Source organism: Coffea arabica, chromosome 4c (assembly GCF_036785885.1).
Source record: "Coffea arabica cultivar ET-39 chromosome 4c, Coffea Arabica ET-39 HiFi, whole genome shotgun sequence".
Classification (NCBI taxonomy): Eukaryota; Viridiplantae; Streptophyta; class Magnoliopsida; order Gentianales; family Rubiaceae; genus Coffea; species Coffea arabica.
In genome coordinates, this window is record NC_092316.1 from 11,798,662 (window position 1) to 11,870,750 (window position 72,089).

The following is a 72,089-nucleotide window of genomic DNA, read 5'->3' on the forward strand; positions in this document are numbered from 1 at the left end:
CAAGGTGGTGGACTGCCAGGTCCGTTGGGATCCCAGGCATGTCATCCACCGACCAAGCGAAGACCTGGGAGTACTCTCTTAGCAGAGCTTTCAGGTCCTCCTTCTCCTTGGTGGGCAACAAGGCTCCGATGCGGAGAACCTGGTTGGGCCAATCCTCCCTTAGGGGGAACTCCTCAATCTCATCCTGGGTGCCCAGCTGTTGGGCCTCATCCCCCGGGATTTAGGGCTCCAAACAGGTCGTCTGGGCGACCACCCTTTCCTGCCCTCGGAGTGTGGCCAGGTAGCAAGCCCTGACTACCTCTGGATCGCCGTGCACCTCGGCTATCCCTCCCGAGGTAGGGAACTTGACGCTGAGGTGGTAGGTGGAGGGAATAGCCCGGAGGGCGTTCAAAGCAGGCCTCCCCAGGAACACATTGTACGGGGACGACTGCTTGACCACCACGAAATTAACGGGAACGGTCCGACACTTGGGAGTCTGTCCTACTGTGACCATCAGGGTGATCATCCCTTCCGAACTGATGGGTGGTCCTGTGAAACCTACCAGAGGTGTCCTGACCGGGGTCAGCTGGTCATCCCTTAATCCGAGCTCCTTGAACACCCGATAGAACATAATGTCAACCGCGCTACCCTGGTCGACATACACCTTCTTTACCCGGTAGTTGTTGGTGACAATGTCTATCACGATGGCTTCGTGGTTCCCGGAGGCCAGGGGGACCGCATCCCTTGGTCCGAAGGTAATCTCCTCGTCCATGCGCAAGCGCTTCAAGGAGTCGTCCCCTTCGGGGGGTGGTCGCTTGTTCTTCCGAGCCGCATGACTGTCCCCCCCCGTGAGGCCTCCGGCGATGGTGTTTATTACCCACGTCAGGTTCTGGGTGTCCTGGTCGGGAGAGTGGCCCCGAGGAGCGTCGCGCCGCTCAGGGCGGTCGCGTCGCCGTCCCTCGTGCCTATCCCCGTAGTGGTTGCGCCCCAACTCCTGACCTGGTCGGCGTACGAACCGCCCTAAAAAGCCGCGCTGGATCAGGTCTTCTATCTCGTTACGCAGGGCCCAGCATCCCTCCGTGTCGTGTCCGACGTCGCGGTGGAAGGCGCAGTACCGATCCTGGTTCCTTTTATTCCGGGGCGTCCCCATCTTGGGAGGCCGATCTCCCAGCCCTTCCGCCTCCATCACAGCCAAGATCTGAGCCCTCGGCCGTATTAGGGGGGTGTAGGTCTTCTCTGGGAGTGGCGGCGGAGCAGGGGCCTTCTCCTTCGAGAGCCGGTCGAAGACGTTTTTCTTGGATGGGACGTCCTTGCCCTCTGAGGGGTTAGTCCGATCTTTCCGATCCCCGAGCTCCCGATCGGATTCTTTCTTTAGGCGACCTGCCTCCTCCGCATTAGCAGCCTCGTGCGCCCTGCGAAGGAGCTCCTCCAGGTCTACGGGGGGCTTCTTGGCCAGGTCGTAGAAAAACTCCTCCACCCTGAGCCCGTTCGTGAAGGCGGCTATCACCACTTTTTCGTCCCTGTCCCTGACCTGCAAGCTCTCCGCATTTAAGCGGGTCATGAAATTCTTCAGTGACTCATCGGGCCTTTGCCTGATGGACATCAGGTGGGTTGCGTTCCTCGCGTAGACCTTCGAGGAGGCGAACTGGGCGGCAAACTGTCGGGCCAGCTCGGGAAAGCTCCGTATAGACCCCGGTTTCAACCCCTGGAACCAGAGCCGTGCCTTCCCCTTTAGGAACATGGGGAAGGTCTTGCAGCGGACCTCATCCGCAGCGGTTTGCAGGCGCATGTGCGTCAAGAAGACCGAGAGGTGGTCCTCCGGGTCTGTAGAGGCATCGTACATCTCGATACTCGAAATCTTAAACCTCCGGGGTAGCGGGTAGTCCTCTATTTCCCGGGTAAAGGGCGAAATAGCGTAGTTGTCCTCGTATGGCCGGGGCCTAAAGATCTGTTCAAGCTCATCCCGGGCAGGGTCCGAATGAAGGTGGTTGCGAGGTCGGCTCCTGGCAGATCTGTCTGGGGAGCGCACGAGACCGTTCCTCGCAGGCCTCCCCAGCGAGGGTCCCCTCGACTTGCTCCCCGTGGACCTGTGCCGGGAGTACCTTTCGCTGTCTCCGACTTCCGAGGCTCGCGGGCGGGGAGGAGTCCGTGGCCGTTTCCTCCTAGGGGGCTGGTCTCGTGACTCATCCTCCGAAGGATCAGGGGTGACTCCTTCTCCTTCCCCTTGGGCCCGGAGGTCTGGGCACCCTCTGCCCCCTCTCCCTCCTTCGCCTGCCGGATTATATCCTTCAGTATGGGGAGATTTTCCGTCACGAACTGGAAAATCTGCTGCCTGCGCTCCCCTGAAAGGGCGGAGCCTCCGGCGCCCCGAGACGCCTCAGCCTCCTTCCGCTGGGATCCCTCACCGCCTCCAGGGCCGGCGCTGTCTACCGCTCGCTTGGATCGCGTCTTTTCCATCAACACAACTGCACTTACCTCTCGTTCCCACAGACGGCGCCAACTGAAGAAGCACGGAACTTCCCCGGGTAGAGCTGACCTGATCAGCTCGGGGTGCTGATGGAAGAGCTGACTCCGAGCCTGCAAAACAGAAAGGAAGAGCTAACAAAAAAGGGGGGCCCGAGGGTTGTCCCCGAGGGCACTCCGACGGTCAAGTTAGTTCTCCGGTGTGTAGAGTTTACTGGAAGTGGTAACAGCCGGGAGTAATTTGCCTATAGTGAGCGTACCTTGTACAGTTGACGTGTGCTACCATTTATACCTGCGAGGGAGTCCGACCTCCGTACGTTTCGGGGCCTGCCCGAAATAGCCGGTATCCCACACTTAGGGGGATTCCCTCCGATCTCTTCGGGATGAACCCTTCCCCCCTCGGGAGCCCTAGTGGTGCGGCCCAGGTCGGCTGCCAGGGGCCAGGGGCCGAAGCCCAGCTCGGCCTTGCCTGGGCTGCCACGTGTTCGGGCCCAAGATGGGGCCTCTGCAGTTAGCAAACGGACAGAGTATCATAATGATAATAAAAGTGAGTATGAGTATTTAATTGATGGACTAAATGTAGCTTAGATGTAATAATGCCCCATTAGAAAAATTCAAAGTGCAAAATGTGGATTCAATTATGCAGATCGGAGTGACAAAGAATCAGATAATAACAATCTTTTTGTGATAAGAAACATTAACTCTTTTGGCTTAAAGGAAAGGAAACTGTCATCATGACAATATCAAATATTAAATATAATTATCTGAACTCCAAGAATCCAAACTAGGTCACAAACAATCTGAAGATGTAAATTTTCTGTCGTAAGAAATTTAAAAGAAATTTCTCATATCAAATTTAAAGTTGTATTTTTATCCTCTTTGGAATATGTACTGTACGTCATACATGGTACTTGCTCGATAATTTTTTTTCATTAAATAAGAAACATTTATTAATGAATTACTAGAAATCGTCCATCACGATTTGCTTAACAAAATCAGAATGGATGTTCTATAAATAGTCTCTACAATTAACAGATTTTGTATAATAAGCTAAACTAAGTGCCAACTGGTACCTACAAGATATTTGTACTGTTATGAAAGCCAATAATTTTATGTAAAATGAGACCATATAGAGCTTGTATCTATAGTTTCAATTGAAAAACACAAAATTCCAACTATGCCTATTCACTATTATCCATATTCTCTTGTCCCCAACTAATTACAATGTTATTTGTAGAGACGAAACATATTAACACATCTTTTTATTCCATTATTCTGCAACTATCTGCTTTTACAATATCATGCATTTGTGCAAACGTACATGCAAAATTTTAGAGTAAGTAAGAAAAACTATTAATCTTCATTGCCAATTTAAGGATGATGATCTTGGCTACCACGTTGTGGAAAATGCAACTCAATATACTTGATATTTGGTCCTAATATTGGGGGCACAACATTATGCAACTATGATGTCTAGATGGACCTCGATCCTGTATGTTACCATTTTTATGCCTATGATGAAAGCAAGGACTATAATAAATGCAAGTTGCAGAGCTCAAGGATGATACTCGAACGCCACTACTTATTCGGATAAAATCAGCAGAGTAGCTATTGGGAGCACTTCTATATTAGTTCACATAGATTGCTTTAAAGACCATTTGGTTTGTATGATGAATACCTATTCAAGACAAATTTAAATTGCATATGAGAAACAAATTAATAATGTTTCTAATTAATTCCTCTATTATACTTTGGATAATGGTAAGAATATAAAAATAAACATGAGGACGGTGTCTTTAAATATTTGAGATTTTGAGGAGGAAAAAGAGTAAAGAAAAAAACTACACCCTTTTACTTTTTTTCACTAGTCCTGCAAGGACACCATGAAATTTATCATTTCTTATATTCTTTGTGGTTAAAAGCAAATTCATTGGTAAAATTGAGGAGTTTATAACTGTCATTGTCAAAATCAAAAAGTGAATTTTAAGGATCTAAACTAAAGAGCAAACGACAAAAGTGTAAATATTTCTTTCTCGTAAAAGCATGAAACTTTTTGGCATCTGTAGAAGTCACAGAAAAGATTGATAGCAAGGATTTATGTATATGAAAGACATTAAAAGAAACCCACACAAGTAGGAATACTACTAACAAATCATCCCACAAAACTAACCCATAAATAGTAGGAGAAGAAGCTCACACATTGTAAGATTTAAATCTATAATGTCAAAAGTTTCAACCTTAACTATTAGGATAAGACCCCATTAGTAAACAATAATGAATTCATAATTTTTACTGTGACTAGGGTTGCAAACGAGTTGAGTTAAATCAACTTTTCTCGAGTCGAGTCTCGATTTTATTTTACCAAATTCAAACTCAAACTCGAACTTGAAAAAATAAAAATAATTATTTTATTTTTTTAGTAATCTTTCTTAACAATTAATAAAATATTATGGATATATATAATTTCTCTATTAAAATAAAAATAATATATATATATAATCGAGCCAATTCGTGAACTAATGAATTTAGTATTTTTTAAATTTAAGTTTGAGCTCAAACTCGAATTCGATTTGGTCAGTTCAAGTTCAACTCAAATTTGGTATTAACCGATTTCAAGCCGAGTTTTGATTTGAACTGCTCACGATTGGCTTGCGAGCGACTCGAATCCTCTGCAGCTCTAATTGTGACAATATTAAAAATCAGGTGAAAAATGTAAATTTTAGGAGTCCAAACTAATAACTAACAAAAATCACAGAATGTTGATTTCTTTGACATAAGAACATTACGCTTTTGGCATAATGGAAAAAGAAAAGAGTGAAAGTACAAAAGTTCATGGTCACATTAAATACAAATGTGAATTCTAAGAGCCGAATTAAGTAGCAAACAATCTAAAAATATAAATTTCACGCCACAAGAATATTAACTCAGACGTTTAATGAGTGCCAACTAGCCACAAAATATCAATTTCTCTGACAAAAGAGCAACATTACACTTTTGGTGTAATGGAAAAAGGAAAGAGTGAAAGTACAAAGGTTCGTAATTGCCGCATCCACGACATCCACAATAAATACAAATGTAAATTCCAAGAGTTTAAACTAGGTAACCAACAATCTAAAACTATAAATTTTCACGTCGCAGGAATATAAACTCAAACATTTAGTGAGTGGCATCTAGCCACAATAATTTTCTTCATCACAAACCAAATTAGTATATATAGTCCCTTGTTCTCAAGTTAAACTCAAATCTTATCTCCAGAGATGAAGTGCATTAGTGCATCCTTTTGCTCCATCATTCTGCTGCTATTAGTTTTTGGAACATCGTGCACTCGTATAGAAACATACATGCATATCAAGAATAGGCTAGGAAAAGCAATCACTCTGCATTGCCAATCAAAGAATGATGATCTTGGCCACCACACTCTTGAATTCCAGCAATCCTACAATTGGAAATTTGTATACAATCTTTTTGGAACAACATTGTTTTTTTGCGACGTGTTGTTTGATTCTGATCCCAAATGGTACCATTTTGATGCATATATCTACCATAGAGACGTTATCAGATGTAACTTGAACCATTGTTGGTGGCAGATAATTGAAGATCACCAGGCAAGTCAATATGATGGGTCAACTGGTGAATGGATTTACTACAATTTAACTCCAAAATGATTGCTTTAGAGAACATTTTGCAATAAATGTATTTTCCGGGCATCTCCCATTGGTGCTCCAGCAATGAAATTTACTATGTTTCTAATAGTTCCTTTTTGCAGTTTGAGTTGTATAAGAACATCAAAAATAAAAAGAAACATGGAGGATCGGGTGTGTTTGGATAGAAGATTATTTGGAAAAAAATTATTTAGAATAATATTATAATACTTTTTATATGTGATGTATGTGAAATAAAAAGATGGTTGAAAATTATGTTTCTAATGCAAGTTAAATAATATTTACAATTTTGTTTTTTGCAAATCATGCTAAACAAAAAGTGTTAGGATCCAAACGCGAAACAAACAACTATTGAGATATCAAGTGCACAACAATTTAATGAGGAACAAGCTGCAAGTATGAAAGATAGACGACACACAATATTTAACGTGGTTCGGCTCCACCATTGAGCCTACATCTACGGAGAGAAACTCGTTCTTTATTATGAAAGGAAAATCCTATACAAGAATACAACTTAAACCCAATTCCAACCCTTGTATACCATCTCTCATCTCCCAAGAACCCTCTCTCACACCCCATGTATAAGGCTACATGATGCCCCTTATGTCTCCTTGTGTGTCTCTTGTGCAGTTTGCCAACCCACCTATTTATAGATAACATTATTTGGTCAAACCCAAATAATAATAGGAAACCAATTCTAATTCCTAGACTTACATAGAATAGGAAATAACTTCTAATCCTAAACTAAATAGAATATTTCTTGGCTACTACTTCAAATAACTAAAATCAATTAGGAAACTAGCTACTTCCACACAAAACAAGAATTCTACCTAAAAGGAATTAAGCCAATTTCCTAACAAAAAGACCCACTAGTATCTAAGGAAATCAAGCTAGGAAAGAAAAGGAAAAATTGGCACCTTCTAAGTTTTTCAACGAACCCAACAAGGAGTAACATAGTACGCATCCCCCTACGCTACCACTACGCTATAACAAAAGGGAGTCAAGGTAGCAGCTATGAGAATTTAGAAAAACAAAGTACTTATAGACAGTGGCCAAATGTTAATTCCTTTGTAATAAGAGCATTAACCCTTTTGGCATATATGGAAGACACAAAAGGTAGAGAGTAAGGAGTTCCTAACCATCATTTTGCCAATATAAGATATAAATAATTGAATGCAAAAGGTGAATTTCAAGAATCCGAATTAACAAGTAATGGGAAAATGTAAATTTTCTTGTCACAATAATATTAGGCAAATGATATTAGCACTCTAAACAAAGCCTAAAATAATAATTTTAAAAGTCTCAACCTTAACCACTAAGCAAAGACCTCATCATCAGTAATAATAAGGAGTGTGTGACTGTCATTCTGACAATATTAAAAATCAAGTAAAAAATGTAGATTTCAAGAGTCAAACTAATTACTAACAAACAATCACAAAATATCGTTCAAACTAATTGCTAACAAACAATCAACAAAGTAATTATTAATTTCTTTGAAATAAGAGGATATCACTTTTGTCATAATGGAAAAAGAAAAGAGCGAAAGTACGAAATATCATGGTTACCATATCAACAACATCGGACATCAAATACAGATGTAAATTCCAAGAGTCCAAACCAAGTAACAAACAATCTAAAAATATAAATTTTCACGTTACAAGAATATTAAGTCAATCATTTAATGAGTGGTAGCTAGCCACAAAATGTTAATTTTTTTTTTTACATAAGAGCATCACACATTTGGCATTATAGAAAAAGAAAAGAGTGAAAGTACAAAAGTTCATAGTTACCATATCAATAATATCGCACATTAAATACAATTGTAAATTCCAAGACTCCAAACCAAGTAACAAACAATCTAAAAATATAGTAAATTTTCACGTCACAAGAGCTAGCCACAAAATGTTAATTTTTATCAGTAGTAGCTAGCCACAAAATGTTAATTTTTTTCACATAAGAGCATTGCACTACAAAAGTTCATAGTTATCATATCGACAACATCGCACATTAAATACAATTGTAAATTCTTAGAGTTCAAACTAAGTAACAAACAATCTAAAAATATAAATTTTCACGTCACAAGAATATTAACTCAAACATTTAATGAGTCGCAGCTAGCCACGAAATGTTAAATTTTTTGACATAAGAGCATTACACTTTTGGCATAATAGAAAAAGAAAAGAGTGAAAGTACGAAAGTTCATAGTTATGATATCGACAACATTGTACATTAAACACAATTGTAAATTCTTAGAGTCCAAATTAAGTAACAAACAATCTGAATGTATAAATTTTCACGTCAAAAGATTATTAACTCAAACATTTAATGAGTGGCAGCTAGCCACAATCTTTTTCTTCATCCCACACTAAATTAGTATATAGTCCCATGTTCTCAAAACTTAAACACACTCTTATCTCCGCCAGAGATGAAGTACATTAGTGCATCTTTTTGCTTCATCGTTCTGCTACTATCAGTTCTTGGATCATTATGCATTTGTACACCAGTACAGGTGCAGATCATGAATGAGCAAAGAAAAACAATCACTCTGCATTGCAGATCAAAGAATGATGATCTTGGCTACCACGTTGTTGAATTCAAGAAATTTTACAACTGGGAATTTCAACCCAATATTTGGGGGACAACATTGTTTTGGTGCGGCGTGTTGTTTGATTCTGATCCCCAATGGTACTATTTTGATGCCTATGTCCACGACAGAGACCATCTTCTGTGTGACTTGAACCATTGTTGGTGGCAGATAATTGAAGGTCACCAGGCACGTCAATTTAATCCGAGAACTACTGAATGGATTTACTACAATTTATCTCCAGATTGATTGCTTAAGATCAGAACATTTTGTAATAAATGTAGTATTTTCCAGGCATCTTCTATTGGTCCTCCAGCAATGAAGTTTATATGTTTCTAATAGTTCCTTTTTTCAGTTTGAGTTGCTTAAGAAACATCAAAAATAGAAGGACAAATTACATTTTACCCCCTCGTTGTTTTCGCAAAAATCACATAACCCCCCTATAATTGTAAAAGCTATACATAAACCCCTGTGATTTGGGTCAAAGTGTCAAATAGACGGAAAACATCCATCGTGACGATTCGTGTCTTACACGCGCTTGTACTACTGGCAACAATAAGAAACGTTCCCATATTACCCTTGACCACTTTAACGGATCCAATAAAGCCTAGATCTGTGCTCCTTATCTCTTTCAATGACGGCAATGGATATGGCTCTGTTGATGGTAATGGTGGTGGTTATGGGGCTGGAAGCGGAGGCAGCAATGACGGCAGTGAATTTGGCTCCGTAGGTGGTAATGGTGGTGGGTCGGATCGGGTGGAGGTGGTGGTCCAGGCGGTAAATATGGTCAAGATGGCGGCGGTAATGGTGATGGATGGAATGGTGGTAGCTATGGTCCTGGTGCAAGCAGCAGGCAAGGGAGTTGGGACAGCAGCTATGGCTACGGCAGGGGCTGGTGCAGGGGCCCAGGCTTAAGATATGGCAGCAGTAGTACTGGTCATGGCAGCGGAGGTAACAATGGAGAAGGGCAGTATGGAATCACTGGTGGGGGCCTAGATAGGGACAATCAGCAGCTCCCATACAGCATGAAACCATGACTAGAGCTCTTGTTTCAGAAATGGCTTTTTTTGGTAGTTGACCAACGGAAAAGCATGGGAGAAAGAAAGATGCAGAAACCGGAATCCTATCTCTTGAAGAGAGGTGCAAAAAGCTCTCCCTTTGACTCTGGTGGGCCTTCCACCGCTTTGACTGTTGCGGACGTGGTTCCTCTCGTTGTGAAGAAAGAAGTAATGAAAGGAAAGGGAAGCCTCGACCGTGTTCGTTGTTGCCTTTTTTGTATTTATATTAGGGTAATTTGGACATTTCGTCCACAAATCGTTACGATAGGTAGTTTCCGTCTATTTGACACTTAAACCCAAATCACAGAGGATTTATGTATAGCTTTTAAAATCATGAGGGGGTTATGTGATTTTTGCGAAAATCACAGGAGGGTAAAATGTAATTTACCCAAAATAGAAAGAAACACAGAGGTGGTGTCATTATCTGAGGAAATTAGCCAACTCTTTTAAATATATATATATATATATATATATTTTTTTTTTTTTTTTTTTTTTTTTGCAATTGGCCCCCTTTGGGTTAGATTTACTCAAAATTTAAAAGAACTAATTATGACAATATCAGATACTAAACTCAAAATGTGAATTTGAAGGATCCAAACAAAGTACTAATAGGCAGTGGGCAAATGTTAATTTCTTTGTTATAAGAGCATTAACCCTTTCGGCATATGTGGAATGCACAAAAGATAGAAAGTGAGGAGTTCATAACCATCATTTTTGCCAATATCAGATAGAAACTAATAAATGCAAAATATAATTTTTCTTACCACATTAATATTAAGTAAATGATATTAGCACTCCGAAAAAAGCCTGAGATACTCCCAGTTTCCTTCATATTAACTAAACTGATAGATATGCCCCTAACACTTACAAGGTTACCTTCCCAAAGTTCTTTCTTTCTCTGTTCCAAATTTCGAATTGCCTGCTCTTTAAACTTTTATAGTTTCTGCCTCTATCGTAGAACCCCTTCCAAATTTTACCATCAATGAGTCATAGCTAGCCCAACCTCACACCAAAACAAAAACTGCTATTGCCAAATTTCACTGATTTAGCTTATTTCAATCAATTAGGAAATGAATGAAGCAATGGTGGATTGAATTTTTGGGTTATCAGGATATTCAAAGTTATAGAATCAATTTGCAATGGCTTGTGGCTGGTGGCTATGAAAAAAAAAAAAAAAAAGGACGAGAAGCAACAAGAAATGATAGTAAGGATAGTGTTGTAATTTAAGCAAAAGTTTAAGGACGTATTTGTTAGTTTAGCCAATATAAAAGAGAGGTGAAGTGTTGAAACTTTTTTTTTTTTTTTTTGGAATACCACTATCATTTCCTTGTTATTAACTAAATTGACATATATAGAAGACAAAAACATTGAACTAGAAGTAGCTACCCACCACATATTTCTTTGTTATATACACTACTATACATAATGCCTTCTTCGAAATAGATCAAAGGATGGTGATCTTGGCTACCAACTGGCTAAAGGTGGGCGTGCGCAAACTGGATGAGCTTGTCTTTTTTTTTTTTTCCTTTATCTTTATCTACTACATCCATTACGGGATTGCTGAATATCCTTCCTACAGTCTAGTCCCTGCCATCATCATTCAAATAAAAATTACATAAAGAATGATGAACCATTTGCATCTTATATTTCATATGTTGATCCAACAATCAACATAGACTTTATATACACAATATCCCATGCATGCAAACAAGCACTGAAAAAAATATTTGAAAAAAAAAATAAAAGCATCAAAAATTACATCAAAATTCAAAATTAAAAGTTCAAAATGTTCCTTAATTTCAATTGTTATTAATCATATGCTTTTGAACCAAGCATGAATTTTATAAATTAGGCGTAATGAATTCAATAACATAAAAATGTCACACGAAAAATATAAAGTATGATAACTATTACCTTTTTTTAATACATTTCAGATCAACTAAACTCTATTCTCATAAAAATAAGGTCGTGACCTTTACTAATGAATCTCGTAGACAAATTATAACTTCTCACAATTGATATGCAATTTGCTAGAAGAAATTACTTACTTGTCTCTAAAAAATTGTATCTTGTGTTATGTAAATAAAAAATAAAATTATATAGGCGGAGCAAGGTAGATATCCGCAGCTTCTCAAACTACGTATTACTAGGTACTCGATACTCTATTATTCCGGTCAAAAAAAATAGATTACGCCCATGTTATATATATTTCCATCTATATATATATATATATATATATATATATATTATATTTCTAATCACTTGCAAAGATCTTTGCACCAACGAGTACTTCCCACGGTTGGAGGAAGAAAAGTAGATTCAGTTTCTGAGAATTTTTTTTTTTATTCTGGAGATTCAGTCCTATAGAAAACAACAATCATCTAAAGGAAGTTTTTAAGTGGAGAAAAAAATAAAAGAAACAGACAGAAATGGAGAGGCATATTGGTAAAAGAATTTTGTGTCGAAATATGGAGATAAATAGAAGGACAAGTGGAAGCAAAGCTTCGAAACTTTTTCAAAATATCGAAGTTGACCATAGAACACCAATAAACATAATTACAAACACCAAATATGTCCAAAATCATTTTATTGCTTTCTTAAATTCTCAAACAATTTGAATATCTTTGTCTTTTTCTCTACTTTCCTTCCTTTCTTTTCTCTTCAAAACTCCCAAACTAGGCCTAACAGACACTAGGATTATTTGTTAAAGTAGAGGGATTATTGGAGCCATTTATTCCTTAATTTTTTTAAAAAAATAAAGTTAAAACAAAAAGAAGGGTTATTACAATTAGGATTAAAATACAGATGTGTAAAATCATGCATAAGCATTGGGATATATATTTTGAAAACATGAAAATACCTGTAATTTAATTAAAAGGCATTAAAAGGTCTTTTAGATGTAATTGAAAAAAATTTTGGATGATATCAAAGACATCAGATTGAAAAAAATATATATGATATTGAAGATCTCAAAATTTAATAAAAAAAACTAATAACTATAAAAATTTTACAACATATCAACATCTTTTAATAAAACTTTACCTAAATTGGCATCCTTTCAATTACATCACCGATTTTGTAAACGTTGAGTAGTTGCCTCCGCCATAACTACATGTCCTTTTTTCGTCATTCTTAGCTTTTTCATGCGATGCGTTTGATAAAATTAAAGTTTGAAATCTGAAGTTTGAATCCATTAAGTTATTAAATTATTAAGTATTAAATCTAATACATTTGAGCACATATCACATTCAATAATAAGTGAATAACTTATCATTTAATTTTGGAAGCAAGTTTTGCCTAAGAAATTCAGTATTACTTAATTAGTTCAAATGTTTAATTTTTGGGTATCAAACGGTCTAAATATGTTAAAATCTGAATCTAATAAATTTAAGTGTTGAATTAAATTATCAAACAGGGCCTTAATCATGGTTTGGACTTATTAATCTTTTCATTCTAAAGTCATGCCCTCTGTTTAAAAAAGAAAAAGTTGTTTTAGCTTTTGCAAAACAAAGACTTTAAATTTTCTCAATCGGTCAACTTCCATTACCACCTTCTTTGTTGGAATAAAATTAAACAGCTGTTGTTGTATGCACACTAACTTTTGTCTACTCAAAATTATTTCTTTCAATTAAAATTACTCCGACTTTTAAAAATAAATACCTTAGCATGTGAGATTTACTGGTCACGGATTATTGTATAGAGAAGGCATGAAACTATTGTTCAATGCACTATTCAAATTTCAATCTTGATTCCCACAAACTCTTGATGCCGAACCCATTTGTGGGTGAAATGACAAATCCATGTTTGATCTATCGATTGATATCATGCTTATATTGATAACACAACGTGAATATATCCAAATTCTATGTTCAATTCTCTTAAAATTAATAAATTTGTTCATGAGGATCATGCCACCTATAGAAAAAGCACTCAAAATTAAGGACACAGATGAAAGGAAGAAAATAGATGAAGGGCAGATATAAAATTACCCCATGAAAGTGAATGACCAAAACAGAACAAAAGAAAAAAAAAACATTAAGGAACAATACATAGTCCTCGAGGTAATTTTTTTTCACTTTTTAAAAAGGATCAACAGTAGTTTTCACTTACTCTCAATTGTCAAAATAATTTGTCATGCCTAATATTAATCAATGTTAATCCACTTTATTTACAACGACGTCTGTTTCTCAACCACAATATCAAAAGGAAAAAGGAAAATATGATGTAAAAAACAAAAAATGAAGACAAAGAAAAGAGCCAAATTGCAGTAATAATAATTTAAAAGGAAAAAAATTCAAAGGGTCCATAAAAGGTAGCACTAAGTTTTGTTTTATTTCTAGTTTTATGATTGATATATCCCATGTAAGACCTCCCCCGACCTCCCACATTCACCCACCGGTTCCCCGTCTCCTTCCAATTTTGGCATTTCGGCAAATACAATCAAATAAAAGCACTTAACGTGAAAAAAAAAAAAAGAGAAAACAAAAGGGCAAAAAAGAAAAGAAAAAAAAAAGAGTATGAGGCAAGTGCTTGCCACGTGTTCTGCCTGCTAGAGAGTAAATTCTTATACAGTACTAGTAGATTTCAGAGGCGGCGGCAATAAGCAACTGTAAATGGCGGGAATCAACGAATTCCAACAAGAAGAAGAAGAGGAGAACAATACTAGTTCGAAGTTCGAATGGGATGAAAACTCTCAGCTTTATTATCACTCCAGGTTTTACTCAGCTCTTTCTCAATTCTGAATTATTATATTTCTCTTCTTTTTTTTTTTGTATTTTTGCGTTTATTTTTTTTTTGTACAAAATGTTATTTAGGGTTTGTGATAATTGACGTGATTCTTCCATTGTAATGTCTGTGAATATTTTTACAAGTTTAGAAGCTCCCCCGATGTCATTTTTCGTGTGAAATTGAGACTAATCGAAACAATTCTGTTTAATTTTTTGATATAAGGGTATATGCAGTGCTAATTTAAGGCAGAATCAACAAGTACCCTGCTGAATTCTCCACCTAATTCTTGCATTAATGATGTTTTTAATTATTTTTAGCAATTAAATAGTGAAGGCTAGCCTTTTTTTATGCTATTGGAGTAAGAGTTTCTAATGGGATTAGGATCTATTTTTTGCTCTGATAAGTTCTTGTTGTTCTGATGCAGCACCGGTTTTTATTTTAATCCACAAGAAGGCTGGTACTATAGCAGTAGAGATGGTCTGTATTACAAATTTGAAGATGGAAATTATGTGCTTCTCAATTCAGATTTGAATCCGGTAAATTTTGATTTTGATTTGGTTTTGGCCATTTTCTTTGTTAGTTTGACATTTTTTTTTCCATCAGTTGTGTAGCCAGATTTGGATTGTGATCCTAATGGTTTTTTTTCTTTTCCAGGTTGAGCAGTGTAAAGCTTCCAATAATTATGAAAGGACGGATTCTGATAAATTTGATGTAGATAACCAATGCATGCCTGTAGATGGTCATAAAGATGGAGAAGGCCTAGCTGAAAGGCTTGGAACAGTTTCTGATGAATGCACCACGGGTGAATCACTAAGCTTGTAAATCCAGAATCTTCTTATGAATGATGATACATGATGGCCGGTGAAACTATTACTTGATTGATGGTTACATGTGAATGATTCAATAATGAGTAGTTTTTTTTCCCCATACAGTTTAGATACTTACGAAGAAATTAAAGCTTATTTGTGATGGAATCTCATAAATGAGTGGTAAGAATGGATCTAGAAAATTTCATATGATGGGTTCCATCTTCGTAACTAAACTAATTTCAGGTAATAAGCTAAGCTTACACCTAGAAAAACCTGGCTTGTTTGTGCTATCCAGAGATTGAACACCATTAACCGTTGTTTGTCTAATGGTGATTGTGGAATAGGATTGTAGAATAAATAAATAAATAAATAATTGATCTGGAGTTTAATCTATGAAGTGATGCAAAAGTGACCTATTTCCTCATAATATAATTCAAAAGTCTCTTACTTTCATTTCTTTCAAGATGTAAGATTAAGCAGATTTGCCAGGAGAACAGTCAGCCTAGACTGGCTAAAATTAGATTGATAAGATAGATTTTCTGCTGTCATGTAACCAGTATAGAAGTGGTCTAAGAAAAAACTCTTCTTAAGAATTAATAATAGTACTCATAATCTTGCTAACTTTCTTTGTTCTGTTCTCTATTTTGTTATATGTGGTTCTATTTTGCATTACTGGCTATATTCTTTTTCCATTTTGCTGTAAAAACAAGAAATTCCTGTGCGACATGTAATGCTCCAGATTGATGGGGTGCTTTGCAGTTTGACTTCAAATTTGTTCCTCTTTGATTTGATTACCGCTGAAACGAATTTGAGAAAATCGCAAGTAGCCAATGCGTGCAGATTATGATACTGGCCACAATCATTTGTGATCATGCAAAATATCCCCGGCCCTAGGCTCAATGTGCTGATATTCATTGTTAAACTCCTAGTGTAGTAAGTTTACATGTTGATGCTTTGTGGATGTTATTGTTGACTAGTTTTTTCATTTGACGTGTTTATGAACAGATGACTTTCAGTGTGTCAACAATCATCTGGAAGGTCCACCTCCACCATCAGAATGGTGTGCAAGTTCAGCCGTTGTTTGTTGTTTCAGATGTTGAAATCGTCTTGTTAGGCTAACAGCTGTAATATTTTTCAACAGGCTTGAAGATACACTAATTGATCTTTATTTATCTGGGTATCCGAACCAAGCTGCCAGCACTGCATCTGACATCACCATCGATTCAATGACTAATGATATAGATGCCTTAGATATGACAGCAAGTGGTTCATAAAAATTATTGAACTTATTTAAAGCTTGAGTTGTACTCTTAAAGCAGAACTTAAACAAGTCTGCTTTGTCTGGTGCAGGACAGAATGATGCTTATGAACTAGAAGAAGGTGAATGGATTCCAGATGACCTTGGTTCAATCGATTTGAGCAGAAACATCACTGATGAAGGTTCATATAACATCTAAACTTTAGAAGAAACGCCTCTTTAAACAAACCAATCTTGTTGTTTCCCCACTCCTATTGCTGCTGTCCCCCCCCCCCTTCTCTCTCTCTCTCTCTCAAGAAAATGATAATAAGGAAAAAAGAAAGTAATTTTGAAAGCATATCTTGAGACGTAAAAAAAGATCATGTACTTTCTTCTCAACAAAATTTTCTTCATAAAGTTTAGTGACTGAGCATCAATCAGAGGAGGAAACTCTGAGATCTTTGAAGTTTATACCAACATCCTTTGTTCTATGGTCTAGAATCCTGTTTTTTGGCGGATATAGTGTAATTTCCTCTTGAATTGCATTTGTGCCTTCTTTTTTTCCCCTCCTCTTGTGGGATTTTTAGCTGGTGTGATGGTTGGCAGTAAAAAGGCGGTCTCTTGAAACTTTGAGTGTACAGTGGCAACTGAAAAATTTGTTGGTAAATCAATTAAATGTCTTTCGATTTGGAAAAGATGCATTTATTTTCAAAGTGATAATATTTTGCACAGGTGCCTCTTGGGAAGAAGATAACTGGCGAGCACAGTATGGTCAAGTCACTGAGCCTTATGAAGAATTGGCTCTAGATATCCAAATGGTCGATTTGTGGGATTGGAAAATGATCAGAGAGACCAGAACCAGCAAAGGTGGAAAACATTCAATTGCCAAGTTGGTTGGAAGACTGGTAAAAAGCTCCTCCAAGCTTCATCCATCAGTACCATCAGGTGGCATCCGACTAAAGACTGCTCCAATTCGTGAAGCTCATCGTGATCTCATTCGAGTTACATCAGGTTTGCCGATGAAATTATTTTCTTGAATGTCCACAGGGAGAAAAGAAAATCCTTTGGAACGGATTTGACTTGTTATAATGCCTTGATGTTGTTGATATGGAAAATACAAAATTGATTGCAAGCAATGATTCAGTTTAAAGGTGTAAAGATCTAATGCCTTGATGTTGTTGATATGGAAAATACAAAATTGATTGCAAGCAATGATTCTGTTTGAAGGCGTAAAGATCTAAGCAGAATTTTTCTTTCTTCTCCTTCTGTTTCACCGTATTGCTCAATCAGTTCCTAGAATGATAAGTTAATGGATTATCCCCCTTTTAGGCTGTTGTAGGTTTTTCAATGTTAGCCATTGTTCTACAGGTATCCTACCATACCATGTAACAAGAAGCAACTTAGCTCATAGAGTGGTGATTGAGCTCTGACATATTTACTTGATGACTCCTTATGGTTTCTAGAAATGAATAAGCAAACAAGTGACTGGACCTTTTATTCTTGGACCTTGTCTTATAAATGTTTACCTAAAAAAACTATTACTTGAAAAAGCACATTTGCAAATTTAACATGCATTTGTAGCTTCAAATATTTGTAGTGTAAAGAATTTGTTCTGAAAAAGCACGTCAATGTGTACTTTTCAGAATTAGCTTTGTTCAACTGGAAATAAGTTACATAAAGGCCATTTACTTTGAGATCACGTTAAAAATGCTTTTAGCTTGACAGATAGCTGAACTCATCTTATTTGAAGCAAATGAGAGCATGTCCTTTTCATGTGTCCAACAAAAAAAAATCCTTTTTGGGAGGATTTGTAGTAAATGAAAACTCTGGAGCATGTGTGAGTCCTGAAAGTTAGGACTTAATATTAATTCTTTTATCTGTATTGTCTGATTTTCATTTTGAGGGGTGTACGAAATATGTTTCAACTTTTCGATTTCCAATTCTTGATTAAAAAACATGGTCTTTGCTTATGTTCTTTCCTCTTCTTAGGCCAGATATATAGACTGAAGAGACCTAGCTCACAATACTTGGCATCTGTATTGACTTACGATTCATCAAACCCGACAAGAGATTGGGGATTTCCACCGCTTTCACTTAATAGTGAAATCCAACAACTTCCAAGGATTGTTGGACCTGGTGCCTTTGAGGAAGCTTCTTTACCATCAGAGCATCCTCATGTGCTAAAGAAGGTGATTTTAGCACACAAGCCTTTTCATGCAACTTACAATTTTGTATTTACAACTTGATTTCATGCAACTTACAATTTGGTATTTACAAGTTGGCGTTAGGAACAGTGGTATATTCCTCTTAATTTGTTCATCTATTATGCGTCATCATTATGACTCTATCTGCTTAATTGGTATTTTAACTTTTGTATTACTGTTGTAGGCGAAGCAACAATATGCATATAGGGACAGGGCTGCTGAGAGAAGAACTTTACATGGTGGTTTTGGTGTTGGTCCTGGGCAAAAGAAGGCACCAAATGATGCTGACTCAGCTGCATCATCTCCCACTTCGGCTTGTCCAGAAGAAGCTGCAGCTGAATCCCTGAATATTTCGTTTGGGGCAGGCAGCTATGCAAGGCGACTTCTGGAGAACATGGGCTGGAAGGAGGTAAACTAACTTGTGACATGCCTGGTTTTCGAATTTCTAATCCTACAAATGCAACCAACCTGATCAGCTAAAAATCATGGCAACAAGGCAAAAGAAAAATTTTGACGGAGGCAGCATTTATTTTCTTCAAATAATTGGAAAGATGCCCAAATTGCAGCTACAACAGAGATCTCTTTCTGCAATGAGAAAAGTCAGTGATTAATCATATGTTGGGGGGGGTGCCAGAGATAGCGGTCTACATAACAGCTAGCATCAAAAATTTTGTTGATGAAACAGCTGTACAACTTGAGTTCCATCATAATTTATGCAGTTTTATCTCACACTTTTACATTGTATTGTTGGCTTATCAATTTTTTTCCCAGGGGGAGACACTTGGCAAAAGCACTAAGGGTCTTGTGGAGCCGTTGCAGGCAATTGGCAACAAAGGAAATGCAGGATTGGGTTGGGTTGATAGCAGAAAAAAGTTCTTGTACAGCGGAAGTGGATGATGAAAGAAAGGTAATCAAGAACAGTTCCAGACCTTTATTCTTCGGTCTTTTAACTGTTCAAGTTAATAAATTTTTATCTCACGTCAAGTCCTGGAAGTGGAAGATGAAAGAAAGTAGATCATCAATACCCTAGCTCCTGACCCTTTTCCGTGTTGCCAACACCGTTCAGTCAATAAATTATCATCTCATCTCAAGTTCTTGGGAAGATACTTGAACAACTTGAAATATTTCAATGTAACGAAGATAAATAGAACCAGTATTCTTGTAATATCTATATCTAGAATTTCGATATTGTCTAGCTTCTATGATGAATGAATGAAAGATAGGCCTTAAAAATTTATATTCTGCGTGGCCAAGATACTTATGTAAAGCTACTCAAAACAGAATGATTCTTGACTGCGTATTTTTCTCTCTAGGTGTTGAGTTTTTCATGATTCTGCAAAAGGTATTCGAAAAACTAGTAACATTCCAAAACAGTCAAGAATCAAGGAGGGGATTCCAAACTTCTATGAGATTAGAATTAACTCAAAGCAAAAACATATTTCCAACAGTCAAGATGAGGATGTTGCATGATCCAAAACCAGGAAAAGTAGAAAGTTAAAAAATGTGCGGAGCCAGTGAACTGCTAGAAATTCTACGTACAAGATGTTATCATTCTGGCCAAGTTGGCACGCATTTTGTTTCAGAAACCAAAAAAAAACCCGATTCCTTCACACCACACATTATCGAACAAAAGCCGCGACTACAACATCAATCTAATTTCATCCCCTCTGATACCAAGCGATTCTTGGCATCCAAAATCTCTCTCTTGATCTGATCCTGCTTGGGTAAATATTCTCTTGTTTTTTTCAAACGCTAAGGGGAGGACTAAGTTCGGAAATCTTTTGACCAGATAAAGATTAAAAATCAAATTAACGTACAAACTACATACAAGGAAAAAGCAATATCTAAAGAATAAAGCCAGACTAATATTTCTAAGTCTCTGCATCGCCTGACAGCATTCACTCATCACCGGGATTCTCATCAACAGGTAATTCAGTCTTCTCAATGTCCATGATGCTTCTCTGCTGCAGTTCCTGCTTCAGCCTAGTAATCTCATCATCCCTCTCTTCCAGCTTCTCTTGCAACAAAAGCACCTGCAATAAAAAAAAAAAAAAAAATATATATATATATATATATATATATATATATAGGATATGGCATTGAGATCCAGCAACTAATTTTGATTTTATTATAGCAATTGTTGACAAGCGCACAGAAGACCCTCGAAATAACTTTATCACAACTTATGTCTGGTGGCAGATGAGTTCAACTATCAAGTTCACAACTTACAGTTCATACTCATAGCAAGTCAATGTAACATTGAATAAGTAAACAAGTTTCTAATTTCCCAAGATATCTAGAGCACGACAGTCTAAAATCTGTGAAATTTTGTACCAATACAATTTCCTTTTTTCTCACACACTTGTACCATTGTTTCCTCGTAGGTTTGGGGCTAGTATCTCACATATGAGGACAGGCCTATCAAGTCTTAAGTTGCTTTCTGCAACCAAGACGGAATTAAAAAAAATAAAAAAGATGTACTGCTACAATTTAAGAGCAAAGGAGACGATCACTAGTGGCAGAGTAAAGCTTTCTAAAGCTCATAAAAGATCAAAGCTTCACATCAAACAGCAACTGCAAACAAAACATCTAATCCATGAATTCCTGCAACTACAATGAACAAAATATCGGAAATCTTACATATGTTTGAGCCACTTTTATTGTTTATTCAATTTGGTGAGATTCTATACTACCGTTAACTCCACATGTAAAATTTAAGGTGAACATCCAAGAACGGAAGGACCAGTTTGAATTTCCCATCAATAAGAGAAGATTTTAAAAGTTAAGCATATCTAAAGCAGTTCCCAAGTTTTCTCATGAAGATACTTCTCTTAATTGCAACAAGTTCCTCATCTCAAAGTCGCAAAGTCCTCAAAACAGCCAACAGGCACTAGTCATTAACAGCATATGAAAACTCCACCATACTAATTTGGAAATCCAGATATGTTCACAACCCACACAAAACTACTATGAATGACCTAGACTCTGAATTTATACAAACCAAAGAGATAGGATCCTACTAATCATATTTCAGGATGAAATCACAACCTTTTTATAAACTACAACTGAAAGCCTATAGAAGCAAGACCCGTATTGTCATAAATCAGAAGTTTGAATCCTATGAATAATCAAAGGAATCAAAGTTCCAAAGCATACAGCTTTTATCATGTTGAGGTGGGATGTGATGTATAATTTTGGCAAGAAAAAAGTGGGTACTTCAAGATTTCAAGTGCAATGAACAGAAACACCCAACACTGCTTGATTTTTTCTGGTCGCTTATGTCCTTGGGCTGGGGGTAGAGACCAAACATGATCAAGCATATACGGTCTCTTTGGCAGATGAGTTTTTTGCCTGTTTTAGAAAGAAAGTTTATATTTACAATAGTTGCTAAAAACACCCAAAAATACTCAAGTTCTTCTTAATAAATAAAAAAACCCACCACCACCTCCACCCTTCCACTGCCACCCCCTCCTCTCCTTCCTTCTTCTCCACCTTCTCCTACCTTCCCCTCTCCCCTATCCTCCTCCATCCCCTCCCCCCCCCCACCCAAACAACCAAAAAAAAAAAAAAACCTCCGCAAACAGATCAAAAGAGCACACCCAGAAACCAATAGTAGCAACCTGAGCATCAAGGTCAAATGGGCTCTAGTGCAACAGATGCAATATAAAGGCATCTATGATAGGAAAATACCATTTCATTTGATCTATCCACATCATTGGTGAATCCATCCATTTGCTTGCATAACCCTGCATGTGAGAACCAAGCCCAATATAAATTAAAAAACATGACACCCAAAACTAATTCCGTGGCAGTAGACAACACAAAATTTGAGCTTCTATTTTCTAAGAAATGCAATCAACACCGAGTGGCTTCCATGGAAACAAGATGCAAAGAAGAAATGACAACTAAAAACCTTAGCAAATCTCATATCATGAACAGTATCATTAACTTTACAGTTCATTTCATATTGAGGAAAACAAATTGTATCACTAACTCCAGCTCAAATTATCTGAATTTTAGGCAAAAGAAGGTATTTTGAACATAATAGAGTGGCATTTAAACTCATCTAATAGCTCATGGTCATGAAACTATCTGGTTACACTCTACACGTAAGAAAAAGATAGTTGGACTGGCTATATGAAGCTACATTAATGGAACAAGCAAGCAACTATCTGGCTACGTGTCACACATAAAAAGAAATCTAGTCACGCTTAGGTCCTTCAAAGTACTGACAACGACAAGAAGGTGAATGGAATGTCAGCTAGAAATGAATCTTCTGGACCAATTTATACTACAGTTCTTGTATGCTAAGAAGTCTTCAAACCTGTTTAAGGACAATCTGAATCATAAGCAATTGATTCTGTTTCAGTTATAAAATCAAATAATCTTGCTAGACTGCTCTCCATGCATTGCCAGATTTACTTGTCAGGGGAAAGTAATTAGAGCCTAACCTACCATTCTCTTACATAAAACACAATGTTTCCTGGTCTTAGGAATTGCTTGATGACCAACATACTAATCACCGATAGCCTCAACAGGTTCAACTCAAGTCACAGACTATACCAGAAACACCAGCCTCTGAACTCTAGAGTAGAAAGTAAATCTCACAACCATTTTACTTGTAGGCTTTGCCCTAGAGGCCAAACAAGAGTATCAAAAGCAAATATGTTCAATAGCAACATAAAACAAAAAACACTTAAAATGCAAGAGAAAATAAAATGGCACCTTCAAATTGACTTTTGAGTTCTGCATTTTGAGATTTCTGCAGAGCAAGTTTCATTGATAATTCATGTATCTGCCATGTGAAGAAATGCAGAATTATCATTAAAGACAATACAAAATCTTACGTGACATCTGACACAGGTGAGCCTACATGGATATACAAATTAGGGAATAAGTCTGCAGGGGCATCCATAATACTTGCCAATCTAGTTGACAACAAAAATGATAGCTCAACTATAACATATAATCCACTTCGTATTCTAATCTGTTCAGAATCTACCATGCTGGTTAGCAATCTGATAAATAAAACCCGAGTACCTTTCCTTCATTAGCTTGGTTCCCAATCTCCTCATTTTCCTCCTGCAAAGTCCGGCACTTGGCCATCAACATCTTTCCCATCTTGCTCTGTGGGGTAAAATTGACTGCTGCAACATTGTCTTGCAATTCTTTCACCTTTTTATCCTTCTCCTCTACCAAATTCTAGCATCAAAGTAGTTAAAAGTTAGAAGGCCAAACAATACTAGGTAACTACAAGAAGTAGAAAGTAAATCAAGACTTATTATAAACATTTAAGAAAGTGTTAAGAACACACCTTCAATCGTGTGAATTCTTCATGTATTGCCGGGTCTAAGAGTAACTTCCTTGCCTGTCATCAAATATCAAACACCGAACTAAGCACAGGCAAAAGTACCCAAAACAGAGAGACAACAGGGACTCATAATGTAGCCTGCAGATGCATCATCCCAGAAACCACCCCCCTCTCCCTCTTTTATCTTCAAAATATATATTTCTCTTCCTTGCTACCAGCATGCATGTCAGACACGGATCTACCTACTTATAACACTTGTAGTCTTCTTCTTAAGCCCCCAACGAAGCAGAAAGGCTGGAAGATTTCCAACAAGGCAAAGTGTAGAAAGTACTCAATTACATATTGAAAGAGGCTGGACCTAAATAGAAGATAAAACAAACAACAACATAGATTTTAACTGCACATATAGCAACAAAAAGATGTAAAAGACCATGGCTTTTTGCCGCATGCTCTAAATCTCTGAGGTCCAGGCCCCAATTCGTCTCTACCAAAGTTCTGATTCCTCACAAGAAAGGTTTTTCCCCACTTTTCCACATAAAAAGGTTTTCTCGCACATATAAATGAAGAATATTAGATTTACAAATTACTACTACAAAAAGAAAATTCCTAAGTGAACTTTGCAAGTTAGTTATGTGTAATGCAACTGATAAGAAATTGACAAATGCTAGAAGGCAGACACTGGAAAGTCCAACTACACCAAATATAAAAAACTTTCCTTTCATGTAAGTTGGAAATAAAACCATTTCTACTAGTCAATGCTGATAAGGTAAAGCTCCAGTGCCTTGGCACATACCTGCATTGATGGTGGCTTTTGTTGAGCTCTCAAATCCCTAACAGCTGACTGAAAATTCATTTCAAAGAAGCACACATAATAATGTTACAGAGAATCACCAGAAATTATAACTTTGCAAAGGAAAATAGGCACAAGAACAGTTTTACCATGATATAAAAAAATGGAAGGACTCTTTGGTGAATCCAATCAACAATATCAATATTCTTGTTATACTAGTTCAAAGAAAACTCCTTGAGCTGACCTTGATATAACCTCTTGGAAATTTTTCAGGGACATTTAAATTCTGTATGGCCATCTTTTTCCTTTTTTTTTTTTTTTTTTTTGAGGGAGTGGCTCAATTGTGAGAAACATAAAGAGATGAGAACTCATGAAAAGGAAAAAATATAAATAAAATTAAAGAAGCAATGCAGTGGCCACTTTTTCAAAACTTCAGAAAAGTTCACAGAAATGAATTTAACAGAAGAAAAGGATGCTCTCTTCCATAATCCTTTCTTCTATATTCTTCATAATATGTACAACTGTAATGGATGAGGCTATGCAAATTCTAAAAGGCAGCAAATGAGTTATTCTTCAAATCAAATGAAGGTTATAGCCAAAATCTACAAACATAAGCTAGCATGATTCTTGAGTAGAAATCTCATGATCTCCCCAAAACAACTGTTAATCACAATATCCTATATCTCCAGAAAACTCACATGAGCTCAAGTCAGCTTTTAACCGAAAGGACAATCAATTCAGAAGACAATTTCACACTTCCTGTCCTTTTCCATTTCATGAAGTTATTTGTGGTCTTCTCAACCTCACAGAGAAACATTTCTCTACGTATTCCGCTGTAAATAACAAATTTTGCAGGCCGGATGTGCAATGCAGCTAAACAAAGATAAATAATATTTCTACCTTCAGCTCAGCTATCTCCTGCTCACGTTTTGCAAATGTTACAATAAATGCAGCTTCTTTCTTCTTTGCTTTTTCCAGCTGATGAAAGTGAAACACGTAATAGGTCAATAAAATAAATAATATAACTGACAATATAAGATATGAAGCATGAACGATAAAGTTTTGCAAAAAAACCTGCTCCCTCAGAGACTCCTCAGAGGATCTCAGGTTCTGGAGATAACTTATTACTATCTTTGGCTCTGCAGAGAAGATAAGTTCACTTTTTAGAGAGAAGAACACAAGAATAACAGAGTAATGCATGTATTTATGACAAATTAATCAGTTTTAATTCTCCAAGAAAACAAAATTCTAGGCCAAATACCACAATAAAAGGTAAAAGATTGGTACTGTCTGTCCGTAGATAATTTACGTAAACATGTGCTTGTCGTCTGTGCATGTAAATATGTGTGCACAAACACGTGCACGCACATGAAACGCATACATATATATAGGGACTAAAACCCATCAAAGAAACAAAAAACAATATGGTTGTCAAACAAATTAGGCCCTTGGAGTCTTGTACCCATTTCATGTGTTACTTTTCTCGTGTCATGTCCTCAAAGCACCTTTCCTGTATGCATCAATTTACTACTGCAAAAAGTAGCTGATCCACCATAAAAGGTATATATCTTCATACTTGACATACTGTCACATCATTGACCACATGATTATCATTTCTTATTCTAGTATAGCAAGTTTTCAACTTTTGCATCAAACTACCGAGTAAATGCTGACACAAAAGAGTGCAAAAATAATAAAATAGCCAAGAGAAAGTACCTGGGGTTGTGCCTGGTTGTACAAATGACTCATTCCGGAATGCAGAATGCCACTTTTGGATCTCAGACTTGGCAGTTTCAAGATCTGCCTGAAGCACAATACATAAGGAAATAAATGCCCAGCAAATACTATGACAGAAAACTAGAGAGACATAAAAAGTTGTGACTTCCAAGGCAAGGTATAATGATGTAGTTGCCATGTCAATTCAAGAGGATATGTATAGCTAGATGAAATTCCTTTGTAGTATGCAAGGCTCACAATCAAAGCACATATATAGCTTCCAGACTGCATCAAATTTTGTTTTTCTTGACCAAGGACCCAGTAAAAGGGTGCTTGTGTTGTTGTCTCGAGTTCACTGGCTTGGACAGGGCATTTAGTACATGTTAGGGGGCGCTTGGTTCAAGCTTAGGAATCAGAATTGTAATTGGAATCATACAAAAAAACTTAGAATGGGTTTTGGCCAAAGATATGATTACAAAAGGGGGTGCTTGGTAAATATTGGTAAGGAATGGGTATCAAATTTAATAATCAATTTTTTACCTTTAATATCTTTTTTCTTTTCATATCTTTCTTCTTCCTCATTCGAATGCTTATCCCATTGAACCAGCACCCAACCATGACAACACCCATTAAACCAGCACCTAACCACCACCAATTAGTATCAATATTCAATTTTTGGTAAAGACAATGGAGCTTCAGAAGCAACAGTCCCAGTGATGCAACGATAGCCGAAGCAGATTTGGATTTGATTTTGTCAAAGTTTATGACCAGAAATTGGAGTATACCTGCATAATTTCAATCCCCCAAACATCAACACAAAGGAAGACTCCCACAGCAGCTATATTTCAGCAAAAATAAAAAAGACAAGTGGGTCGGTAGTCAAGAGGAAGAGCCGTGGGAACCTCGGTGCTGCCATAGAGGATTGGAAAAGTGAGTGACAAGAAGAGGGAGGTGACAGCCATGGAGGATGGGAGGATGAGTGACAAGGAGGTAAAGAGGTAGAGAGAGATTGGGTTGACATGGAGAGCAAGAAGAGAGGGCTACATGAGGAAGCGAAGGGACCAAAAGCTTTTTTTTTTTTTAAAGATTTTGGAATCAAACGTGGGATTCATCAAAACCCTCCAATTTAGTTGGATATTGAGAGTGGCTGATTTTTCATGATTCATTCCAAGATTTCAAAACCCATACCCATTAGCCAAGCAACAATTTTGGGACTCAATCCAATTCTTGATTCCTATACTCTCCAACCAAGCACCCCCTTAGTATTCCAGGATCCAGAAAGGAATATGTAAGATGGACTAATTCCCAAGATGTATTACTGAGGATTAGGTCTACTTTTTGTTTACAGGTAGATGGAATCTTTATTTACAGGTCGGGGATTTCATCCACAAACCCAAATTCCAACCAATCAGTTATCTCATCTGTTTATCATGATACATTCGATCATGAACGATAAAGTTGCTAAAGAAAATCCTCTGAGCTTGATTTTGTCTTCATGTATTGGGAACAAATATAAGACTTCAAAGAGGGCTGAGGGAATTAGTGTTTATATGGGTCTATATATTAAAGGTAAATTTCTCTGTTCCTTTTTCCTCTTTCTTTTACATTTTCTTTTCCCTATCCTCCCCTGATGAACCCAAGAATCACTCGCCGTGGCCAGGTAAGCTAATGCCATCTGAAAAGGTCAAACTATACGTGATTCAGGTCTCCCTTTGTTTGGGGCAAAATGTGTTCTGTACTCAAAATTATCAAAAATCACCACAGAAATCAACTTCCAAAACTTCTTTCCACCCATGCATTACCTAAAACATCCAAAAGCTCCCTCGAATCAACCCCCTGTCAAGCTCCAGCAACTCAAATAGTATCTTGAGTCAAGCAGAGAAGCTTAAAGATCCTTTACCCTGGTACTGGTGAGTTACACTGAGCTTAATCAAACACCCAATACTATCATTACATTGAAGTTACTGAAGAACCAAATTAGATCTGCTTAATAAAACTGCAGAAAATATGCTATTTCAACTCAAAACACAAATTGCTTGTTTTATTTTTCTTTTTGGGAAAATATTACTAGCAGGTAAACAGAGTAAAGTGAAGCCTAATACCATATTTTCAAATGAACCAATTTGAACTGAAAAAAAAAAATGCTAGCCTCATGCCCAAAATCAAGCTTCAGCTTGATAACTGGGTTTTACAACTCAAATTAGCTCCACCGATCATAAATTGAGAATAAAGTCATTTCCTAGTGTGCAGTCCGTACATGCTTCATTGAATTTATGGCATGGAATGGAAAACCATTAAGAATTTGCAAGAGCTAAGAAGCAGCATTTGAAATTCAAGCTTTAGTTTAAGGAGTATCCAACAAAACATTTGTGTACCATTAACTCAACACCCCCCCCCCCCTGGTAAAAAAAAAAAAAAAGAGAAAAGGGGAAATTTTCAAAAAAGAACAAAAGGTCTATCAAAGCAAAGTACCAAACATCGTTGAAATTCCAAAACAATGCCACTTTAAAGGTAAGCAACGACAACCTACAACAGGGCGTATATTAGAAAATTTCAATAAAAAGATCCTCAAAATGTCAATCAAACCCAGATCTCTGTCCTCTTTACCAATAAGATACATTTTCATATTCAAGCTGAGTCAAACATAGACATATACATACCTGATGATATGCATGTGCAAATACAAGAATGTTTCTGAATGCACAGATTAGGATCATGCATATAAACCTGATGAACGCATATCTTGTACAATTGTATGTATTATCACGAGAAGAAAGTAAAATTTGGATGCCAAACACATTTGCACTGCTAACAGCAGTCACAGTTGATAGAGGACCAAAAAATGCAATATTATTACAATCCTAAAAATAAAAAAGGCCAAGAGTGACCAGGTTGTGCACCAAAAATCAACTCGACCATCCTTTATAGCTGACAAACCATAAGCTTTTTGTACCTTGTATTATCATATGCCCAAACAATAAGCAATGAAAGTGAAAGTAAAATGTAACATTGCAAGTGTAACTAAGGATACTATTACCTAGGAAATGCTAATATATAATTCATAAACAAAACTATTAAGATGTTTCAAAAGGTTTGACTTGTTATATTCAAGTTGATGGCCTGTTGAAAAAAATAAACAAATGCATAATCCTAAGACAAATTCGATAATTACCTGGCACATTGCAAGAGCATCCTTACAATTCTGCAAGCTGCAAAAGTAAAAGAACAAAGAGGATAAGAAGAATTTCAAAAGTCCAAGTCAAAGTTGATAACGAAAACTTTAGAGTAGATATATTAACTACATAGGCTAATTTCAGAAAGTAAAATTTAAAATGACATCAAATCCACACCTTTCGCGAAGAGACAAGATCATTCCCGTTGCAACACCTGGTGCAGTTTCTTCTGCTTTCAATTTACCCTATGTCTCAAAAAAATACTAATCAATCACTATCTAAAAACTTTAAAGATCTGTGAAAAGTAAGATTACAAAGCTCAAGCTTCATGAAGAACTACATACACTATGCTAAAACATTGCCTGGCAGAAAGAATTCCAAAAGGGGTTGGATACTAAAGGAAGGTACATTTCTAGCGAGTTACATCTAGCAAGCTTACTTCAAAATATACACTCAACTAGATTTATATATGCAGGGGAAAAAGAATTGAACAACAAAAAGGAGGAATACCAAGAAATACTTTACCAAAATGTGATAAAGTAACCACAGAAAGTACTATAAATGCCTTCACTGCAGGTAACTCTTTAAACCAAACAAAAGAAGATAACTGAACAAGGAAAAACAATTACATGAAATGCCACACCTGTGGCTATAATTTTGTCACTCAAATTCTTGAGTTGATGACATTTACATTCCTAATTCAAATTACGTTGACAACATCAATAGATACCATATACAATTAACTGGAACCATATCCAAAACATAATCCATATTGGCTTAATAAATAAAAGGTTACATTCAATCAAGTCTAACAAAAGCCATAAGCCAAAACAACATAGAAAAACGCCAATACAACACAATAAGCAATCTTTGACATGCTTAGCTTCACCTTCCCAACAAACTTTAGCTTGTTACTTGCTAAAGAATATCCAATTGCACTAGTTCTTTAGCTACCACGAATTTAATATCACTTTATCATGATGGCATGAAGTTAAAAAAACGCCAATATTCTCCCCACAAAAAATTGAAAAGATTGGGCACCAGATAATGTTGTGGCAACGAATAAGTATGTCTTACACCAATATTATAAATAAGTCTTCCTTAAATTTACTTATAAAGACAAAACTACCGTCATTGTAGTCCTCAGAAAGATTGAAGACAAATCCAATTAACCAAATTACCAAATCTTAGGTACAAATAAACATTTTCCTCGAGATTTCAAAAAATTGCAATGCATCAGGAGAGCAATGTCGTTACACTCACATTGTTAATTCAAAAGTACAACTAGATAAAAATTCAAAGCATACATGATTTTCCAAGTAGCATTTTTTACTTGAAAATATTACACAATCCAAATTTTCTTCTTTAAAATAACAAAATGGAAACTTTTTTTTTTTTTTTTTGGAACTTTGTAAGGATACATAAATTGACTTAACAAATCGAAAACTCAGGCTAGTAAATAAGGAAAATCTACCTTCTTGGAGCCAAAAAAATCATCTTCATCATCGTCGAGATCCGTGAAGCTTCTCTTAGCCCCTGAATCACATTCACAACATCTTAAATAACAATAAAAATATCCATTTGCTCATAAAAATGACCAGAAATTAATACCTGAACGCTTCGAGGAAAAATCACCACCAAAATCATCGTCCTGCATTTTGTTCTTAAATTAATTTAAGACAAGAAAAAAGAAATTGATGCGGAAAGGCCAAAAAAAACTAAATAAACAGAGGAATTCTTACGTCATCGAGGTGGTTGGGAGACGTCATTTTCGATTGAGTTGCAGAAATTTTGAACGTTAAACCCTAGGGAAGAGGTTGAAGACGAAGGTACAGTAGGGAGCGTTGCACTGTAACACAGCTTTATTTATCGGGTGGTGGTAGAATCTGCTGCGATGATGGTTATTGAGTTCTCTTGCAACTTACCAATTAGAAGTTTCGGGCTGTGTCACTGTTTATGGGAGTCTGGTTGGGCTGCCCTCGATTGAGTTGCTAATTTGGGTTACACCTTGAAACGCTGCGAAGCTGCCCAATGAAAATGAGTGGGCCCTAATTGAATAACAGTTCATACCCAAAATCCCGCGGTTGTTTTATTAATTAATTCAGTGGTACATAAAACTTGTTTAAACTATCCCAGATAGGGGTGTAATCGAATCGAATCGAAATTGAGTAGTGAGCACGACTCTACTCGAGTTTGACTCGAGTTAAAAAATTTAGACTCAAACTCAAGCTCAAGCTCATTGAATTCTTGAAAGTTAAATTCGAACTCGAGTTCAATTTTATTTTACATTACTTGAGCTCATGATTATCTAGCCCAATCAAGGCAAATCGAGTTTAAGAAATAGAAATTTATACTTTATATAATTTTAAATAAGGGACAAAATAGACATTTCATATTGATAAATAAAAAAAATAAAAAAAAACATATATATGTGAAGCTCAATTGAGCTCGATTAAGCTCGACGAACTTTCGAATTTCACATAATAAACTCAAACCCAACTCGTCAAGTAGCTCGAGCTACTCAAACTCGAGTTCGAACTTGGTCAATGTGAGTTCAAACTCAAGTTTTGACCGAACAAGTTTACGAGTTACTCGATTAAATTCAACTCATTTGCACCTCTTGTCACCCACACATAAATAACTTTTGGTTTTGTGATATTCTATAAATATCCCTGTGGGGAAATTCTTGGGGAATTTGACATACAGTCCCTTACTTTTGGTTAACGATGGAAGTGGGTCTAGGTTTGTTTTTCTTCTTTTGTTTTTCCAGGGTTCTTGTACCATTTTTTGTTTTTTTTTTTTGGAGATTCCAAACATATTTGTGTCATGGAGCCAAAAAAAATGTTTGTCTGTATCAATTGTAACAAGTATCAATGAATCAAATTTTAATTTTGCAAAATTTGGAAATATAGGATAGGCATCACTTGAAAATCCAATAGCTTCATAAGTTTTATGAGAGATATTATTATATTAATTTGAAACACAAGACATGCATATGATTATATTCTCAAATTTAAAGTTTTTTTAATATTAAATAAACAATTACTCTCATGAAAAAGGGAATAAGCTCATTTCCTTATATTTATTCAATATTTAATAAATAACAAAAATTATTAGACCAAAGTTAGTTAAATAAATAGTTTTAAGAGAAATTCTTCACATAAAAATTAATACAAAGTTTAAAGAATACCTCAATTTAAAATAATAACAATAATAATAATAATGACGTTTGCCTATTCATTACTCTTGATAAAATATAGGGAAAAAATTCCTTTTTATTTCTTAATTTTTCAACCTAATCGAGTTAACATGAAAACTGGCACTTATAATAAATCAATTAAGAATATATAATTGATCTATAAATTGTATTTACAAAATTTTCAAACATACATGTGTTTATATACAAATAAGATTTACACACTTATATATCTGTAAAAATGCATACAAACGTTATTACATAAGTAAGTGTGCATGCGTGCGTGCGTGCACGTGTTGTGTATACCTGTGATCTATTCAAAGATTGAAAATTACATAGCAAATCATATAGTTAAATAATTTATTTGATGGAATTCTTTTGATCACAAATTTAAAAAACAAAATTTTAATAATTTTTACCAAATAAATGTTTTCAAATTTCTTATTAGATTCATAAATATCTAACATATTACACCTAACTAATAGTTGTCTAACATTTAAAAAAAATCTCTCTAACTAAAAATAGACAGGATGATAGATCTAATAAATCAAAATATAATAAACTAAATCAAAGTTAGATATTTGTCTATCTTACTTGTAGATTGCTTTTATATGCATTTTCCTATAGGCAAATAGGCAAATCTTGCAAATTAAATAGAAATCAAACTAAAAAATCATTTTAAAACTACAAATCAAGAGTAAGATTGGATTACTAAACTTCTTCGTTGTTCAAAGACAACGCTTGGCTGATCAAACCCGAATAGGCAAATCTTGCAAATTAAACTACAAATCAAGAGCAAGATTGTATTACCTAAACTTCTTCGTTATTGAAAGACAACGCCTGGCTGATTGAAGAAAAACGTAATCACAACCTGTGATCTCGAAATAAATAGTATATAAAAATGAAAATCCTGCAAAATAGAGTATAGAATTAAAGAAGATTTCAACCAAATCTTCTATCATTAATTTTGTAATGAAAAATTAAACTTTTTTAAAGTTTAAACTAACCTAAACAAGTAGGAAATGCTGAGATAAAGAGAGAGCGGTACAAGAGGCAACAATTGACTAAGTGGAAAAGAAATAAGATTTTAACCTAATTAAGTATATATACAGACTTAGAATTTGATTGAACCACTACGTGAATGAACCATCTGGTCTAGTTATATGAATTGAAAAGCCACCGCGACTTGTTTCTTCTCAAATACATTGGTTTTAACGATTCAATCTATAAGACAAAAAACTTTTGACGCTTCAAATCGCTTTATATGTATAATGGAAAGATAACCAATCAAGTTTTTTTATTTTATTTTCAAAGTTTAATTTTCTTGTCAAAAATTTTTTAGCCTTAGTAATTTTTAGGTGCATATGATGATTTATACAAGAGTAAAATTTTGCATAATACCAATTTTAATTAGTAAAAGTTTAAAAGTATGATTAAGTTAAGTAGTAAAACTCAAATAATTATGATTAAGCATGTCAATAGGTCGAGTCTTATCCAAATCCAACCTCTGCTCAATATACATAGGTAGGATTTAAGTTTAATTTATCAAACCCAAACCCAAACCCTATAATAGAGCTATGGGTTAGGATAAGGTCTGATTTTTTTATGATCCATGCCTAAACCCATATCCAAATTAGAATCTATCTAGAATGACCTTTAGATTGAATATAGTAAAACATCATGACTGTTAGGTTAAAGGATACACTCTTAATTTAAGAAAACACTACCTAATCCAAACTAAAATGAAAAATAGAGTATAGAGTATAGAAAAAAATGAAAATCCTGAAAAATAGAGTATAGAATTAAAGAAGGTTTCAACCAAATTTTCTATCCTTAATTTTGAAATGAAAACTTAAACTTTTTTTAAGTTTAAGCTGACCTAAACAAGTAGGAAATGTTGAGATAAAGAGAGAGTGGCGCAAGAGGCAACAATTGATCGAGTGGAAAAGAAATAAGATTTTAACTTAGTTAAGTATATATGCAGACTTTTAGAACCTATATCCATATCCAAATTAGAACCTATCTAGAATGACCTTTAGATTGAATATAGTAAAACTTCATGACTGTTAGGTTAAAGGATACACTCTTAATTTAAGAAAACACAACCTAATCCAGCCTAATATTGCATGCAATTTCTTGAATGTTAATTTATTATTTGAAAACAAAAATTGAATGGTACTTATATTATTTTTGAGCTCTATATATTTTAAAAATATTTTTACTTTAATTCTTCACTATATGTATAGAAAAATACTCACAGATATCTAATGGATATCCAAACCTATGAGGTTCGGATTTGGATTTACTTTTTCAGACTCATAAGGTTTTGGGTTTGGGTCTAACTAAATTTAATTGGTTTGGATCTAGATTAAAGAGATCCAATCCAAACCTTACCCAATGATATACCTAATTATGATAGCCAAGTCATTGTTTTGTTAACTATTTTAAGAGTCTCATGTAGATCTACACCAATTATGATATATATGTCTTCCAATATTGGCTTTTTAGATTGTTTCCTAGTAAAATATCTTGCCCATATTGGTATATTAAAAGTATCTTTTAAGATTTATTATGAGAAATGATAGAAAACAAAGATTAATTGTGTCTGGAATCAAATGTATGCTATGTATAATAATTCATCTAATGAATTGTCTTGGTATTTCACTTAACAACATAATCATTATATCTATGAATTTAAGTAGGGAATCATAATTTGCTAATATATGAAAGGAAAAGTTGTAACAATACCCTTGAAATATCAAATGTGTCACCTTGCCTTATAGTTAAGTTCTTGCCTAATATATGTCTAAATTTATAGTAGCTTTCTAAATTTATTTCAAGTATTTGATTATATGAAAATGTGTCTAAATCACATAAATTCTACTAGGTGGAGGTGCTATACAAACCTCTTTTCTTTTGTTTAAATTCATTTTTTGTTTTGATTGATATTATGATCTCTTGTTCTAATTCTTTTATTGGTTTTCTAGTTCTTATAATCATTCTTTGTTCTTGTCATTTCAATTGGGACCCTAATTATTTTGTACCGCCTTCCTTCTATCATTACCTACTTGCTGTCACTGACCAGAACTGTATTATTTTGACTAGTATAATCTAAATTTGCAACTCTAATCCCTTGAAATCTAGTTAGAGAAGTATCAAGTGGGAACAGCAGCGAGTAAATTAATATGCTTTACAAAGTAGGAATTTTATGGCATTTTAAGGATGATTCAGGTTTATCGGTCATACTCCAGAGGTGGATACTCCAGAAACTCAGGAAAGTTAAAAGAAATTTCCCATATGGTCTTAGGAGACTTCTAGCATTTGCTAGCCTATAAAATAATTCCCCTCATACTTTATGTAACTTCAATTGCACATGTTGGTTGGTAGCCTATTGATAAGGGTTTATTTTAAGTATTTTTAAGTGCATTTTATTAGTTAATTTTGGTTTGATTATTTAGTTTTATAACTAAAATAACTAAGGTTTTGGTAAAAATCTACATTTTAAGTTAAAGTGGCTAACATTGCATTTCTATTGATTTTAATGGTAAAAACTTCATTTTTATGCAGGATTAATGATTCAATCACCACAGCATGTCAACTAAGGTGAAAAGTGGATAATTGGTGATGAATTTAAGTGATAAAGAAGAAATGAAGTGAATTGAAGAAATGCAAGTGAAAACAACTCTGACACATTTTCATATTTCGACTATATCTGGAGCTACACATATCAGATTGAGGTAATCTTTATATCATTTTGAAGCTAAGAGATAGATCTATATTTGGTATGAAGACATTGAAATCCAATTTTACTGTTTTTATGGACAAAAAGTCGAAATACAGAAGCTGCATTCTATGGACGAGACTGAAATAGGGGTTTGACTAGGTGATAGTATTTCAATCATATCTCAGTCTACAAAGCTCCAGTTTAGATGATTCTTGAAGCATTATAAAGATAATTCAAAGGGCTACAACTTTTGTGTTTTGTACAAAAGCTAGTTCGGCCTTCATCATAGAGAAAATCACAGTTGAAGTGAGGCCAATTTCAGAGTTGAAAACGTGAGTTGAGAAAACGCGGCTTGATAGTGTGTTTTGTCAAGTTGCATTTTGTAGCCAAAATTCTGTAATTTACTCAGCCATTTCTCTTATGTTCATACTACCTTCCAGCTTTTCTTGATAAGGGAATTCGGCTGCACATGCTTCAGAAGACATAAGGAAAAGGTATAGCCAAAGTTCCAAGTCAAAAAGCCATTGTTTTTGACTTTCGTAACAAATTGAAGATTTGAGAATCAAGGTGAAGGAAAAAAACGGTAAAGAGGAGGAACTTTTCAAGAGTCTTTATAGAGAGCAACCAGAGAAGAGAGACATACGGAAGAAAACTTGGAGTCTGCAGAAATGTAGCTCTTCCATTTTCTGAGTGTTAGATTAGTTTAATATAGAGTAGTATAGCTCATTCACTCTTGTATATTGGCTAGATTAGGATGAAGATGGAGATGAAGAAGGAGGAGTTAAAGCTCAAGTGACAAGGGTTATCTCTTCTCCAATTCTTTATCTTTTGTATTGGATTCTTAAGTATGGTTAATATGCAAGTTTTGGATTTTATGTGTCGTTAAAGTATATGCCGTGGGTTTGGTTGAACTTTTTATAATTGTTAGTGTTCATTATTTGGTTATTTGAAGCTATTATTTGAGTAAGTTATTTAGCACTTTAGCTCTTTAAATCATGATTAATTTGGTACCATTAATTGTGATTATCTAAGGTGTTGTTTTTGCAATGAAAATTGAAATTTAACACTGGTTCAAGAAGTGCTAAACATAGGGAGTACACTCACGAGAGTAGAGGTGCACCTATGTGGTTTTGGTGATTAATTTCATATAATTTCATTGAAGAAATGAACTTGTAACTAATTTCATAACCGTGAGAATAGGTATGTATTAGTTATGAGTACAATTGATTCACTACGAAAGTAGGATTCATATGCATAAGGAAATTACACCATAACTAGCCTAGATAGTAGTATTCAATGATCCAAATATAGCATTTGCATAAGTAATTAGGGATACCATAACCTAAGGAGTTTTCATTTGTTATTTTGCATAAGTTCAGTTGGGACGACCCCACTTCTCCCAAGGGCGAACCCAAGGGTATCGGCGGGCCGCCTGCCTAACTCGCGCCAGAACTCAAAACTTAAAGCAATAAAACTAGATAAATCGAAAAGCACTATATACGATATATACAATCCCAAAAGTTATATTTACATCTTCAAAAGTCTCGAGTCAAACCACTCTAATACACTATAACCACAACCAGCAGAAGATAGACCCTAAGAAGGGTCCTTATACAAACCACCAAAACAAAAACAAACATCCTAACTGTTCAACTATTACAAGCCAATCTAACTATACTAGTACGAGCCAAAAGTCCCCGCGTCGGCCCCTGCTAAGGAAAACAAAAGGAAAGGGGTAAGCTATATGCTTAGTAAGTAAACAGGGGCGAAAGCATAAATTCACATAGCAACCATCACACAATAAGAGTAAAGCAAAAGCAGAAAAGTAACATCACATAATAAGGATACAGGTGGCTCCAAAGCCAATTCATATGCCATGCGTGATCTCCTGCCGACACTCCGTCGACCACACTCAATGGTCCGTAGAACTTCACTTGTACACCCACCGACACCTTATCACCCTCACTGACCAGTCACCTCACAAACTTGCCCGGGCGAACGAAATCACAAACTTGAGCTTGAGTCACAAGCTCGGGTCACAAATTTGGTCACCTTCTCGGTGAACCGGATTCACAAAATTGGTTCATAACATGAACCTACAAACTTGGTGACCTCAGACTAAGTTGGACTGACTTCGACCAAACCCTAACCGGCTCGAATAGTCCAAACAGGTCTTAGATCGGGCCCACGAACCACAAACTTTGCAAACTTCACAAACTTTACTCGAAAGTCGCCCCGAGCCACAAGCTCAAGGGTTTTGGTTCCAAAAGGTTCATATACATATGCCAAGTACAATTATACATTCAAATTAGGGTTTAGGTCGAGTGCGATAAAGTACACCCTCGCCTAAGTACCCTTTTCACATATCTCAAACACATAGCAAAGAAAACACACCAAACTGGCCTGAATACTTACCCAAAAACTGAAATAGCAAAAATACAAAGTCGGATCGAAATGAACAGCTAGTAATGGGACCCACCAGTTCCGCCCAACTCACCACCGTCTGAAATAGAAGATTGTGTCATATAATATCGCAAATGGCTACTATCGTGTCTAAAACAAGCAAAACGGCAAAAACGACACGCGCGCACGTAAATATGACGGACGGAAACGGAAACGGCCATTAGCGGAAACGGCAGATTTGACACTCGTTTCTAGTTTACTCATAAGTTGAGCTACGAATATCGGATTAAGGCGTATGAGACGCCATATCGAAGCTTAAAGGATGAACAACAACTGTTATGAAGACATCCAGAATTGAAACTGGAGGTTTCAGTCCCAAATGAACCAAACACAATCACTTACGAAATCTGGCCCATGCACAAATGGTCAGTTTTGAGTGCAAACTGTTTTCTATGCTACACATGGTCAAAAGAGCTGAAAATTGACAGATAGATAGTTCATTCCAAATGGAACAACTTTCATGAAGGTCGGCAATCCAAATTTGGAACGGAAATTGGTCATCAGGACCAAAACAGATCTGACCAGAAAATGGTCATCTTCACGGCCAGGCCTTATTTGCTCGGCTATATCTCAGGTTTTATAAATCCGATTCATGAAATTCCAAGGGCGTTAGAAAGCTCTGATATAAGGCTATAAGTTTGGTGTTTTGGTGGCAAGCCCAAACAGCTTGTAACCCCGTCAAATGTGAAGCCAAAGTTCCAGTCGTAAACTTTCCAAAAACGTAACAGAATTTGACGGTCAAAACAGGTCTGAGTATTTCGTTTATAGCTCAGGATATACTAATCCGTTTAACCTGAAAATTTATAGGCATATCCAGGACTTAAGGGGCTACAATGTTGAAGAAGGAAACTTTGTCCAATTTTGAGTGTAACAAGGTCAAAAATGCAAGACACTATACCAGAATCGCAAAACAGGATCACAAACCGTATTTGACCTCAATATGCGGTAATGGCACCAAATTCACTATGGTTGTCGGATGGGGGTGTAAGACCCACTGTTTCGAAGCTAAGAAATAGGGCTACAACAATGTAGAAGGCCACTCAGTCCAAATCCTAGCACAACTAGGTCAAATATGCAAAATACGAAACCAGAATTACCAAAACAGGTTTGCAAATCACATAATGCTGTAATGAGTCCAACTCAGTCTATACAAGTCCAAATGCATTGATTCCAAAGGCATATGGTAGCTAAGACATTCCTCTATATTTCATAAGAAGACACCAACATCTAAAACCAAAGAAATTCCAGTCAAAATGGCCAATTACAAGTGCAGTTTTCGCATTCTGATCAACCCAGAACAGCAATAGTAAAATCGACATATCTCACTCTACACTAATCCAAATGACCTGAAATTTTGCAGGCACTTCAAACTCATCAATACCTACAACTTTCATGTTTTGAGCAAAGTACAATTCGACCTCTAACCCTATGATCCAAAACCGGACAGAAATAGGGGTCATGAAACCCTAACTTTCTCAACTTCAATTCAAACCCAAACTTGGTTGCAATTATCAATCATTTACATCCACTAGAGTCATAACCCCTCATTATCAACCATTGTAAACAACCACAACACCATAATCCAATTAAACCAGAAAAATCATGAATAAAATAAAAACTTCACCAAATCACTTCAAACCAAGATAAAAACCAGAAATTTCAGCACTTTAATCACTAATAAGCATAACTTAAGCTTCATAAGGTATAGGAGGGTAGTCAATCACCACTTACCAAGTAAACAAGAGAGAGAAAGATGTAGACCACCTTAGCTCTTCAAACAAACTTCACTAAACTACTTACTAGCACCCAAGGGAGGAATTTTATGGAGTAGAAATAGATGGAAGCAAGTATTTTTGGGTGATTTGAGCTAGTTGGGACTTCAAAATTGAAGAAGTTTTCTTCCTTTCTTAGCACAAGAGGGCCGGCCACCAAGGAGAAGAAATGGTGAATTTTTGACCAATTTTTAAGATATTTACCCTTTGGTCAAAAAAAGTCAAAAATTGGAATAGTAAATCTTAACTTGGAACCACTAAGAGGGTAACACTTGTCACACCATTAATGCAATCTTATCACTTCCTTTTCCTCTCACATCAATCATTTCACACACTCTATTTATCTCTTAACACCCGATAAATTTTACACAGTATCCGAAACTTAACCTAATTGACCGAATTTTTTCCAACTTTTCGCACTAGTGGGTCCCACGTCCAATATATATTCTTAATTTTCTAAAAATTCTCCAATACTAGAAAAATCATCTAAAAACTATAATTACTCATAAAATTCACCAGGAAAATATTCCTAAGCCCGAAAATGCAGAAAACCTGCCATTAAAGGGGTTTAACCCTAGAAAAATTTATTAGGATTTTACGGGTTCTCACACTCTCTCCCACTTAGGACAATTTCGTCCTCGAAATTAATTCGTTGGTCAAAGCATACCTTCAAAACCTGCCGAAGGGTCAATCGCCTCCTGTTGACCCATTGCATACACTCTTGCTGGCCCTTTAGGTCGATTGTCCCCTGCATTTAACGGCTTAGTTGTGGTCCCTTCAGTCGATGACTTAAATCCTTCCTTTTTCATCTTAGGACACCGGGCAATCAGGTGTTCGGTGCTACCACATTTGAAGCATTTGCGTACCGAACTATTCTTCCAGCAGTTTTCATCGGTGTGATTGCCCCCACAGAAACCACAGGTTGACTTGGCGGCTGTACTTGCCCCTCCACGCTGGACACTCCTCGGCCCCTCTTGCACTACCTGACCCCGCACAAAGTTATTCGGGGTCCCTGCAGGTCGTGGACCATCCGTACCTTTATTTATCTTGACAGGTGGCTCGTTTCGCGAGATTTGTCCGACCATGGAATCATTTGAGCTAGGTTGCCTCCTTTTCCGATCGTGGAAGGCTTTAACCTGTCCTCTGGCAGTCTCAATCCGCTGTGCCTTTTCTAGCGCTTGGCTAAACGTGTTCAACTGAGCAGCTGCTAGCGATTCCTGGATTTCCACATTTAAACCTTGAACGAATCGACGGATTCGTTTCTGCTCCGTTAACACCAGCTCTGGGGCAAAGCGAGAAAGTTTAGTGAACTGGGTTTCGTACTCTGCCACACTAGATGCACCTTGACGCAGGCGGATAAAATCATCTTCCCGTTTCTCTTGCACGATGGGCGGCAAATACTTCTCATTAAATTCTCGGGTAAAATTGATCCAGGTCCAGGGGGTTTGTTCGCGCTCCCACTTAGTTTTAATCACGTTCCACCAGGCTCGAGCGGCTCCTTCGAACTGGAACACAGCAAAAGATATCTGCCGCTCCTCCGAATACCTAAGTGCGGCAAATATATCGAACATACAGTCCATCCAAGTTTCTGCTAAATCAGGATTAGGTCCTCCTATGAACTTAGGAGGTGCAAACTTTTGGAACCGTTCTAAGGCACGGTCCTCGCCCTCATGATTATGTCCCGGATTATGTCCAGGGTTTCCAACAGCATTCCCATGGCCCTGAGCCTGTTGGTCAATCATACGCTCCATCAAGTCAGCCATTCGCTGGATGGCTGTAGTTACTTGGTCTGGCTCTTGTTCATGTTCCATTTCAGGGTCTCGTCCTCGCCCTCTACCTCCACCTCGAGTACCGGAGGCCATCTAAATGCCAAAAGTCTATGGACCCAAGCATAACGTGTATTTAGTATTCAAACTAGAAACAAAACAAAAACACAAAACAGATACACAAAAGGCACGCAAAAGATAGGTGCAAAAGATAATACTCGAGTATGTACATTTATTTACAAAGTCACGCCAAAAGATTTACACATTACCCGACCTCCAGTCGGTACAAAACCCAATATACACGAGCACTCCGGCTCCAAAATCTAGTTAGTCGGCCAAGTAACAAAAGGAATTAGTCGAATTAGTTCTAACAAAAGTCATACACTAACTAAATAAAAGTACAAAAGCGACCCTAATCGCCTCCCCTAGGGCCCAGGTTCCCAACAGAACCTAACGTGTCCACCTCGTCCATCCTCTCTGGACCGGTGGCTCGTGACGGAGCCTCTGCGGCTAGATCTAGTAGGAGCTCGCAGTCGACCGACATACTCCGAACCCTATCCCTCAGCTGCCTCTTCATAGCGAAGAGGTGCTGGTGTGTGTCCTGGAGCTGACGGTGCAAAGCATCCGTCCTCTCCCTCTCCTCTCGGAGACCCCGCTCCAAGTATCCCATGCGTCTCGCCTGCTCACGGCCAACCGCTCTAGCCTCGTCGAGCTGCACCCTCAGAGTCTCGAACGTCCTGTCGAGGTAATAACGCTCGTCATCCAATGCTATGACTACCTCGTCGGGATAGCCATACGTATACCAACACGCGCAGGGTCGGCGCGACACCTGGCCGAAGGGGGAGTACAACGTGTAAGGCTCTCCCAGCCTCTGCCTATAACGGATCGCCCGCTTACGCAGCGCTCGATCCTCTGGGCCCCTCCTACTCGGAGGTCTCGGTCCCACACCACTGGGTCCCACATCACTCGAACCGCCCGGATACATACCTACAAAACATTAAGTCGTCAGTCAACCGGCATTTCAGCTTAAAAGATATCATTCAATTTAAAATGGTCAAATATGCCTAGTGCCTATCGCGTATGTCCCACTTGCGCAAGTCCTCTAACCTAGGCGCTCTGATACCAACTGTGACGACCCCACTTCTCCCAAGGGCGAACCCAAGGGTATCGGCGGGCCGCCTGCCTAGCTCGCGCCAGGACTCAAAACTTAAAGCAATAAAACTAGATAAATTGAAAAGCACTATATACGATATATACAATCCCAAAAGTTATATTTACATCTTCAAAAGTCTCGAGTCAAACCACTCTAATACACTATAACCACAACCAGCAGAAGATAGACCCTAAGAAGGGTCCTTATACAAACCACCAAAACAAAAACAAACATCCTAACTGTTCAACTATTACAAGCCAATCTAACTATACTAGTACGAGCCAAAAGTCCCCGCGTCGGCACCTGCTAAGGAAAACAAAAGAAAAGGGGTAATCTATATGCTTAGTAAGTAAACAGGGGCGAAAGCATAAATTCACGTAGCAACCATCACACAATAAGAGTAAAGCAAAAGCAGAAAAGTAACATCACATAATAAGGATACAGGTGGCTCCAAAGCCAATTCATATGCCATGCGTGATCTCCTGCCGACACTCCGTCGACCACACTCAATGGTCCGTAGAACTTCACTTGTACACCCACCGACACCTTATCACCCTCACTGACCAGTCACCTCACAAACTTGCCCGAGCGAACGAAATCACAAACTTGAGCTTGAGTCACAAGCTCGGGTCACAAATTTGGTCACCTTCTCGGTGAACCGGATTCACAAAATTGGTTCATAACATGAACCTACAAACTTGGTGACCTCAGACTAAGTTGGACTGACTTCGACCAAGCCCTAACCGGCTCGAATAGTCCAAACAGGTCTTAGATCGGGCCCACGAACTCACAAACTTTGCAAACTTCACAAACTTTACTCGAAAGTCGCCCCGAGCCACAAGCTCAAGGGTTTTGGTTCCAAAAGGTTCATATACATATGCCAAGTACAATTATACATTCAAATTAGGGTTTAGGTCGAGTGCGATAAAGTACACCCTCGCCTAAGTACCCTTTTCACATATCTCAAACACATAGCAAAGAAAACACACCAAACTGGCCTGAATACTTACCCAAAAACTGAAATAGCAAAAATACAATTCGGATCGAAATGAACAGCTAGTAGTGGGTCCCACCAGTTCCGCCCAACTCACCACCGTCTGAAATAGAAGATTGTGTCATATAATATCGCAACTGACTACTATCGTGCCTAAAACAAGCAAAACGGCAAAAACGACACGCGCGCACGTAAATATGACGGACGGAAACGGAAACGGCCATTAGCGGAAACGGCAGATTTGACACTCGTTTCTAGTTTACTCATAAGTTGAGCTACGAATATCGGATTAAGGCGTATGAGACGCCATATCGAAGCTTAAAGGATGAACAACAACTGTTATGAAGACATCCAGAATTGAAACTGGAGGTTTCAGTCCCAAATGAACCAAACACAATCACTTACGAAATCTGGCCCATGCACAAATGGTCAGTTTTGAGTGCAAACTGTTTTCTATGCTACACATGGTCAAAAGAGCTGAAAATTGACAGATAGATAGTTCATTCCAAATGGAACAACTTTCATGAAGGTCGGCAATCCAAATTTGGAACGGAAATTGGTCATCAGGACCAAAACAGATCTGACCAGAAAATGGTCATCTTCACGGCCAGGCCTTATTTGCTCGGCTATATCTCAGGTTTTATAAATCCGATTCATGAAATTCCAAGGGCGTTAGAAAGCTCTGATATAAGGCTATAAGTTTGGTGTTTTGGTGGCAAGCCCAAACAGCTTGTAACCCCGTCAAATGTGAAGCCAAAGTTCCAGTCGTAAACTTTCCAAAAACGTAACAGAATTTGACGGTCAAAACAGGTCTGAGTATTTCGTTTATAGCTCAGGATATACTAATCCGTTTAACCTGAAAATTTATAGGCATATCCAGGACTTAAGGGGCTACAATGTTGAAGAAGGAAACTTTGTCCAATTTTGAGTGTAACAAGGTCAAAAATGCAAGACACTATACCAGAATCGCAAAACAGGATCACAAACCGTATTTGACCTCAATATGCGGTAATGGCACCAAATTCAGTACGGTTGTCGGATGGGGGTGTAAGACCCACCGTTTCGAAGCTAAGAAATAGGGCTACAACAATGTAGAAGGCCACTCAGTCCAAATCCTAGCACAACTAGGTCAAATATGCAAAATACGAAACCAGAATTACCAAAACAGGTTTGCAAATCACATAATGCTGTAATGAGTCCAACTCAGTCTATACAAGTCCAAATGCATTGATTCTAAAGGCATATGGTAGCTAAGACATTCCTCTATATTTCATAAGAAGACACCAACATCTAAAACCAAAGCAATTCCAGTCAAAATGGCCAATTACAAGTACAGTTTTCGCATTCTGATCAACCCAGAACAGCAACAGTAAAATCGACATATCTCACTCTACACTAATCCAAATGACCTGAAATTTTGCAGGCACTTCAAACTCATTAATACCTACAACTTTCATGTTTTGAACAAAGTCCAATTCGGCCTCTAACCCTATGATCCAAAACCGGACAGAAATAGGGGTCATGAAACCCTAACTTTCTCAACTTCAATTCAAACCCAAACTTGGTTGCAATTATCAATCATTTACATCCACTAGAGTCATAACCCCTCATTATCAACCATCGTAAACAACCACAACACCATAATCCAATTAAACCAGAAAAATCATCAATAAAATAAAAACTTCACCAAATCACTTCAAACCAAGATAAAAACCAGAAATTTCAGCACTTTAATCACTAATAAGCATAACTTAAGCTTCATAAGGTATAGGAGGGTAGTCAATCACCACTTACCAAGTAAACAAGAGAGAGGAAAATGTAGACCACCTTAGCTCTTCAAACAAACTTCACTAAACTACTTACTAGCACCCAAGGGAGGAATTTTATGGAGTAGAAATAGATGGAAGCAAGTATTTTTGGGTGATTTGAGCTAGTTGGGACTTGAAAATTGAAGAAGTTTTCTTCCTTTCTTAGCACAAGAGGGCCGGCCACCAAGGAGAAGAAATGGTGAATTTTTGAGCAATTTTTAAGATATTTACCCTTTGGTAAAAAAAAGTCAAAAATTGGAATAGTAAATCTTAACTTGGAACCACTAAGAGGGTGACACTTGTCACACCATTAATGCAATCTTATCACTTCCTTTTCCTCTCACATCAATCATTTCACACACTCTACTTATCTCTTAACACCCGATAAATTTTATACAGTATCCGAAACTTAACCTAATTGGTCGAATTTTTCCGAACTTTTCGCACTAGTGGGTCCCACGTCCAATATATGTTCTTAATTTTCTAAAAATTCTCCAATACTAGAAAAATCATCTAAAAACTATAATTACTCATAAAATTCACCAGGAAAATATTCCTAAACCCGAAAATGCAGAAAACCTGCCATTAAAGGGGTTTAACCCTAGGAAAATTTATTAGGATTTTACGGGTTCTCACATCAGTAGGTTTCATTTCTTATAATTCATTGATAGTCTAAAATAATAGAGAAGCTTTAGTAGTACCGATAATTGTTCAATTTTCTTCGCAGGATCGACCCGATAAATACCCTAAACTACTAGTTAACCTGTATACTTGCAGTGAAACGGGTGTCTTTCGGATTTTTTAACTTGTACGTATATCAAAAACCCCGTCACCTATAGTCTCTCAGTTTTATTGTACTGCTTGTTTACTGATTTGGTTTTGACCATGTCTTCAATTTTCCTTCTCAGTCAGAGAAATTCAGTTATTCTCTTTCCATTTGTTATTCTAATTGGGTTGAAACACTTACTTGTCATAAAATCTTATTATCCATTGTAAAATTTAAAATATGGTTAGTAGAATATTGATCATACCACTTCACGCTCCAAAATTACTATTCAATCCCCAACTGAATACTTTTCTAGAAATTTTATTAATAAAACATCATAATTTAACATGAAGATTCAAATGCATTCGAAATGCAAGAGTTGCTAAAATGAAATTCAAATGTAATATTATGATAGTTATAAATAGATCCTCAAAATAAGTTAGAGGGTATCGAGCTTTATCAGATAGTTTCTATCATACTTGCTCTGAAACCTGCCCTTCTCTAAAAATTTCCTCTCTTGTAAATCTAAATTCCAACAAATTGTGAAAATTGTGTTTGCATTCAAGTCAAGATTAAAGCATCCACAATTGATAAAGCTTCCAAATTTCCAATTTCACGCAAGAATATCAGATTTCTTTTTATGTTATTTCATCTATTAAATTCTTTTAATTAGTTTTATACCTTGGGTCATGGTTCTAGTTTCAGGGCAAGTATGATAGAAACTATCTAATAAAGCTCGATGCCCTCTAACTTATTTTGAGGATCTATTTATAACTATCATAATATTACATTTGAATTTCATTTCACCAACTCTTGCATTTCGAAAGCACTTGAATCTTCATGCCAACACTCTTATCTTCATTTGATTAGCTCTTTAGAGATTTCTTCTTATCTCCTTTTATAATTGACGGACAGCTTTTAAATGTCATTTGGATCTTCTGCACATGACCTACCAAACGATCAAAAGTGGAATCCGATGAGGATCCTGCTGACTCATTCGCCTTCTTTTGTTGATTTTGTAAAAAGCTCGTGTATTCTTGTAATATCTTGGGATTCTGCATCATTTTTTTGAGTAAAAATTCATTTGCTGTCACTTCTGATTTTGATGTCTGGTCCTTCTTTTGAGGCGTGCTTGGACTGCTTTCTTTTGAAACTTGATGAACTGAACTAAACATTTTAATTTTTCTCTTGTTTCTAAAAATTTAATAACATTTTCTTGGACACAGAGGTCTAAATTGAATCCAGCCCACCATTTAATTTTGAATTCTCGTACTAATAACATTGGAAGTGGCTTTTCTAGTTCTTGATGAATTTTAAAACTCCAACAAAAAATCCATGGGACTTTGAATTCAATACGGAACATTATAGGCCTTGAATAAATTTCTCCTGTGACCTTTTTGAAATATGTCTGGAATCCCATTAATGCTCTTGGAGGTAAAATCTCTTTTTACGGTCCAAACCAATTCCACCAATGATGGAACCAAATTGAAAATTCTCTGCTGCAACTTTCTTTGAAAGCAAAGAACCAGGAATGATTGAATCATCTAAATGAGAATGCACGGTACCAAGCCATATTATAATCTTGGTATGTGAATCCATCTGGAATGAAAATGAATGAAAATAACTTTTTTGAGTATAAAGAAGTCCATTCATTGGGTGAACAAACCTTTTTGATTATACATTTAGAATGACTGATTATTTTAGATTTTTCTTTATCCGAAATCGGATAAATTTCTACAGACTAGGTGTTTGTAAGGATTAATTCATAATAGTCTAAATTTTTTGCTGAATCATCTGGCTGCCAAAAACATTTTGAAGGAAAAAAATCCTTGAGTAAGAGTTGTAAGTACATTGCATGGTGGTACTTCTTGAAATCTAGTCTGGGTGATATGTTGAATGAAAGGTTTGACAAAATAACTAGAATTTTCATTGGATTTTTTTGATGAGAAAGGTTTCGAGGAACTTGGATTTGTTTTTGAAGTGGTTGGATTTTTGGTTGCTTGAATATAACTTAAAACTGGAAAATCTTGAAGTGATTGGAATCTATTGGGAGTTGTAGGAATTTGGGTGATGGACATTTCATAATCCTTTGGAATTCTTGGTTTTGAACCTCCTGCTTTGGAATCCATGTTTCCTGCAATGTTAACAGATAACACTCCTCATTTTTTCTTTCTCCTTTTTAATCCATCCTTTGTAATGAGAGCTATCTTGACCGCTTTGAGTAAGCCAGTACTTCATCATAATAAGGCCATTAATCTTTCTTCTCATTAAAAAATATTGTTCTTTGAGAGAAAGAATAGCTTTTGAAGACTTTAAATATACTATTGGATGTCTATGGAAATGATAGGGTTGAATTCTTCCTTGTGTTGTTCAGTATATGAAATTATGAATCATTTGGAAGTTAATAAGGTTTCTTTTTGAGCCAGTTGTTTTCAATAATGATGTTTTCGAATCATTTTTATAAACTGGTCATGAGTGAGTCTATCCTTTTGATTCATTGCCCTATAAAAATTCTCTTGTTAAAAAATCAGGAAGAGAATTATTTTCTCCTTTTATAAATTCTATTTCAAAATAAAAAACAGACAAAATAGCTTGCCATCTAGAAAAAATCTATTTTGAAACTATATTTTTTACATCTTTTTGCAAAATCTCTTTTGCTGATTTGCAATCTATTCTAAGTAAAAATCTTTTGTTATATAAATCGTCTTGAAAATTTGATATGCAGAGTACTACGGATAAAATTTCTTTTTTAATTGTGGAATAATTCTTTTATGGTCCTGACCAAGTTCCAGAGTGATATCTAACTAATTCTTCTTTGAATTTTCTATCCTTTGTTTTAATATTTCTCCATATCCTAATTCTGATGCATCAGTTTCAACTATCATGAATGTTTTAGGATGCGAAAGGCATAAACATGATAATGAATGGATTTTTTCTTTAAGATATCTAACCTTTTGAGTATGAGCTTCTGACCAAGTTTGAGGATTTATCTTATGTTTATCCAATAATATTGAACATTCTTGCCTAAGTTTTGGGAAAAATCAGCAATATAATTCAAACATTTTAGAAATCTTTGTAATTGATTTTTATCTTTAATTTCATCTGGAAATTTATTTGCAAATTCTAATGCTCTATTTATAGATTTTATTGTTCCTTTATTAATTTCGTGTCCTAAAATCTTATTTGTGTCTAAAATAACTTTAATTTTGGTGTTGAAACTACCGATCCATTTTTCTTTATAATTTTTAAGAAAATATTTAAATGCTTAAAATGTTTTTCTAATGAATCTGAAAATAGTAATACATCGTCTATATAAACTATGCTAAATGAGCTATATAGGTTAAATATATCATTCATTATATTTTGAAAATTTTAAGGGGCATTTTTTAAAGCAAAAGGCATTACCTTCCATTCATAATGTTCAAATGGTGTAGTGAATGTTATTTTTTTTTTTTTTAACAAAGCTAGTACTTGTTTATTAGTATTTCAAACTGGCATTTCAATTACAACTTCTAACCAAATATGCACTTATAATATGACGCTAGAATCTAAGATAGAAATAGTATAACATGACTGGTTCGATTTTGCAGATATGTGCTATGACGCTAAGCAGCGGCAAGTTTTACACTTCAAGGCTTCTTGAAGTAAAATTTAATTGCCCACAACTTTACTCGTAAGGATTCCTAAAGTTTCTCAGGAGCTCTAGAATGTCATAACTCAACATATCGTTCACAACCTGAATCAACTTAGGCTTCATCTTCTCAAAATCGTCAATTTTGTACCCACTTTTTAGTGAATGCTGTTTTATATCTATCTTCTGCTGCTATCATTATTTGCCAGTATCTAGATTTTAAATCAAACTTTGAAAATATTTTAGCATTAAATAACCTATTTAATAAATCCTTTTTATTTGGAATTGGATATCCAATCCATTGTAAAATTTTATTTAATGGTTTGTAATTTATTACTAATCGTGGTACTTCTCTTTCTTTTTCTACTTGATTCATAACACAGAATGCAGCACAAATCCATGGTGATTTTGATGGGGTTATTAATCCTTTGTTTAAGAATGTTTTTATCTCTTTTTTACATAATTCTAATAATTCGGAATTCATCTGTGTTGGTCTGGCTTTTGTTGGGATATTAAAATCTTTTTCACTGGGTAAGCCGATTATATGTTTTTTTCTTCCCAGAATGCATTTGGTATTTCTACACATACTTCTCTTTTTTATTATTTCTAAAATACTATACTTTTTCCCAAAATTTCTATAATATCCTTGAGTTATAATTAGCAACAAGAATGTAAAGGAAAAAAATGGTTTACAATCTCTATTTCATTTATCTTTATTTCCTACCACTATTACCTACTTATCAACATCCAAATTATCATTACATAAGCACTAATCTTTGTTCTAATGTTTCTCTTTTACCTAAAAATTTTCGATGCAGACCATCGTATCAATTATAAACGCTACATCATATATTCAAAAACTTACCTACAATTTCATAACAATATTAGATTTTACTTAATATACTAAAATATTCATCAATATTCCTAAATTTCGATTCCATGACTGCCACCTTTTAAATACAAAATAATCTAAACCATCACTACTAATATCAATATCCAATATATTCCATTAGCACAGAGTTCAAAATCAATCAAATTCTCTCTATGGAAATAATATCAATAATTGTAAATCAAAAATAGAAACACAATACAGTTATAAATATATACCAAGAATATTTTTTTTTCATGATAACCATAATAGTATAACTTATATTTAGTTCCTATTCCACCTCTTATGATTTTTCTTCTAAAAACTTAAAACTCAACTTTAAATAATCATCTATTTGACAGAAATGAATATATTCCTTTTCACAAGAATTTTATCTTGTGGATTAATGACAGGTGCCGAACCTGTGCAATAATAAATACCTGCTTAAATAAAATATAATTTCTGTAGATAGTGGTAAGCAGGGTCGAATCCACAGGGACTGGGGATAATTTAATTTCTTCTCAAGTTCCAGATATGGGGGGTTTTTGAAAACGAGAGTAGCTAAATTGCTTGGAATAAATTAAAATAAAATAAGACAACTACAACTCAAATAACTAATTATCACAATAAAAATAATAACAGATGAACTCTAGCCAAGAGACAACTTCGGAGATGGTTCACTTAATTCGATCACAGATGCAAGGATTATTCCAGTTACTATCTGATAAATTAGTTATAGTTGTCATACACGCGATAAACAACCAACTCTTCCTCAATTTGTCGATAGCCAAGGTACGACCGTTGACTATTTCTCTAATCAGGAAATAACTCTAGGTACGACCATAGAAGTTCAATTCCCTAATTGCATGAATAATTAGAAGAGCCTAATTCTAACCAATCAACACGCTACGAGGGTCTCTTTAAGTTAGCCTGTCTACCTCCCTGACACAAACCCAATCATGCCAGTTGCCACCAGTTTAGAATAATTAAACAATTACGGATTTAACTACCCTAATTGGCTTCAGGTTATTGAATTAATCTAGAATCCGGACCCTGGATAATCGAATAATAAAACAACCATATGAATATAAAGCAGAAGATAGACAAATACCAGTAAATAATGAAAATAAATAAAAACTAATTCGATCTCACAAATTTAGTAGAACCAAGTCCTCCGTTGTTCTTGACTAGACAAACTTAGCCACGTCTCATGAGAAAATTTTCAAGTAATTTCATTGAGATCCAGGCCATCAAAAGAGCCAAGGAAGAAAAGAAAAAAACTAAAACTATCCTAAAAACTAATGATTCCCCATCTCTCGTACGTTTCTCCCTTTTTAAAGCCAAAAGGAAGTCTAATGCTATCTCTAGTGGTTCCCACACCAAATTCAAAGTCTTGTACGTTTCTTTTCCTAGAGTCCAAATGACTCATGCTTCTTATCCGTGGTCCCCGCACATGTGGACAAAACCTCCAAAGTACTTCTTGCTCCAAGTCTCTTACGTAGCTTTCTTTGAAAAGCCCACATGACTAAATGCCTTGCACTAGCTTGTGGTCCCCACCAATTCAAGAGTCCAAGGTCCTTAGAAGTCTCCATTTTCCCATAAAAGTCCCTCCTTTTTGGTAATTTTCTGCTTTGTTCCTGAAATTAAACCCCAATACCAACTATAAGTAAATATTAATAATTAAAACAATATTTGGCAAGAATAAAAGGGGAAATTAACAATAAAATTACTAACAATTAACACCCTATCAATTCCCCCCACACCTAAATCATGCTTGCCCTCAAGCATGGGAACAACAATTGAACACCAAAATTTGACCATGACTGTTACTCCAACTACCATATTGCCAAGACACCAAGAAAATCATATATCAAGCGACACAGGTCAAGATCCAAGAAAAATCACCCCGGTTAGCATCTAAACTACCAACTCCTCCAATTTAAAGCAAACTAATCTAAGAAAAAGGAATGGTTGCTCACATTTATCAGCAAATGGTCCAACTATTAACCAAAATCTCGACATTAAGATCACAAACCGGCAAGTTGACTTATTCACATACTAATACAATCTTTATTTTTTTTTCTTTTTGTTTATTTTTTGTTTATTTTTGTTTATTTTTGTTTTTTTTTTTAGGAACAAAAGACTTAGTCTATAGCCCTTAGAGCCTTTTGACGCGAACTCCAACATTTGATAGATGGAGGAGCCCGGTTACTCAGCTCCAATCGCTACAGGACCACGCACTCATAGCAACTACTACCTTTTGACGCGAAAATCGACACTTTAGGTGAAGATCCCCGGTTACTCAGTAGTAACTATTACCAGAGTACAGTCAGCTCTTATTTACAACCATACAGTACAATAACTAAAAATAACACAAAAATAACAGCAGCCAGCCTCAAATTTCCAAATATGGAGAACTAAAATTAATAATTGGACCAATTCACATGAAAAATGCTAACAATCATTCCCCATGCTTAGAAAAGTTAACCAAAAATAGGAAAAGTTAAGCAATTATTGATATTCACCAAAGAGATATTCCTGAACTCAACCACATCAACTTGATACCTTTTTATTAATAAACTTGGCAATAGCAGAATTAGAGACAACAATCCGGTATCAAAACTTGGTATGCATATGAAGACTGACCACTAGAAAAAAGAAAAGAAAATAAACGAAAAAGAGATGAATATCAAACTTAAAACAAAGGAAAAACCTTTAGAAACTAAAAATAAAATACTAGCACCCCAACTAATCTCCCCCCCACACCTAAATGACACATTGCCCTCAATGTGATAATGTAAAAGCAGAAGGAAGGAGAGAGGCAACGGTACTTCCCTGAAGTCATCAAAATAGGGGCGGTTCAGGTGGAAATACGCGGCCAGGTTCTTAGGGATTGGAACCACCTGGTTGGCGATATGCATTACTCGCTCATCCACTGGGCATCAGCGGTCATCGGTGGGAGAGGCCATGGTGGCCCCAGTTGGGTCAAATGCAGGAACAATGTAGTCCAAACTCGCAACAAATGCTCTAAAGATTTAGCAATTGAAATCAATAGGTAAAATACTCCCAACAAGTCAATTAGACACCACCAACAGCAATAAGCAATGGAAGTGGCACAGTAGCCTTCCAATTCAACAAACAAATGAAGAAAATACCCAACCAAAGGCACTTCAAGGGACGCAAGACAGAAATCAGCAAAGTAGAACTCAAGTGATACCAAAAATAACCTCGACAAAGCAGTGAATTCAACCAATTTGAATACGTAGAATACGGTCAGAAATGCTTCCCAAAGATCAACAGAGAGCGACAAAACTTGCCCACTCAAAATCTGTCCAAATGGCTCCAATTGGATAAGAAATTACACAACTCAACCAATCGAAATTAGCAAATGAGCCAAGAAACCGTCAAAACCAGCAATAGTAGTTCAAATTTTGGACTACAACTAAATCAAAATGTTTGGCAGTTTTCGATCAAGTAGCCCACCAACTAGAACCAAGTGGCAACAAATGTAGTTATAATACCCCAACCAGTACCACTGGTGCATCCCTCAGATAATGAAGCAACATAAACAGCCACCCCAATCAAGAAAATGGAAACTTCAGGCACCTAAGAACTAGGCGAAAATCTCAACAAAGCAGCTATTACAAACAATAAGCAATGGTGGTCCGAATATTAGTCAATGCAGAAATCATGCAACTCAAAATCTCGGCAAGTGCTCCAATGAGCTTAGCAATTGAAATCACAAAACTGAATACTCCCCAAACAAGGTACTTAGAGTCAACCAATGGCAATACTAATTTAACAAACCAACCCAGAAAATTACTCAACCAAGGGTGCAATAGAGGTCTCAAGCAGCCAAAACCCCCAAATAATGCCCAACAATTCGATCAATCCCAGAAAATCACCCCAAGCAATGTAACAGTTAAACTCCACGGGTTAGGGACGTCCAACCAGTTTTACTCGAACCAACTAGGAGCAGTGCGAGTGACTAAACAACGTAACAAATTTCAGCAATTGAACACAAACCCACCCAAAATCTCAACAACTGTCTCCAATTGGACAGTTAAATACCCACATCAAACGCTCAAAAGTAGCACTTGAGCCACGGAACTAGCAATTCCAGCAGTAACCAAATAGAAATTGGGAATTAATAATTTTAAGTAACACTGCAACCAGTACCACTGGTGCTCAAACAGGAAAGTATTAAATCAACGGCAGGAACTCAACCACAAGAAATGAACCTTCAAAATAAGTAAGTGACTTCAAATAGAAGCCACAATTATAGGCAAAAGATCTCAACCAGTACCACTGGTGAGTCACAGGGAAAAGTAATCAAGCGGCCAATAATTCAATAAATAACAGAAAATACCCCCACTATGGCAGCAATTAAACCCAATTCTGTCCAAAAAGCACCCCCAGAATATGCCTAAATCACCCCTGCTATTAGCTATAAAGAAACTCAAACACAGGGTGAACTGGAACGACTCAACCAAAAACGCCCACTAGGCACAACTCACTTAATTAGGCAATCCAGAATACAGGATTATCAGATGTTAAACAACTACCATCACCAGTACCACTGGTGAATACATAGGGAGAAATTAAAGCAAATAACCAATCCAGTGAACAAAATAGATTCGAACACCCAAACAGCGCCAAAAATGAGCGGAAATTAAAGTCAGAAGCAATGGTCAACTAACTCCCAAATCAACCCCAAAGAATGCACCAATTTGACTCAATTGTACCAAAAAATAACCCCAGAAATTCCCAAATTACTTCCTGGTTTCAGCCATCACAAAACCCCCGAAAAATGTGCAAAATCTAGCAATTGACGAACCAGGAAAACACTAATCGAAGAGGAAAATACAATACCTCAACCTGTCAATTTGGACAGGTGGGAATGGCTCGAGTAGCGGAGCAGCAACAGTGAAGAGGTTGGGGTAGAGTGGCGCGGGCTGGTCTGGTTGTTGGCGAAGTTGACACTTGGCGAAGGTGATGGCGGCGAGCGGCGATGGCGGCTGGCGACAGCTCCTGCAGCGGCGGCGTGCGATGGAGGGGGCTTGTGGCCGCGCGAGGAGGGAGCTGCGTGGGCTGGGCAAAGCTAGAGAGAGCAGAGGGAGAAACGCAGCGGACAGCAATTGGACTCCAGCAGCGGCGGCTCGCGGCGTCGGCGCACGCGTAGAGGAGAATAAAAGCTTGCGCTTGCGGCGGCCGTGGATGGCGGCGTGCGGCTGGGGGATCGAGGAAGACGGTGGCGCGCGGTTTGGGGAGCACAGCGCTAGGTGGATGGTGGATTTGATGTGCGGCGGCGTGTGGAACAAAAGAAAAAGGGGCGAACAGAAGCAGCGGGAAGAAGAAAGAAGAAAGAGAGAAGAAGAAGAAAGAAAGAAAAAGAAAGAAGAGAAAAGAAAGAAAAGAAGAGAAAGAGTTTTTTTTTTTTTTTCTAATTGAGAAACCTAGCTACGGTTGAAAAAATTTTTTTTTTATTATTTTTTAATATTTAATTTATTATTATTAAAAAAAATTTTCTTTTTTTTTTCTTCTTTTTTTTTAATTAATTGAATAAATGAAATAATAATACTAGTTTTCCTATATATATATATATATATATATATATATATTTTTATTTGAATCCTTACCTTTCCCGCGAACGTGACGCGGGCACGTCATGAGGGCAGGAGAGCTCCCAGAAGTTTCAGAATTTCCTGATCGTGAGCGTCCTGCACATCACCACGCGGGCACGTCATGAGGGTAGGTCACCTACAAATCAGCAAAAACGAAAATTAACACCCAAAATCAGTCAAATTCAAGAAAAACAAATTTAAACTAACAAATAAAATCAAACAAACAACTAAAAGAAATTGAGTTGCCTCCCAATGAGCGCCTTTCTTTAATGTCTTTGGCTAGACATTATCATGTTTTGCTCATGGAGGATAAAATCTTGTGGCTCGCTTCAATGCTTCATCTTCAACGTGATCCTGGTAACCCTCATAGATGGAGTAATTCTTGGGCACACGAGTTACGGGCTTCCATGGACTAGTAAATGGCGCTAAACAAGTCAACAATGATCTGCATTCTCCACTCACTCCTCCATCACACACATTCATTGGTTCAAGATATTTTGCCATCTCTACTCTTAACTTATTCCTGTCATGAAATATTAAATTTTCTGGTATAATAAAATCAATTTCAGTAACAGGAGTTGAAGAATAGGAGTCAGGAAAATATTGATTAAGGAGTGGAGAAGATGTCACCGCATTTGGAGATTGTTCACTGGAATCGTTCACTTGAATGAGTTGATCCTGGAGTCTCATTTCTTGCACTTCAACTTCCTTTTCAACTGCATCTTTAAATCCGTTTTCTTGAAACTCTTGCAGTTCCATGTCATTTGGCCGGACAATTGCACTCTCATCTTCCTCAAGATTGATATTGGTTTGTGAGGGCAATTCTTCAAGGTGAGCCTCTAATCGCTCTATCCTGGCTGTCAATTGACGCAGTTGATCCGCCAGGTCGCGACAGCTCGCTTGTGTCTTCTGATGAAATCGATTTAGGCTCGCTTGTGTCTCCTGATGAAATCGATTTGAATTAGTAATTAGTAAACCTATCATTTCTTCAAGAGACATACCTGACACGGAGGACGATTGCTGAGACTCTTGCTGTTGAAAATCCATTGGCCCTGTCGCATAATCAAAATTGGAATTATCCCACCATTCTTGATCATGCCCGTTTAAATAAGGGTCATACTGCGTTTGATATTGGGGTAGAAAATCTCCAAAAGTATCAATTGGAGCACTTAGATTATCTTGAAATGCGGGGCATGTGTCAGTTGAATAACCTGAGTCAAAATAAGTTCCACAATTTGCAACAGCCCATTGATCATTAGGAAAAACATAAGTCTCATAACCCCATTCAGGAACAAAGTCTAGTCTATCATCAAAATATGGAATGTTAGCAGCCATAAACTATAAAAAAAAATAAGGGAAAAAATAAATTAAAAATGAAAACAAAGTGAACTCGAAAAGAAACAAATTAATCTGACACCAGTCCCCGGCAACGGCGCCAAAAATTGACAGGTGCCGAACCTGTGCAATAATAAATACCTGCTTAAATAAAATATAATTTCTGTAGATAGTGGTAAGCAGGGTCGAATCCACAGGGACTGGGGATAATTTAATTTCTTCTCAAGTTCCAGATATGGGGGGTTTTTGAAAACGAGAGTAGCTAAATTGCTTGGAATAAATTAAAATAAAATAAGACAACTACAACTCAAATAACTAATTATCACAATAAAAATAATAACAGATGAACTCTAGCCAAGAGACAACTTCGGAGATGGTTCACTTAATTCGATCACAGATGCAAGGATTATTCCAGTTACTATCTGATAAATTAGTTATAGTTGTCATACACGCGATAAACAACCAACTCTTCCTCAATTTGTCGATAGCCAAGGTACGACCGTTGACTATTTCTCTAATCAGGAAATAACTCTAGGTACGACCATAGAAGTTCAATTCCCTAATTGCATGAATAATTAGAAGAGCCTAATTCTAACCAATCAACACGCTACGAGGGTCTCTTTAAGTTAGCCTGTCTACCTCCCTGACACAAACCCAATCATGCCAGTTGCCACCAGTTTAGAATAATTAAACAATTACGGATTTAACTACCCTAATTGGCTTCAGGTTATTGAATTAATCTAGAATCCGGACCCTGGATAATCGAATAATAAAACAACCATATGAATATAAAGCAGAAGATAGACAAATACCAGTAAATAATGAAAATAAATAAAAACTAATTCGATCTCACAAATTTAGTAGAACCAAGTCCTCCGTTGTTCTTGACTAGACAAACTTAGCCACGTCTCATGAGAAAATTTTCAAGTAATTTCATTGAGATCCAGGCCATCAAAAGAGCCAAGGAAGAAAAGAAAAAAACTAAAACTATCCTAAAAACTAATGATTCCCCATCTCTCGTACGTTTCTCCCTTTTTAAAGCCAAAAGGAAGTCTAATGCTATCTCTAGTGGTTCCCACACCAAATTCAAAGTCTTGTACGTTTCTTTTCCTAGAGTCCAAATGACTCATGCTTCTTATCCGTGGTCCCCGCACATGTGGACAAAACCTCCAAAGTACTTCTTGCTCCAAGTCTCTTACGTAGCTTTCTTTGAAAAGCCCACATGACTAAATGCCTTGCACTAGCTTGTGGTCCCCACCAATTCAAGAGTCCAAGGTCCTTAGAAGTCTCCATTTTCCCATAAAAGTCCCTCCTTTTTGGTAATTTTCTGCTTTGTTCCTGAAATTAAACCCCAATACCAACTATAAGTAAATATTAATAATTAAAACAATATTTGGCAAGAATAAAAGGGGAAATTAACAATAAAATTACTAACAATTAACACCCTATCAATTCCCCCCACACCTAAATCATGCTTGCCCTCAAGCATGGGAACAACAATTGAACACCAAAATTTGACCATGACTGTTACTCCAACTACCATATTGCCAAGACACCAAGAAAATCATATATCAAGCGACACAGGTCAAGATCCAAGAAAAATCACCCCGGTTAGCATCTAAACTACCAACTCCTCCAATTTAAAGCAAACTAATCTAAGAAAAAGGAATGGTTGCTCACATTTATCAGCAAATGGTCCAACTATTAACCAAAATCTCGACATTAAGATCACAAACCGGCAAGTTGACTTATTCACATACTAATACAATCTTTATTTTTTTTTCTTTTTGTTTATTTTTTGTTTATTTTTGTTTATTTTTGTTTTTTTTTTTAGGAACAAAAGACTTAGTCTATAGCCCTTAGAGCCTTTTGACGCGAACTCCAACATTTGATAGATGGAGGAGCCCGGTTACTCAGCTCCAATCGCTACAGGACCACGCACTCATAGCAACTACTACCTTTTGACGCGAAAATCGACACTTTAGGTGAAGATCCCCGGTTACTCAGTAGTAACTATTACCAGAGTACAGTCAGCTCTTATTTACAACCATACAGTACAATAACTAAAAATAACACAAAAATAACAGCAGCCAGCCTCAAATTTCCAAATATGGAGAACTAAAATTAATAATTGGACCAATTCACATGAAAAATGCTAACAATCATTCCCCATGCTTAGAAAAGTTAACCAAAAATAGGAAAAGTTAAGCAATTATTGATATTCACCAAAGAGATATTCCTGAACTCAACCACATCAACTTGATACCTTTTTATTAATAAACTTGGCAATAGCAGAATTAGAGACAACAATCCGGTATCAAAACTTGGTATGCATATGAAGACTGACCACTAGAAAAAAGAAAAGAAAATAAACGAAAAAGAGATGAATATCAAACTTAAAACAAAGGAAAAACCTTTAGAAACTAAAAATAAAATACTAGCACCCCAACTAATCTCCCCCCCACACCTAAATGACACATTGCCCTCAATGTGATAATGTAAAAGCAGAAGGAAGGAGAGAGGCAACGGTACTTCCCTGAAGTCATCAAAATAGGGGCGGTTCAGGTGGAAATACGCGGCCAGGTTCTTAGGGATTGGAACCACCTGGTTGGCGATATGCATTACTCGCTCATCCACTGGGCATCAGCGGTCATCGGTGGGAGAGGCCATGGTGGCCCCAGTTGGGTCAAATGCAGGAACAATGTAGTCCAAACTCGCAACAAATGCTCTAAAGATTTAGCAATTGAAATCAATAGGTAAAATACTCCCAACAAGTCAATTAGACACCACCAACAGCAATAAGCAATGGAAGTGGCACAGTAGCCTTCCAATTCAACAAACAAATGAAGAAAATACCCAACCAAAGGCACTTCAAGGGACGCAAGACAGAAATCAGCAAAGTAGAACTCAAGTGATACCAAAAATAACCTCGACAAAGCAGTGAATTCAACCAATTTGAATACGTAGAATACGGTCAGAAATGCTTCCCAAAGATCAACAGAGAGCGACAAAACTTGCCCACTCAAAATCTGTCCAAATGGCTCCAATTGGATAAGAAATTACACAACTCAACCAATCGAAATTAGCAAATGAGCCAAGAAACCGTCAAAACCAGCAATAGTAGTTCAAATTTTGGACTACAACTAAATCAAAATGTTTGGCAGTTTTCGATCAAGTAGCCCACCAACTAGAACCAAGTGGCAACAAATGTAGTTATAATACCCCAACCAGTACCACTGGTGCATCCCTCAGATAATGAAGCAACATAAACAGCCACCCCAATCAAGAAAATGGAAACTTCAGGCACCTAAGAACTAGGCGAAAATCTCAACAAAGCAGCTATTACAAACAATAAGCAATGGTGGTCCGAATATTAGTCAATGCAGAAATCATGCAACTCAAAATCTCGGCAAGTGCTCCAATGAGCTTAGCAATTGAAATCACAAAACTGAATACTCCCCAAACAAGGTACTTAGAGTCAACCAATGGCAATACTAATTTAACAAACCAACCCAGAAAATTACTCAACCAAGGGTGCAATAGAGGTCTCAAGCAGCCAAAACCCCCAAATAATGCCCAACAATTCGATCAATCCCAGAAAATCACCCCAAGCAATGTAACAGTTAAACTCCACGGGTTAGGGACGTCCAACCAGTTTTACTCGAACCAACTAGGAGCAGTGCGAGTGACTAAACAACGTAACAAATTTCAGCAATTGAACACAAACCCACCCAAAATCTCAACAACTGTCTCCAATTGGACAGTTAAATACCCACATCAAACGCTCAAAAGTAGCACTTGAGCCACGGAACTAGCAATTCCAGCAGTAACCAAATAGAAATTGGGAATTAATAATTTTAAGTAACACTGCAACCAGTACCACTGGTGCTCAAACAGGAAAGTATTAAATCAACGGCAGGAACTCAACCACAAGAAATGAACCTTCAAAATAAGTAAGTGACTTCAAATAGAAGCCACAATTATAGGCAAAAGATCTCAACCAGTACCACTGGTGAGTCACAGGGAAAAGTAATCAAGCGGCCAATAATTCAATAAATAACAGAAAATACCCCCACTATGGCAGCAATTAAACCCAATTCTGTCCAAAAAGCACCCCCAGAATATGCCTAAATCACCCCTGCTATTAGCTATAAAGAAACTCAAACACAGGGTGAACTGGAACGACTCAACCAAAAACGCCCACTAGGCACAACTCACTTAATTAGGCAATCCAGAATACAGGATTATCAGATGTTAAACAACTACCATCACCAGTACCACTGGTGAATACATAGGGAGAAATTAAAGCAAATAACCAATCCAGTGAACAAAATAGATTCGAACACCCAAACAGCGCCAAAAATGAGCGGAAATTAAAGTCAGAAGCAATGGTCAACTAACTCCCAAATCAACCCCAAAGAATGCACCAATTTGACTCAATTGTACCAAAAAATAACCCCAGAAATTCCCAAATTACTTCCTGGTTTCAGCCATCACAAAACCCCCGAAAAATGTGCAAAATCTAGCAATTGACGAACCAGGAAAACACTAATCGAAGAGGAAAATACAATACCTCAACCTGTCAATTTGGACAGGTGGGAATGGCTCGAGTAGCGGAGCAGCAACAGTGAAGAGGTTGGGGTAGAGTGGCGCGGGCTGGTCTGGTTGTTGGCGAAGTTGACACTTGGCGAAGGTGATGGCGGCGAGCGGCGATGGCGGCTGGCGACAGCTCCTGCAGCGGCGGCGTGCGATGGAGGGGGCTTGTGGCCGCGCGAGGAGGGAGCTGCGTGGGCTGGGCAAAGCTAGAGAGAGCAGAGGGAGAAACGCAGCGGACAGCAATTGGACTCCAGCAGCGGCGGCTCGCGGCGTCGGCGCACGCGTAGAGGAGAATAAAAGCTTGCGCTTGCGGCGGCCGTGGATGGCGGCGTGCGGCTGGGGGATCGAGGAAGACGGTGGCGCGCGGTTTGGGGAGCACAGCGCTAGGTGGATGGTGGATTTGATGTGCGGCGGCGTGTGGAACAAAAGAAAAAGGGGCGAACAGAAGCAGCGGGAAGAAGAAAGAAGAAAGAGAGAAGAAGAAGAAAGAAAGAAAAAGAAAGAAGAGAAAAGAAAGAAAAGAAGAGAAAGAGTTTTTTTTTTTTTTTCTAATTGAGAAACCTAGCTACGGTTGAAAAAATTTTTTTTTTATTATTTTTTAATATTTAATTTATTATTATTAAAAAAAATTTTCTTTTTTTTTTCTTCTTTTTTTTTAATTAATTGAATAAATGAAATAATAATACTAGTTTTCCTATATATATATATATATATATATATATATTTTTATTTGAATCCTTACCTTTCCCGCGAACGTGACGCGGGCACGTCATGAGGGCAGGAGAGCTCCCAGAAGTTTCAGAATTTCCTGATCGTGAGCGTCCTGCACATCACCACGCGGGCACGTCATGAGGGTAGGTCACCTACAAATCAGCAAAAACGAAAATTAACACCCAAAATCAGTCAAATTCAAGAAAAACAAATTTAAACTAACAAATAAAATCAAACAAACAACTAAAAGAAATTGAGTTGCCTCCCAATGAGCGCCTTTCTTTAATGTCTTTGGCTAGACATTATCATGTTTTGCTCATGGAGGATAAAATCTTGTGGCTCGCTTCAATGCTTCATCTTCAACGTGATCCTGGTAACCCTCATAGATGGAGTAATTCTTGGGCACACGAGTTACGGGCTTCCATGGACTAGTAAATGGCGCTAAACAAGTCAACAATGATCTGCATTCTCCACTCACTCCTCCATCACACACATTCATTGGTTCAAGATATTTTGCCATCTCTACTCTTAACTTATTCCTGTCATGAAATATTAAATTTTCTGGTATAATAAAATCAATTTCAGTAACAGGAGTTGAAGAATAGGAGTCAGGAAAATATTGATTAAGGAGTGGAGAAGATGTCACCGCATTTGGAGATTGTTCACTGGAATCGTTCACTTGAATGAGTTGATCCTGGAGTCTCATTTCTTGCACTTCAACTTCCTTTTCAACTGCATCTTTAAATCCGTTTTCTTGAAACTCTTGCAGTTCCATGTCATTTGGCCGGACAATTGCACTCTCATCTTCCTCAAGATTGATATTGGTTTGTGAGGGCAATTCTTCAAGGTGAGCCTCTAATCGCTCTATCCTGGCTGTCAATTGACGCAGTTGATCCGCCAGGTCGCGACAGCTCGCTTGTGTCTTCTGATGAAATCGATTTAGGCTCGCTTGTGTCTCCTGATGAAATCGATTTGAATTAGTAATTAGTAAACCTATCATTTCTTCAAGAGACATACCTGACACGGAGGACGATTGCTGAGACTCTTGCTGTTGAAAATCCATTGGCCCTGTCGCATAATCAAAATTGGAATTATCCCACCATTCTTGATCATGCCCGTTTAAATAAGGGTCATACTGCGTTTGATATTGGGGTAGAAAATCTCCAAAAGTATCAATTGGAGCACTTAGATTATCTTGAAATGCGGGGCATGTGTCAGTTGAATAACCTGAGTCAAAATAAGTTCCACAATTTGCAACAGCCCATTGATCATTAGGAAAAACATAAGTCTCATAACCCCATTCAGGAACAAAGTCTAGTCTATCATCAAAATATGGAATGTTAGCAGCCATAAACTATAAAAAAAAATAAGGGAAAAAATAAATTAAAAATGAAAACAAAGTGAACTCGAAAAGAAACAAATTAATCTGACACCAGTCCCCGGCAACGGCGCCAAAAATTGACAGGTGCCGAACCTGTGCAATAATAAATACCTGCTTAAATAAAATATAATTTCTGTAGATAGTGGTAAGCAGGGTCGAATCCACAGGGACTGGGGATAATTTAATTTCTTCTCAAGTTCCAGATATGGGGGGTTTTTGAAAACGAGAGTAGCTAAATTGCTTGGAATAAATTAAAATAAAATAAGACAACTACAACTCAAATAACTAATTATCACAATAAAAATAATAACAGATGAACTCTAGCCAAGAGACAACTTCGGAGATGGTTCACTTAATTCGATCACAGATGCAAGGATTATTCCAGTTACTATCTGATAAATTAGTTTACTTTAGCGGTCAAAGACGGCTTCAAAAACCCATTTTTATCGTACGGGTCGCCTTCATTTTTGAACCACTGGTGCAAAGAAGAATCAATTCTATCAGTCACAAGAAGATGTTTGTTTTGTCTTCTATGTTACAAAAGGCCATAAATCGACAAAACAGCGTCGCTCCCGACCAGTCACTCCAAATTCAAAGATATGAGATGCAACTCAATACCTTTAACTAGTACAAATAAACAATTTTTATCTGTCAAACCTAGCCTTTGTAACACAGCATTGCTATATCCTTCACTCAGGTCTCTACCTTCCGCATTTAGTTGGGTAAATCTACAACTATGATTATTAATTTCCCAATCTTCCATTGGATCCCGAATGATGGATTAGGGTTTGGTGGTGATTTGGATTTGTGAAATCCGTACAGTTCACAAATAGTTTTTTGGATAGATAGATTGGGATTTGGTTTGGGCATCTTAAATTTGTTAAGAATGTTTTATTAGAATTTAATTCTTCTTTTGGATTTCCTATAAAATACATTACTATGGTTACTATTAAAAATTCTGCAGCATCTGATTGTATTTGAATATTTTCTTGATCATCTTCAATTTCCTGTGTATGATCTAATATTGATAATTTGTCTTGAAGTGTTAAAGCATTATCCCACCAATTTTTTAATTGTCCAGTAAATCCTGAGACTAATAATGTTGCAATATTTCTTTCTTGAATATTTTTAATTTTATAAGCTAATCTAGCCATTCCCATTTCTTGCAAATTATTTAATACTTCATATTCTGCTTTACCATCTATATTCCATTCATAAATTGAATCTCCATCATATTTAGTAGTGCGAAATTTTGATCTTTCTTCATATTGAATATCTGGAGGGTTAGGTCTTGGATAATAATTTTTAGTACTAATTATGTTCCAGTCTTTGGTGTTATTTTTATTATAAATTCTTTTTCTTCTTATTCTATTTATTTGATTATCTTTTTCTTCAAATTGATCTTCTAATGGTAGAATCATATCTTCTTCATTTTCGGAATTTATTGATTCTTCAGATGATTTTTCAGATGAATTTTCTTCTTCTATTATTTTCTCTAATGTATTTATTTTTAGAGTTTGGGGATTAGTTAAATTTTGTAATGATTGAGATATTTTATTTAATATATTATCTGTATTATTTGTTTTTTGATTATTAATGTTTTGGACTAACTCTTATTCTTTTTCTTTTGTTAAACTTTTAGGTTGAAAATGAGGTGCTGAAATGTCATTAGGGAATTTAGATTCTGGTTTCTTTAATGTATCAATTTTTGTATTTAATATTTCTATATGTTGGGAAATTGTATGAAGAATTTGATTTGTATAATTATTTTGTTGATAGATTTTTTTAATATCTTCTAAGTTTATAGTGTTATTTGTACTTGATTCAGCTTCTCTACCCTTTTTAAAAGGTGACGCTATTATCTCTCCTTGTCCTATATTAATTTTTACTTCTTGTAATGGGGGATGTATTGAAGTTAATAATTGATCATCTTTTAATTTCCATTTTTTATATAAATTAGTTTGAACATTTATTTGTGGTGTATTATAAACATCATTTATTCCTATTTTTGAAATATAGAATGACAACCAAGTAAAGAAAGGAAAATCAAATTTTCTCTTTTCTAATTCATCTTTCCATTCTAATATTAATTTTTCTTTATATTCTGATTCTAATTGGAAAAACCAAATTCTCTTTTCAGTATTTTCTTCATCATCAAAATCTTCTTGTAAATATTTATGATTTATTTTATATGGTTTATATATAACATTTATTTCTCCTTTCATTTGTGAATGAGTTGGGGAATATTCTGATTGATTTTGATTTATGACTTCTGGAACAGGAGTTTTATATTTAAAAGTTGAAGTACTTTCTAAAGGAAAATTAATTTCAGTTGATTCATAATTAGAATGCCTAGGAGGTAGCCAAGAATAAGTAGAGGTGCACCTATGTGGTTTTGGTGATTAATTTCATGTAATTTCATTGAAGAAATGAACTTGTAACTAATTTTATAACCGTGAGAATAGGTATGTATTAGTTATGAGTACAATTGATTCACTACGAAAGTAGGATTCATATGCATAAGGAAATTACACCATAACTAGCCTAGATAGTAGTATTCAATGATCCAAATATAGCATTTGCATAAGTAATTAGGGATACCATAACCTAAGGAGCTTTCATTTGTTATTTTGCATAAGTTCAGTAGGTTTCATTTCTTATAATTCATTGATAGTCTAAAATAATAGAGAAGCTTTAGTAGTACCGATAATTGTTCAATTTTCTTCGCAGGATCGACCCGATAAATACCCTAAACTACTAGTTAACCTGTATACTTGCAGTGAAACGGGTGTCTTTCGGATTTTTTAACTTGTACGTATATCAAAAACCCCGTCACCTATAGTCTCTCAGTTTTATTGTACTGCTTGTTTACTGATTTGGTTTTGACCATGTCTTCAATTTTCCTTTTCAGTCAGAGAAATTCAGTTATTCTCTTTCCATTTGTTATTCTAATTGGGTTGAAACACTTACTTGTCATAAAATCTTATTATCCTTTGTAAAATTTAAAATATGGTTAGTAGAATATTGATCATACCACTTCACGCTCCAAAATTACTATTCAATCCCCAACTGAATACTTTTCTAGAAATTTTATTAATAAAACATCATAATTTAACATGAAGATTCAAATGCATTCGAAATGCAAGAGTTGCTAAAATGAAATTCAAATGTAATATTATGATAGTTATAAATAGATCCTCAAAATAAGTTAGAGGGTATCGAGCTTTATCAGATAGTTTCTATCATACTTGCTCTGAAACCTGCCCTTCTCTAAAAATTTCCTCTCTTGTAAATCTAAATTCCAACAAATTGTGAAAATTGTGTTTGCATTCAAGTCAAGATTAAAGCATCCACAATTGATAAAGCTTCCAAATTTCCAATTTCACGCAAGAATATCATATTTCTTTTTATGTTATTTCATCTATTAAATTCTTTTAATTAGTTTTATACCTTGGGTCATGGTTCTAGTTTCAGGGCAAGTATGATAGAAACTATCTAATAAAGCTCGATGCCCTCTAACTTATTTTGAGGATCTATTTATAACTATCATAATATTACATTTGAATTTCATTTCACCAACTCTTGCATTTCGAAAGCACTTGAATCTTCATGCCAACACTCTTATCTTCATTTGATTAGCTCTTTAGAGATTTCTTCTTATCTCCTTTTATAATTGACGGACAGCTTTTAAATGTCATTTGGATCTTCTGCACATGACCTACCAAACGATCAAAAGTGGAATCCGATGAGGATCCTGCTGACTCATTCGCCTTCTTTTGTTGATTTTGTAAAAAGCTCGTGTATTCTTGTAATATCTTGGGATTCTGCATCATCTTTTTGAGTAAAAATTCATTTGCTGTCACTTCTGATTTTGATGTCTGGTCCTTCTTTTGAGGCGTGCTTGGACTGCTTTCTTTTGAAACTTGATGAACTGAACTAAACATTTTAATTTTTCTCTTGTTTCTAAAAATTTAATAACATTTTCTTGGTCACAGAGGTCTAAATTGAATCCAGCCCACCATTTAATTTTGAATTCTCGTACTAATAACATTGGAAGTGGCTTTTCTAGTTCTTGATGAATTTTAAAACTCCAACAAAAAATCCATGGGACTTTGAATTCAATACGGAACATTATAGGCCTTGAATAAATTTCTCCTGTGGCCTTTTTGAAATATGTCTGGAATCCCATTAATGCTCTTGGAGGTAAAATCTCTTTTTACGGTCCAAACCAATTCCACCAATGATGGAACCAAATTGGAAATTCTCTGATGCAACTTTCTTTGAAAGCAAAGAACCAGGAATGATTGAATGGTCTAAATGAGAATGCACGGTACCAAGCCATATTATAATCTTGGTATGTGAATCCATCTGGAATGAAAATGAATGAAAATAACTTTTTTGAGTATAAAGAAGTCCATTCATTGGGTGAACTAACCTTTTTGATTATACATTTAGAATGACTGATTATTTTAGATTTTTCTTTATCCGAAATCGGATAAATTTCTACAGACTAGGTGTTTGTAAGGATTAATTCATAATAGTCTAAATTTTTTGCTGAATCATCTGGCTGCCAAAAACATTTTGAAGGAAAAAAATCCTTGAGTAAGAGTTGTAAGTACATTGCATGGTGGTACTTCTTGAAATCTAGTCTGGGTGATATGTTGAATGAAAGGTTTGACAAAATAACTAGAATTTTCATTGGATTTTTTTGATGAGAAAGGTTTCGAGGAACTTGGATTTGTTTTTGAAGTGGTTGGATTTTTGGTTGCTTGAATATAACTTAAAACTGGAAAATCTTGAAGTGATTGGAATCTATTGGGAGTTGTAGGAATTTGGGTGATGGACATTTCATAATCCTTTGGAATTCTTGGTTTTGAACCTCCTGCTTTGGAATCCATGTTTCCTGCAATGTTAACAGATAACACTCCTCATTTTTTCTTTCTCCTTTTTAATCCATCCTTTGTAATGAGAGCTATCTTGACCGCTTTGAGTAAGCCAGTACTTCATCATAATAAGGCCATTAATCTTTCTTCTCATTAAAAAATATTGTTCTTTGAGAGAAAGAATAGCTTTTGAAGACTTTAAATATACTATTGGATGTCTATGGAAATGATAGGGTTGAATTCTTCCTTGTGTTGTTCAGTATATGAAATTATGAATCATTTGGAAGTTAATAAGGTTTCTTTTTGAGCCAGTTGTTTTCAATAATGATGTTTTCGAATCATTTTTATAAACTGGTCATGAGTGAGTCTATCCTTTTGATTCATTGCCCTATAAAAATTCTCTTGTTAAAAAATCAGGAAGAGAACTATTTTCTCCTTTTATAAATTCTATTTCAAAATAAAAAACAGACAAAATAGCTTGCCATCTAGAAAAAATCTATTTTGAAACTATATTTTTTACATCTTTTTGCAAAATCTCTTTTGCTGATTTGCAATCTATTCTAAGTAAAAATCTTTTGTTATATAAATCGTCTTGAAAATTTGATATGCAGAGTACTACGGATAAAATTTCTTTTTTAATTGTGGAATAATTCTTTTATGGTCCTGACCAAGTTCCAGAGTGATATCTAACTAATTCTTCTTTGAATTTTCTATCCTTTGTTTTAATATTTCTCCATATCCTAATTCTGATGCATCAGTTTCAACTATCATGAATGTTTTAGGATGCGAAAGGCATAAACATGATAATGAATGGATTTTTTCTTTAAGATATCTAACCTTTTGAGTATGAGCTTCTGACCAAGTTTGAGGATTTATCTTATGTTTATCCAATAATATTGAACATTCTTGCCTAAGTTTTGGGAAAAATCAGCAATATAATTCAAACATTTTAGAAATCTTTGTAATTGATTTTTATCTTTAATTTCATCTGGAAATTTATTTGCAAATTCTAATGCTCTATTTATAGATTTTATTGTTCCTTTATTAATTTCGTGTCCTAAAATCTTATTTGTGTCTAAAATAACTTTAATTTTGGTGTTGAAACTACCGATCCATTTTTCTTTATAATTTTTAAGAAAATATTTAAATGCTTAAAATGTTTTTCTAATGAATCTGAAAATAGTAATACATCGTCTATATAAACTATGCTAAATGAGCTATATAGGTTAAATATATCATTCATTATATTTTGAAAATTTTAAGGGGCATTTTTTAAAGCAAAAGGCATTACCTTCCATTCATAATGTTCAAATGGTGTAGTGAATGTTGTTTTTTTTTTTTTTTTTTTAACAAAGCTAGTACTTGTTTATTAGTATTTCAAACTGGCATTTCAATTACAACTTCTTACCAAATATGCACTTATAATATGACGCTAGAATCTAAGATAGAAATAGTATAACATGACTGGTTCGATTTTGCAGATATGTGCTATGACGCTAAGCAGCGGCAAGTTTTACACTTCAAGGCTTCTTGAAGTAAAATTTAATTGCCCACAACTTTACTCGTAAGGATTCCTAAAGTTTCTCAGGAGCTCTAGAATGTCATAACTCAACATATCGTTCACAACCTGAATCAACTTAGGCTTCATCTTCTCAAAATCGTCAATTTTGTACCCACTTTTTAGTGAATGCTGTTTTATATCTA

At 36.3% G+C, this 72,089-nt stretch overlaps 2 protein-coding genes across 7 annotated transcripts; one reads left to right on the plus strand and one right to left on the minus strand.

Moving 5' to 3' along the window:
• The first annotated feature begins 14,273 nt into the window (after window positions 1–14,273).
• LOC113739880 (uncharacterized) lies at window positions 14,274–19,961 on the plus strand. 2 transcript variants are annotated; one of them, XM_027267277.2, is made up of 10 exons: window positions 14,274–14,460; window positions 14,899–15,010; window positions 15,129–15,276; window positions 16,289–16,343; window positions 16,425–16,549; window positions 16,634–16,723; window positions 17,253–17,531; window positions 18,510–18,709; window positions 18,909–19,133; window positions 19,496–19,961. In XM_027267277.2, exons 1-10 carry the CDS (start codon window positions 14,360–14,362, stop codon window positions 19,619–19,621), a joined length of 1,461 nt encoding a protein of 486 aa, XP_027123078.1. In that variant the 5' UTR covers window positions 14,274–14,359; the 3' UTR covers window positions 19,622–19,961. The 2 variants fall into 2 exon arrangements, with proteins under 2 accessions (XP_027123078.1, XP_027123079.1); XM_027267278.2 differs by having other exon boundaries at window positions 16,425–16,546.
• Window positions 19,962–20,244: 283 nt separating this feature from the next.
• LOC113739881 (FKBP12-interacting protein of 37 kDa) lies at window positions 20,245–31,629 on the minus strand. Of its 5 annotated transcripts, XM_027267279.2 has the most exons (14): window positions 31,457–31,629; window positions 31,326–31,365; window positions 31,189–31,250; window positions 29,892–29,959; window positions 29,714–29,750; window positions 26,542–26,629; window positions 25,900–25,964; window positions 25,726–25,803; window positions 24,829–24,876; window positions 24,039–24,092; window positions 23,765–23,926; window positions 23,450–23,519; window positions 22,415–22,470; window positions 20,245–20,757 (listed from the first exon to the last, which is right to left on the minus strand). In XM_027267279.2, exons 1-14 carry the CDS (start codon window positions 31,481–31,483, stop codon window positions 20,623–20,625), a joined length of 990 nt encoding a protein of 329 aa, XP_027123080.1. In that variant the 5' UTR covers window positions 31,484–31,629; the 3' UTR covers window positions 20,245–20,622. The 5 variants fall into 5 exon arrangements, with proteins under 5 accessions (XP_027123080.1, XP_071902133.1, XP_071902134.1 ...); XM_072046032.1 differs by lacking the exons at window positions 31,326–31,365; window positions 31,457–31,629 and adding an exon at window positions 27,082–27,182 and having other exon boundaries at window positions 26,542–26,625; XM_072046033.1 differs by lacking the exons at window positions 31,189–31,250; window positions 31,326–31,365; window positions 31,457–31,629 and adding an exon at window positions 27,082–27,182.
• Window positions 31,630–72,089: the final 40,460 nt, after the last annotated feature.

Bases quoted from the DNA above. Each gene is read 5' to 3' on its own strand.
- LOC113739881 (XM_027267279.2), bottom strand. From the start codon at position 31,483: ATGACGTCTCCCAACCACCTCGATGAC. The intron at 29,751-29,891 runs GTGTGGATTTGA...TTACTTTTGCAG, and splicing joins ATCTTGTCTCTTCGCGAAAG to CTTGCAGAATTGTAAGGATG. The intron at 24,093-24,828 runs GTATGTGCCAAG...ATTTGATGACAG, and splicing joins AAAAGCCACCATCAATGCAG to GCAAGGAAGTTACTCTTAGA.
- LOC113739880 (XM_027267277.2), top strand. From the start codon at position 14,360: ATGGCGGGAATCAACGAATTCCAACAAGAAGAAGAAGAGGAGAACAAT. The intron at 15,011-15,128 runs GTAAATTTTGAT...TTTCTTTTCCAG, and splicing joins TCAATTCAGATTTGAATCCG to GTTGAGCAGTGTAAAGCTTC. The intron at 17,532-18,509 runs GTTTGCCGATGA...TCCTCTTCTTAG, and splicing joins TCTCATTCGAGTTACATCAG to GCCAGATATATAGACTGAAG.